Source organism: Enhydra lutris, unplaced genomic scaffold, assembly GCF_002288905.1.
Source record: "Enhydra lutris kenyoni isolate GAN:26980312 unplaced genomic scaffold, ASM228890v2 scaffoldscaffold53, whole genome shotgun sequence".
In the NCBI taxonomy this organism is placed as follows: domain Eukaryota; kingdom Metazoa; phylum Chordata; class Mammalia; order Carnivora; family Mustelidae; genus Enhydra; species Enhydra lutris.
In genome coordinates this window covers 6,781,136-6,853,224 of record NW_019154137.1, presented here as the reverse complement: position 1 = coordinate 6,853,224, position 72,089 = coordinate 6,781,136, and the positions used below count along the sequence as shown (strand labels likewise).

Sequence of the window (72,089 nt, the reverse complement as noted above, 5' to 3'; positions counted from 1 at the left end):
GAAGAGACTGGAAAGGAGCTGAGAAGTCTGACTTTGAGCAGAGAGCTAATGCAAAGGCATTTTTCACCAGCTCCCTCCAGGTTCTGTTGGTTCCGCCTTGGTCAAGGAGGTGGCTCTCCCTTCATGTCCTCATGCCAAGTCTCCTGCTTCTGGTCATTGGGGGTTTTTCGGAGCTGCAGGTTGTCCCCAGGTGATGAGGTGACTGGCTTGTGACACGCAGCTTTGTACCCTCAAGGCAGAGTACTTGGTGGGAAAAAACAGAAAGCAGGAACAAATGAGTGAATAACTGTGGACTTTGACTTCACGGTACTGACATATGATTCAAAATCAATAATTCTCAGAAGGCAGGGAGGATATGCAGTTCCAAGAAATAGATTTAATACTAGAATATAATTTCATATTTAGAAGAAGGAAGTGTACATTATATATGCTTCTGTAATTTATAGTCATAAATATTTATGTAATTTATGTTTAGAAAATGAAAAGATACCTATTGTTTTCACAATACAAACTTCAGAAAATAAAGCTCAAATGAATCCTTTTGCTTGATAAGGTAATTCTCAAGAAGGGAGGGGTAAAGCTTCCTTAGAGAGTTTTATCAGAGTCTTTATGGTGAACATTTTTAATTTTTATTAAAAGATGAGATCTAAATGCTTTTCAATTAGAAATAGGATTAAGTTCTCTGTAAAATAGTGCTCCTTTTATGTTTGTATTTAAAGTTAAATAAGGTAAACCAGTATCAGTGAAATACCTAATCACACACAAGGCATTTAACCTCAACAAATAACTATTTGTGAAATACAGATCAGTTGGGAGGAAAGGGATTGCATATCCAGAGAATTCTTCACTTTTTAATGGCATGGTCCCCTAATATAGTTCTAAACATGAATTGCTCGTCAACTATACTCAATTTTTTTTTAAATGTCAACTACAGGGCCTCCTGACTGGCTCAGTTGATAGAATGTGAGACTCTCGATCTTGGGGTTATAAATTCGAGCCCCACATTAGGTGTGGAGATTACTTAAAAATAAAATCTTTTTCAAAAATGTCAACTATACTTGGGGCGCCTGGATGGCTCATTTGGTTGGGCAACTGCCTTAGGCTCGGGTTGTGGTCTTGGAGTCCCCGGATCGAGTCCCACATGGGGCTCCCTGCTCGGCGGGGAGTCTGCTTCTTCCTCCGACCCTCCCCCTTCTCGTGCTCTCTCTCTCTCTCAAATCAATGGATAAAATCTTAAGAAAAAATGTCAACCATACTCAAAAAATAAAACGTGAATTGCAAAGGAATAATTGTAATATTTTATATACAAAATTGCTTGGTTGCTTGTCTTTCTCCTCCATTACACTGTAAGCTCTATGAGGATAGACCTCATGACTGCCCACTACTATATCTACTAGGGTCCACCTCAGTGCCTGGCACATAGCAAGTGGTCGATAAATCTGTGCTGAGTGGATGAATGTGTTTCTTTAATCTCCTTTAATCGCCTCAGCTTCAGTGGTACATGTTAAGCCACTTTGCCTTTGTCTCGTTTCAGTCTGTGATGCTTCTGTTACATAGCCAGCGGCGCTACATCTTTGAGTACGACCAGTCGGATTGTCTGCTCTCAGTCACCATGCCGAGTATGGTCCGCCACAGCCTGCAAACCATGCTTTCAGTGGGCTACTACCGAAACATCTACACCCCGCCAGACAGTAGCACTTCTTTTATCCAAGACTATAGTCGAGATGGCCGACTGCTACAGACCCTGCATCTGGGAACAGGGCGCAGAGTTTTATACAAATACACCAAGCAAGCAAGGCTGTCTGAGATTCTCTATGATACCACTCAGGTCACATTAACATATGAAGAGTCTTCTGGAGTCATTAAGACAATACACCTGATGCACGATGGCTTCATTTGCACAATCAGATATAGGCAAACAGGTGTGTTGTGAAAGGGTGGCAATGGGTACAACTGTATCGGTCAGTATTTTCTTATGACTTTTTTGCTGGCCATGGTGTGAAATAGAAGCACTGACCTATACACATCCAATCCCATAAATGTTCACTCTGGTTGTTAAATTATCTTCCGTTGAAAATTGAAAACCTATTACAGACTGAATGAAAGCCGATTCCTTAAAAACCCACCATGCATTTCTCTGTCTCTGTCTCAGTTCTCAGAAAAGTTGAGATCTAAGAACCTCATCCAACCGTGTGCTCCTTCCTAAATCACTACCAGATCTTCCCAGAGATGCAGCTGCAAGAGTTGATCCTCCCTGAAACGATCTCAAGCCCCATGTAACCTCTATAAGCCTCAGAGGATGGCAAAATATGTTCAAAGTCAGGACTTTTGAATATATTTCATCCTTTGGGCTTAGCTCATAAAGTGCCCAGAGTCACTTACCTTCATGCTGGATTTTGTCAACACCTGACCTGCTGACTTTGTAGCACAGGTTAAACGAATTGAAAGTACTTTCGTCGGTGATTATAACAAGAAAACATGTTGATAGTATCAGTTTCCTCACCCCAAGGCACTGGATGGGCTGTTACTTACATAGTTCCTATAATTAAATTATTCTATAACTATAGCATACAGTGCTTTTTTCATACTTACTGACCACAACTATGAGAGTATGTACCTATGAGATGATATGCCCAGGCATGAGGTATCAGAAGTCAATCTCTCATATCTTATTTTGAATGTAGAAGCATCACTACTAAAGGCACTGACACTAGATCTTTCTGATTGCTCAACATTATGCATCTAGCTCTGTTCTCACTGCTTTTATTTTGATTCCTCAGGACCTCTTATTGGACGCCAGATCTTCAGATTCAGCGAAGAAGGGCTGGTGAATGCTCGGTTTGACTACAGCTACAACAACTTCCGAGTCACCAGCATGCAAGCTGTGATCAATGAAACCCCTTTGCCCATAGATCTGTATCGATATGTTGATGTTTCCGGTAGAACAGAGCAGTTTGGAAAATTCAGTGTCATTAATTACGATTTAAATCAGGTCATAACTACTACAGTGATGAAGCACACTAAGATCTTCAGTGCCAACGGACAAGTCATTGAAGTCCAATATGAAATCCTAAAGGCCATTGCCTACTGGATGACTATTCAATATGATAATATGGGGCGTATGGTAATATGTGATATAAGAGTGGGAGTAGATGCCAACATAACAAGATACTTCTATGAATATGATTCTGATGGGCAACTTCAAACTGTTTCTGTAAATGACAAAACCCAGTGGCGTTATAGTTATGATCTGAATGGAAACATCAACCTCTTAAGCCATGGGAATAGTGCTCGTCTTACTCCTCTCCGATATGACCTCCGAGACCGTATCACCAGACTAGGAGAAATTCAGTATAAAATGGATGAAGATGGCTTTCTGAGGCAGAGGGGAAATGACATATTTGAATATAATTCTAACGGTCTGCTGCAGAAAGCCTACAATAAGGCTTCTGGCTGGACTGTGCAGTATTACTATGATGGGCTTGGGCGACGTGTCGCCAGTAAGTCCAGCCTAGGGCAGCACCTTCAGTTCTTTTATGCAGACCTTGCCAACCCCATAAGAGTTACTCATTTGTACAACCACACGAGCTCAGAGATTACATCCCTGTATTATGATCTCCAAGGTCACCTTATTGCCATGGAGCTAAGCAGTGGTGAAGAATATTATGTAGCTTGTGATAATACAGGCACCCCACTGGCTGTGTTCAGCAGTCGAGGTCAGGTGATAAAAGAGATATTGTACACACCTTATGGAGATATCTATCATGACACTTACCCTGACTTTCAGGTCATCATTGGTTTTCATGGAGGACTCTATGATTTGCTCACTAAATTAGTGCACCTGGGGCAAAGAGATTATGATGTTGTTGCTGGCAGGTGGACAATGCCTAATCATCACATATGGAAACAGTTGAACCTCCTTCCTAAACCATTCAACCTCTACTCCTTTGAAAATAACTACCCAGTTGGCAAAATTCAAGATGTTGCAAAGTATACCACAGGTATAGAACTTTACACTAAACTTGAAATAACTCCATGGTGTTTATTACATGATCTCAGTGCCTCCGTAAATATACTTCCTCTTCCCGCCAGTTAGCCCACAAGTTATTGTGCAGTCACTCTCTTCCTTAGTCTTCTAGAGTGAGCACAACTATGCAAGTGGCATAAAACATGATGCTTTTGCATCCCAGGACAACTATTCTTTCTTTTTAAGCTTTCTGTTTGTAGATTTCACTCTTAAAACTTATACGAGGGGCTCCTGGGTGGCTCAGTTGGTTAAGCGTCTACCTTCAGCTCAGGTCATGACCTCGGGGTCCTTGGAATGAGCCCGTGTGGGGCTCTTGGCTCAGCAGAGAGTCTGCTTCCCCCTTCTTCCTCTCCCTCTCCCCCTGCTTGTGTTCACTCTCTCTCAAATAAATAAGTAAATGAATAAATAAAATCCTTTTTTTAAAAAAGCATATCTGAATAATTTCATAAAGGAAAAATTCAGGATTATGTTCCATCAGATAAATCTAATACTGTGGTCTGTGTGGCCTCAGTACCGTTACCATATTAAGAGTTTCAGTATTGTAAACTGAACCTATCTCTGTGATTGCCCATGAATCAAAAGGCTTCCCATTTTAGAGCTGGTGAGAGAAGGGGGAATTTTATCCCTAACTTTCCATTGGCTGAACATTTAGAAGGCAGGAGAGGTATCGTTCAGGCTTTCCACAAAGGTTGTAAAATATGGGCTTCATCATTTTTTTCTTTTATATTTTGTGCCTCACAGACATTGGAAGTTGGTTGGAGCTGTTTGGTTTCCAGTTACACAATGTTCTACCTGGATTTCCCAAACCAGAATTAGAAAATCTGGAATTAACTTATGAGCTTCTACAGCTTCAGACAAAAACTCAAGAGTGGGATCCTGGAAAGGTCTGTAAAAATTTTACCATCTCTATTTATCGGAAAAAACAGAAGGGCATCCAATACCATGATATGGCATTAACATATACTTCCTTACTTATTTTTGAGTTGTCTTGAATATTCACTGAAATGTCTACAATTAATGAGGAGGTAGAAAATAAGCTTCCATGAGGAAAGGATCAGGGAGTTGGAGCTTTTAGAAAAGAGAAGACTAACATGGGATTTGATGACCTGCTGCGGTAGATAAACAGGAGAAAATAAACTTTTAAAAAATTCTGGATCAGGCTACCAAGGGCAATTTTGGATTCTGTATAGAGGAAACTGTTCACTGACAGACATAAAAGCTTCAGATTTCCAACAGTGAGATAATTTAGGGTGTAGCGCATTAAAAGCATGGGTAGAACAGAATTAAATTATTCTGACAAAGAAAAAGTATGTAAGAGCAATGAAGTAAAAATAATAAATACTATAGGGATAAAGTCTCTGGGAAAATAAGAATACAAAACTATTCACAGTTCAGCAGATAATTTCATCAAGAATATGAGGTACAAATGAAAACAAGAGGTAACTGTTTCTTTCAGTTGAAAGAAATGGAGGAGTGTCTCTTTGCAGGAAAGAAAAATTACTTCAGCAAAATAAAACTGGTGTTTGGATGGGAGAGCTTGAAATGTAAATTAGGGGCGCCTGGGTGGCTTAGCTGGTTAAACATCTGCCTTCAGCTCAGGTCATGATCCTGGGGTTCTGGGGTCCAGTCTGGTCCCCTTGCTCAGCAGGGAGTTCGCTTCTCCCTCACCCTCTGCCTCTGGCCCCCCTCCCCCAACTCATGCTCTCTCTCTCTCTCAAATAAATAAAATCTTTTTAAAAAATTATAAGGGAAAAACAAATCTAAATAGGTACTATAGGCTTATTCTGTTTTGTAAATACATATAATATGAAAAAGCAATTTTGCAATTAAAAATTAACAGTCCTTTTTATAATTAAAAGTCCTTTTAAAAAATTAATCAAAATTTTGAAACTGCTGAAGCTTTGTTGTGGATACGTGGTGGTTCATTATTCTCTTTATTTCCTAGTATGTGTGAAAATTCCCGTAATAAAAAGGGGTTTTTTTTTAAGTCCACTTAAGAAGATTAGTGAATTTCTTGCTGATTTGCTGTGGTTATTTAGAAGGTCATAATCTGTTTAAAAGCAAGAATAATGCCGTAAGCTGTCTCTACTCCTCACTGTGATTAATGTATCACACCACATACAGTAACAAACAGCTAGTCAGTATTAGTTAAATTGGTGAAGTTGAAATGTCTTTTTTGGGGGAGAGCTGGACCCACTTAACTTGAAGTGACTTCTAGTTCTGAGATTCTGTGATACCAGGTTTGAACATACTTCCTCATGTTTAACTCATCAAGACCTCAAGAAGTATATGCCAGGTGACCAAGTAACCTGTTAGTCTTGTCTTTGCCAAATCTCTGGTGAAGAGATTCCGATTTTGGCTTATTGTGAAATCACTCACCAGCACAGTAAAGCAAGAAGGTGCTGCTCACAATCACCAAGCATTTGCACTGTGCTTTCTTCTTTCCTAGACTATTCTAGGTATTCAGTGTGAGCTCCAGAAACAGCTCAGGAATTTCATTTCCTTGGACCAACTTCCTATGACTCCCCGATACAATGATGGACGGTGCCTTGAAGGAGGGAAGCAACCCAGGTTTGCTGCTGTTCCTTCTGTTTTTGGAAAAGGTATAAAATTCGCCATCAAGGATGGCATAGTAACAGCGGATATTATAGGAGTAGCAAATGAAGATAGCAGGCGGCTTGCTGCCATTCTCAATAATGCTCATTACCTGGAAAACCTACATTTTACCATAGAGGGGAGGGACACTCACTACTTCATTAAGCTTGGGTCTCTGGAGGAAGACCTGGTGCTCATTGGTAACACTGGGGGGAGGCGGATTCTAGAGAATGGTGTCAATGTCACTGTGTCTCAGATGACTTCTGTGTTGAATGGGAGGACTAGACGGTTTGCAGATATCCAGCTCCAGCACGGGGCTCTGTGCTTTAACATCCGGTATGGGACAACTGTCGAAGAGGAAAAGAATCACGTGTTGGAGATTGCCAGACAGCGCGCTGTGGCCCAGGCCTGGACTAAGGAACAGAGGAGGCTGCAAGAAGGGGAGGAGGGTATTCGAGCATGGACAGAGGGGGAAAAGCAGCAGCTTTTGAGCACCGGGAGGGTACAAGGTTATGATGGGTATTTTGTTTTGTCTGTTGAGCAGTATTTAGAACTTTCTGACAGTGCCAACAATATTCACTTTATGAGACAGAGCGAAATAGGCAGGAGGTAACAAAAAAAATCTCTGCCTTTGCGTCACCAAAGACTGCCTGTTTTTAAAACATAAAATGGTTTATTGTATTGGTTTTCTAGATCAGAACTCTGTATATGTAAATATGGAGGAAAAACATATCCAACTGCCTTTCAATGTGACGGAAGATGGTATTTTAATATTGTTTGTTTAAACTCTTTAAGAAATGACAGAGATTTTTAGTTCTTGTGTGGCAGTATTCAAAATAACACAAGTAAAACAGCTAAAAAAAGTTTTCAGAAAGCACCACTTTAAATTTGGGGAGCCATGCATATATGTTCAAATATAAAGGACCCAACGTTCTCTATCTCTATTGTTACACGAAATTTCACGTTTAACTGTTGGCAGAACTTGTGGGTTATTTGAAAATGTGGTGCAATAGTATTCTGAACCTTGCATTTCGAAAGACTGCCAGCCCTTTCACATTTTCCAGATCCGTTATGGGAAACTTACAAAGAAGTATAAAATGTCCTCAGCCACCATCTCCCAGAGTCAGGACCCATTTGCCCTTCCTCCCTGATTATTCCTCCTTGCTTGTTAAAGTAAATGCCACGTTGTTGTGCTGTGTTTTGGCGTGCGGTGGCTGGGGTCGGCCTACCACGCTTCCCTGTGGGTGTGGTAACCAGACTGAAAGGCCACTATTTGCTTGTGTGTACATGATACCAAGGCAGCTGGCCAGTGTAACTTCTCCCACAAAACCCGTTTTGACTACATTTTTTTTTTTTTTTTTACCAAACCGTAAGCATAGCTTTTATTAACCTGGGTAAGAAGTTCTCCTTTATATATAGGGTGTGTTTTGGTTAGAGTTTCACATTAGTCATTCTGTATTGATACACTAATCCAATGGTTTTGTGCACACAAAAGGTAATTTACTACAAATGATTCTGCTAGAAAACAATAAGAGGCTTTAGCAGGCATCTATGCCTGGGATACCAGTAAATATGTTCACTACTAGCGCAGAAATTCACAAGAGCCAAAACCTTTATAAAAACAGACCTAGTACTATGACAAAAGGAAAGTACCAAAGGGAAGACCAAACCAAACATCACAGTAGTCGTCGCCACATTGACTCATCCCACTTAGATTTATCTTTCAAATGTACAATTCTGTATTGAACATCTCCCAGCCACAGTCAAGAAATTTAATTAAGCGAACCCTTTCCGATCTAAAACATTTCAGCTCATTATAGAGAGGCAGACTGTTTCTTACTAAAATAATTTATATGGTCAGTTATTTTAGTTCTCTGTCTCTACCCATTTATTTTGATTTAATCAAATGTCCTGCCTGGGAAAATAACTATTTTCCAGGAAGGGTTATTTTGTTCCATGATCAGTTAAACTTTGGAAAAAGATCAGGATTAGTGGTAACATCAGCTGCAGTTTCTCAATCTTTATGAATCCTATAGTGAAAAGAAGCCCCTTGGTGAGCTGTGAGATTTGTGCCCAGTGACAAAGAGACAGTTGGTAAAAACGCTGTGTAATTGTAAGTTACCACAAATGAAAATACATGACAGCACAATGCGGCCTGTTGAAAATTGCCCTGAGCCAGCTTCACCATCTTTCATCATTGAGTCACGCACATTTGCTATGTCTGAAGGAGAATTTATGATGGAATGTTACAGTTTGGATTCTTTCCAGCTACTACCTAAACGCGGTGTGAGGTCATTGCCTTGCTTTGTGATATTTTCTGAAAATATGCAATGTCAGAATTCAGGCTCCCATTAAGGTTTTTAAAGAGTCTGACTCCTTACTCCACCAAGCAGAAGGAGGGAAAGGCAAGGGCCTGCACACAGCAGGGAAGGGTAGATTCAAACATTTATTTCATTTTCAAACACTTCACATTGGGATTACCACATTCTTACACATGTATTCCGAGAGAAAGACAGAGAGAGATAATTGATGATAAACTCCTCTCTCTTTTTAATTGGAAGCACACCAGCTCAGGCGATTACGGATACAGACTACAATCATATTACTGTGTTGTTTGTTTTTCCCCCCACTCCTGAATCAGGTCTGTGTTAGTGGTACAGTATTTATTCAGAACGGGATTCTAAAATTATGAACAAACTTGTTGAAAATTTGAATACCTCCACACCAGCCTAAAAATGGACCTTAAGTTCCTAGAACCTCTGATGTTCTTTTAAATCAATGGAAAAATAATTTGCGAACTGTATATAGAGAGTGCATTCATAAATGTGATGATGTATTTTATCACTAATCTAAGATGTCAATATTAGAGTCTATTTTGCTTATATTTTAAGCAATTATTATACTTTTTTGCAATTCACTGATGATGTATCATTTTCGAACTGCTTTAAATATCCATTAGAAACAAATATTTGAAGCTTTTACTTAATAGTAATTACCTTGAACTGTGCATTTCTAGTTTGTAATACATATTTATTTAGTTTGTGCCTTTAGTTTCTTAAAGTTATATTTGTATTATATTCAGGAAATGCACTTTTTATCACTTACAGTTGTGGTTTTAATACTGCCTTGAACTACTGTTATTCTCTTTACCACTTCCAAAGTTTTTGGGAGGAAAGAGAAAAAAACCCAAAAGGTTAGCACCAATGAACAGTAAATCTAAGAGAAACATTTTGGCATTTCTTAATAAGAACATGGAGATACTGGGTACATCGTTCAGCTGAGCAGCTGAGTACAAAGAATGCCTTCATCGTTTTGTAATTCTGAAGTCTAACTTAATGAAAGAACAATTCGTTTGCATTTCCTGGTGAAAGTAAATGCATCTTAAAGTGAAATAGTTGAATTTCTCATACCCAGAGCACAGGCAGCTGACACTGCACAGCCAGACACCACTCAAGTACGTTCGAAGGAGAGCACCCTAGTTGGGGCTCTCGTGAAGAACATTCTGGGTTGGAGGCAGGGAATACTCTGTGGTGGTTTCTTTTTCCTAGTTAGGCCCATTTTATTTGTGCTGTTTTGTTTTGTTTCGTTTTGTTTTTCTCTTGCACTACGGTCTAGGGATCCAAATGAACTGCAAAGTTCGCAGTTTAACATTTAAATCCATTTATTTTTAGTTGTCATTATAATCATTATTGATTAGAAGCATGACTCTTGAAGGAAAGGGAAATAAAGCCCAATTCATCCCAATTTCTAGCAAAACATTCACCATATAAATAAGCATATGTTTTATTTTTAACCCAGCAAAATATTGTATAAAATAAGCGTGTCCTTTACTGTCAATTTATCTAGGAGATCTATAATATATAGACTATATATATATAATATAATATATATACAACGTAGCCAAATGTATAAAAACTTGACAATGTATAATTTGGAATTCACATGCTAACTACGTAGAGAGGTATAAAATTGAATGATAATTTTTCTAAGATTTTTCTTTTTCATAACTGTTAGCACAGCTTCGAGCACTCTATCACGTTGTTCCTACTCTTTCTTTTCCTTCCTTTTTTTAAAATCTATTTTTAACCAGACCAAGCCCCACTGTAATATCACCTGAGAGAGTCAAGGTGAAGTTTTTGCATTTATAAAGATACATTCCTGTAAGGCAATTGTAATGGAAGCCAAAGTACAGTAATCAAGTATTGAAAGACACTTTGGCGGAGACTGGAGTGTATTCTAGCTTGTGGAAAGACAGAAGGCTACAGATTGGATGCAACATTCTTGTTTTCTTGGAGGAACTCACATACACATAGCTGACCTGACTAGTACTTCAGATCTCAGACTGCTCTTCCACAGCCTTCTGTAAGGTTCTTTATTCTTCAAAAGAAAAACAAAAAAACAAAAAACATAAAAACATAAAAAAAAAATTAAAAAACACAAAAAAATACAAAAAAGCAAAAACAAAACAAAAAAAAAACAGAAAACAACAAACAACAAAAAAGAATTCAACCACAAAATAGTGACTGTTATTTCAGTGTGTCCTTCACGTGAAAGCTATTAAGGACCAAACCTACTACTGTGTGTAAGAAGAAATTACTTCCTAAACAGTAACTGAAAATAGTTAGTTCAACTTGCTGTGGATTTTGTCTTGAGAGTTGTCATCTTACATTATTTGTCAAAGGAAATGTGTTTGGCAGTTTAAAATCTTTCCTTAGATTTAGTGGTGGACTTTAACCTCTTAAATAAATGTTAGTATATCAGATTGTGTCCTTGAAAAATATTTTACTTGTATGAATCATGACAATGTCTAAATCTTTACTCTTCTTCTGGCAAAAGCATCGATAAGAAAGAGGGTGAAAAGACAAGTATAGCCTTTACGTCAGAAAAATATTCTTTTTAGCTGCTTACTTTCTCATGAACAGTAAAGATGTTTACAGTGTATGCCAAGATTTTCAGTTTCTATATAACAACAGTTAGAGGTTCTAATCATACTGAAAATTGTGTTATAATGGCCTGAGCCATGTTGCTAGGAAACAATAGGTTCCAATTTTGTATTCCTGCTCTCACTCCTGTGCTGAAAAGTGACTGGATACTGTACAGGTTCATGTTCTCTGGCTGCGGTTAAATGGTCTTTTGCATTTTGCTCTGGCTTTCAGGCCAGAAGCATGCATTTTTCTACAAGAGCATCACAACAACATGCTGTAAATATTTAAAGTTCAACATTACGTGTCGATATTTGAAAGAAAAAAGTACTTTGAATATTTCATTTTTAAAAAATAAAATTGCAAATGAACACTGTGTCCCATTTTATTCATGCGCCGAACTGCATTCTGGAGTCTGTCTGGTCACCTGAGAATTGAAAAGTAGCTCCCTAACAGGGAACAATAAAACCGCATCATCTTGAAAATGAAGGTGCAGAAATCCAAAAGGCACTAATCCTAAACAGATGTCTCTTCATTTTTATTTTTCGTACAAATAGGATCTCTGACACAAATGACCATTTAATAAAAAAAGAAGAGTAGCTGTTACAAGTTTAAATGCCTCTAAGCTATTACTTAAAAAAAAAAAAAAGGTTTCTTTCTCTTGTGGATGCCTTTCTGAGCAATGGAAAGAAAATGAAGAATTGCAAAACGGGTGGGGAGAACAAAGCACGCAGGTGCATTGGCATAAAAGCCAATGGGGGAGAGAGGCAGTCAGGAAACACTAAAAAACAACAGCTCGCGGGTCCTGGGAGATCCCAATGGCCGTTTGGCACTTATTTTTCACATGAAGGTATTTATGAGTGACACTGGGAAAGCAGGCCAATAGATCTTGCAAAATTCAACTTGATAGTAATGAGGCACCCACAGTCCAAACAACCTGTTTGTTTCTGAAACTTGCTTGGAATCCTGGAATTTACATCACGCTTAAAAGCCCCTCTGCCTTTTTATTCAGTGATATATACAGTAGTCTCCCCTTATCTGCAGTTTCGCTTTTCAGGGTTTCAGCCACTCACAGTCCCGCAGTCAGCCACAGTCCAGAGGCAGGTGTCCTCCTCCTGACGTTGTCAAAAGGTTAAGAGTGGCCTAATGCTGTCACAGTGCGTGCACCAACCCCTCACTTCCTCCCATCACACAGGCATTTTATCACCTCACATCATTGCAAGAAGGGTGAGCGCAGTACAGTAAGCTATTTTAAAAAAGACTGAGACCACATTTGTGTACCTTTATTACAGTATATTATTTAAATTGTTGTATATTCTTATTAGTTATTGATGTTAATCTCTTGCTATGCCTAATTTATAAATTAAACTTTGTTCACAGATACATACCTATAAAAAAAATCGTATATATAAGATGTGGTACTATCCACATAGTGGGCCTACTGGGACAGATAGAGTGAAAAGATTCGTGAAGCAGAAGACAATCCCAATTGCTCCAACACAACCAATCAGCAAAAGGCAATGGGGTCCTCAGGGGAGGTGGGTGGAAGTGTTAGTATCACCTGGTAATTTAAAAAAAAAATACCCACCCCACCCCACCCTCAGTGTGCAGAAAGAAAGAGGCAAGAGCTCCTACACTGAGAGAATTATTAAACAAGAGAAGAGATTTCTCCATATTTCTTCTCTATTCACCCTCACTACTAGAGGTCTTTGAATTTAAATTTTTAGCAATACTACTTCCTTAAATTTATATAATTCTAGCACCTCAGTAATCCTGGGAGGTGAGCAAGACTTCATTAGTCCTACTTGGCAAATGCAATAATAGTAACAGATTGACTTACCTAAGGTCACACGGATAATCTGACAAAGCTGAAAAAATTCAAATATCAAATGTTATGTTGATGGGCTCTCTCCAGTCAATTGCTTTTGTTATATCTTTGTTCATAAAAATATTCATTTAAGAGGCCAATGACCTAATGATGACGATTCTCCCTCTTACCACAAGTTTGGCCAATGACCCCAGACTATGAAATTTCCCAAACTAGGTAGTTTAACTTCACCCCTAGCTGCAAACTCTAAAATAATGTATCCCATTTACTGTGAGGACAAACATAGGCGACAATGTTGAATTTATAGCTGTCTAACAGGAGGAACACTAGGCATCTTGTAACCTTGAAATGCTCAGGGGCAAATCTGGATTTTATTATTAATAGATTCTGGATTCTGAACTCAATAAAGTGACTCAAATAAAACATGAGCTGATGTCTAAACCCTCTTAACAGATTTTAAAACTGTTTCTCACATTTTTAATTCTCTATCCGTTCTACCACAAATAATATCTTCAATTCAGCCCTCCGTTTATACTAGGAAGCTTAATCAGAGGCATCCTCTGTAGACTTATTCTACCTGTGTACTACCACAAAGCTTACTTGCTTGTAATAGCCAAACTGACAATTACCTAAGCTTGTCTCCCTTCCTGACCTTATCTCTTAAGAACAAACTCAAAGGAAATGAATGAGTGTTTGATAAACTGTCATGTTCTTTGTGGGCTTGCTGACACACTTTTTTTTTTCTGAAGAAAGGTGTACACTTGGAAATATATGTGCATTTTTCTATCTTGACTCAGCATCTTACGGATATATGTTAGCATGGCAATATTTTAGATATGGCAAGGATATGACCTTTCTGTAAAGCCGCAAGCTATTATGTACTGGAAAATAACAAGAATGCTTATGCTGGGAGAGAAAAACTGAAAAAAACTTTATGAGTAAAAGGCCAGCAGAAGAAGACAGTGGATAGGCACATCAACTGGAAAGTTTGACAGTAGCAGACTCAGAAAAGAACTTACCTTTTTCAAGGAACCTGTCCAATAAGATCAAATGGCTTTCACCAATGCTTTGTTTAATATATTAATAGCACTTATCTCTGAATATTTTTTAAAAATATTTTAAGAGAAATTGGGAAAATAAAGCTTTCAAACATTTTATTGAAATATGAAAGATCATTAACGATTCAAAAAAGCTTTTCCAAAAAAGACTCTGGTAAAGAACCATGCAAACATAATTCATATATTTGGGATTATTACAGAATGAACAAGTTAGAGAGAGTGAAAATTATTTACACCTAATAAAATTTAAACCCAAGCTACAAAAAAGGAAAAATTATCTAAACATATGCATTTTGTTTTGAAAGTTGGCTTTCTGAATTCCTTTAAAAGTTAATGCCTTTTTTTCTAGAAATGGTAAAAGGCCCATAATACATTATTATAGCCCAACTCCACCTCTGCACTCCCACTGCAACCATCTTAAATACTCAGACACCAGATCTTGCCAGTGCACGGAGAGTAGCTCTGTCTCTCGGCAGTTCATCAAGCTCACCCCAACTCGTGCACAACCCAGAATGCCAATGTATTAATTTACAATAGAACTTAGCATTTTCCTCCAGACCACGGACCAGAGTATTTGTGTTGACTCCTTCTGCCTCTAACAACAGATCCACCTTCCCAGTGAGAACCTCATTTAGCATGTGCTTATCCCCTTTAATGGACATCTTTTGCTCTTTTTTGTGTTACTTTTTTTTTAATTGTTACTGTTTTATTGTCCAACTAGAGAGCAGAGCTGCCTGAGCCCAGGGGGCTGGGTGTTTTTACTTCTCTACCCCAGTGCCTATTGTGTTTGTTGAATTCTAGGAGCCCTGAAACAACTTGATGTATAATCAAATCACAAAAGTCGTAAGGATATACATGTGAGAAAAAATTTATAAATATCTGTCACTGTGTAAAATCTTGGCTCTCACTTAGGTTGCCATCACTTGGAACTAACTGTTAATAAACAACACAACCGTAAGGTTTTCAGGGCTCCCATAAGGCTACCTCATCGGGAGATCACTTGTAAATCAGCTACTCGTGAGCACAGCTGCTGAAGTTTCCTTTCAAAATAAGGTTTTACACGGAGTACCAACAACTGCAGTAGAGGTAGATGAAAAATCCTGTAATATCAAATGTAATCAACATTTAGAGCATATTTTAAATTACGGGATTTTTAAACTCCAGACTGGTCTGTGGATTCTGCTATCCAACATCAGAACACTAGGCAAAAAAGTTGCTTTTAAAATTAAACAGAAATTCTTCCTTCTTTATCCAGTACTTTTTTTTTTAACACACAGCGCACAACTTCATAACTCCTCAAACACCCTACAACTCCATAGCCAGTGGAGAGCGTGATACTTAATTAGAACCACACATGACAAAGACGAGGGACGAGAAACCAGCTTCCTGCCATCTAATCAAGAAAGACAATTTAAAATCAGTAGCTGTCGAATAATATTTCACTAAAAAATGATGCTTTTGAGAAAAAACAGGATTTTTTAAATTTCTATTTGGCAAGGATTGATATTAATCTTTTATAAGGTATCATTATGCTTTAAATCATTTCCTATTTGTAAATAATACTGAAAATAACCTTATTTCAAAGCTCCACATTATCGGCAAAGTCCATTTCAGCTTTTACATCACACTAGATACTTGCATTACAGGACTATGATGGTTTTAGAAATACATTTGTAGCTCACTGAACTGTATTATCTACAATATATAAGACTTAGCATATATTTAAATTATAGAAAATAAAGTAAAGGTATTTGATTTTTCTTCATGGTGCTTTCAGGAAGACATCAGGATCTTCTCTTCTCCCTAAAGAAAAATAATAATGAAAATCAAGAAAAAAATCAATTTACAAGCTATTAAAATTACAGGTTAACTGGAACTTATAATCATAAAATTTCCAATGGCATAAAGCTCACAAAGATATAACCCAGTGATATAGCTCAAGCAACCAGTACTTAAAACTGAATTGTAAAGAATGGAATATGGAGCAGAAAAGAACAGTTTGTAATTGTGATGTGTAATTTGTAAACTGGAGATCTATTTACATCTCTATTATAAAGGCTAACCACTCATCAATTTAATTCAGCACTTAAGTCCAATTGTCAGTTTATGCCTGAGCCTGGGTCCCTGTCAAAAAAGGACATAACATCTCATTTTTCTAATCATAAATATTTATTGTTTCAATCTAGGCATATCCTCTTACTCCAACCAAGTGATTAACCCCTTTCAGGAGAAGAATAGACTATCACGTATCTGCAGACGTTGACCAGTAATCTGTCGTCCCCTTGATACATACACTAACATAGCTTTGCTCAGGAGATGTTAACAACGCGTGCCTGTAGCATGACAACGTGTACTGATTTAGTTTCCTTCGCTACAATAAAATGTCATTAATTCAAGCACCAAAAATTCAGAAATGACGATCACATGGGCCACTCTAACACCAGCCTTTCCATCCCCGAAGGGAAAATACAGTTTACTAAGCAAAGGTGAAGGACAGCCCAGGTGTTTTCGGAACTGTATAAGTCCCATCTTTCAAGCGTTTTGTGTCTGAGTTAGTGAAGTGAAATTGTACTTCTGTTTTGGCAAAAGGGACAGTGGAGACCAAGATGGGAAAAGAAGGGTTTAAATGTGGGCTCATCGAATTCTTTATATTTTCCCGGAATTTTATTAAAAGTTTACAATAGAGCAGATTGAAATCATAGCGTGTGCATAGTTCCCTCTCGCTCCATTGGCTGGTAACACCTACTTCCCCACTGCATGTTTCTTACAGAACTTCCCATAAACATGTATTTATGAACAGGTTGACTCATAACCCTGAGCTGCCGAGCCCTGTAGAAAAGTAACAGTCACCGTACCTGTAGCACCTTGTGCACTTCTAAGTGAACACTTCTTCTCAACTGGATACTGCAGAGGTATTACAATACCTTGATCTGGCTTCTGAAATGCTGAAATGAGATTTTTTATTTTCCGGAAAAATCTTTTATGAACCCCAGGAGCTGTCTGGAAAATAAAAGGCCAAGCAAATTATTCACCTACCTCCTAATGATACAAAGAGGCCTACAAAATGTGTGTGTGGGGGGGGCGGAGGCTTAGAGAGGTAACATGTGTGTAACTTGTTCAAATATTTGAAAACATAAGGAAGAAGAAAAAACAACATTTCTAGAAGAGCTTACTTTGGTTGGCTGAATTTCCCTGCAAGAGGAGCTAATGAGCTGTCATTTCAGTTCTCCCAAGGGTGGTATTAGTTTGTACAAGCTCTTGCTCCTCACCCAGCCCTTCCTGCCTGCTACCCATCGCACATCCCGAACCTCTAAGGGTATACAGGCCATTACCCACAATGAATGCACCAACAGAGATGATGCAGTTAAACACAGAAGAAAACACAGATCATATAGGTCATTAATAAAAAGCCTGAAAAACCAAACCAACAACAACAACCCAGCCTCCCAGTCATCATTCCACAGTAAAAATGCTACACAGGAAATTAAAAATTGACCGTTACGATACACACAACACATAGCTAGGTAGTCCCCCAACTCTCACCTCACGATGCATCCTGCCTCATCCTTCATGTTAAATTTTTTCCTCCTCAGGGAAACTTCCCTATCCTCCCCAAAATTGCTCTCTGCCAACTCCTCACCATGACAAGGTTTTCTCTATGATGCGAAAATGAAAGACTATATAAGGTCACCTTTATTTATTTGTTTGCTTTTGAAGAGATCATTATTTGCAAGTGACTATTAAAATGTGTTCCTTTCCTGACATCAATTCTCTTGCGGAGGCACTGCTGAAAACAACAATTTCCTGCAAAAGCTTATGAGCCCAGCTTTAGGCATCAGCTCAAAACTGTCATTTTACATAAAATAAAATAGTATTGCTATAAGCAATTGAACAATGACTAGTTTTGTTGTTGTTGTTGTTGTTGTTGTTGTTGTTGTTGTTGAAAGCTGTTTTTCAGCTATTCCACCTGGAAGATTTTTGAGGAGGGAGCTGTTTGTTAGCATTTAATGAGAAAACATGAAAAAGCTCTTTTTAGCTTTAAATTAGTGTCCTCTCAGAGGCTCACACAGCTCGGAGCCTCTGTAGATGTAGAACACTCTCCCTCTCAGCTCCACCCCTATGGTCAACACACCTTCCCAGAACTGGGGTCACCTGGATGGCTCAGTCAGTTGAATGGCCAACTCTTGGTTTCGGCTCAGGTCACAGTCTCAGGGCCCTGGGATCGAGCCCTGCATAGTGCCCTGCATTGGGCTCCGTGCTCAGCAAGAACTCTGCTTGAGATTCTCTCTTTCCCTCTCCCTCTTCCCCTCCCCACGCCCTTCTAAAAGAAGTGAACAAAGCCAGAAAAAACACCTTCCCAGAACTCGACTTGAGACCTCATCCAAAATACCGTGGCCGTTCTAACAGAGCCCCAAACAGTTCTTTGGCTCCAAGACTGAATCTCTAAATTGCACAGTAGGTCAGAAGCACAAAATACCTCCTTATATCTTCCTCACAGCATTTTTTCAGTTCCAGGCACTTTCCCATCATTTGCCTCCACTATTTCCTCACAAATAGGCAGTGATTGGCTGATTTGCTTGTTCCCATTTGACAGATAAGAAAAGGAAAATACAAGGGTGCCTGGGTGGCTCAGTTAGTTGAGCGACTGACCCTTGATCTCAGCTCAGGTCTTGATCTCAGAGCTGTGAGTTCAAGCTCTGTGCTGGGGTCATACTGAGCATGGATCCTACTAGAAAGAAAGAAAGAAAGAAAGAAAGAAAGAAAGAAAGAAAGAAAGAAAGAAAGAAAGGAAGGGAAATACAAAGGGATAATTCAGCTTGCCCGAGGTCACACAGATAACCAGAAGCAGAACTGGCTCTAGATCCCAGCACCCAGTCTTCTGTCTTTCAGGCCAATACCCGCAATGAGTTCACCAACAGAGAGGGTAAGACCAAATAGTTTCTAGAGAAGTTAGAGTCACCAACCAGAAAAGAAACTGTACACTCCCCCAGTGTGGAAACATTTCAAACCACACATCTTTTTAGCTGTTCTTGTGGCTTGTAAAACCATTTATCAACAGAAGCATCTTTTTATGGGGACTTACATGCAGTTAACACTTGATTATCCACACTAACAGAAAAGAATAATAGCACTGGATGTACAGTTTGAACATGGGATGCAATGTGTCGCTGGCAAATGACTTTCCTAAATGATAGTGTTTTGCTTAGGTTAATAAGTAAAATTATTTAGCATCTACTGATCTACTGATGATCAAATATCCAGAAAAGCCCAAAGGCACTGAAGTCCACAGGGAGAGGTTAGATTTTTTTTTTACAAGATACTGATGACAACGCACGTATTAATAAATCATAGTTGACTATGTGTAGAATTCTCTAAATCAACAATTTAGCAAAATTTTAGCCTGAGTCTCATGAGATAAGTTAATACACTAGGCAGTGATAAAACCTAAAAGTCTATCTAAAAGTAGAAATTCACATAATATTTGTCTTTCATAATTTGGGGGATCCAGAGTTCAAATTTTATTCCACTCTTTGAAACAAATCTCGATTTCTAGCACAATCCCTGCATAGAAAATGGAGTGTTGCTGCCATGATTTTTCCTGCATTGTGGCAAACTAAAGCATTGTTCCAAAAAGCAGTATAAATATCTGTCATTTAACCAATTTTGAAAATACATTTACCACAAGAATTATACCACTGACAACTCCCATTCTGTCACTGAACTCAGCTATTGTTCGAATTTGCACATATCCCATACTGCCACCTCTTAGTTATCCATGGAAACGTGTTTTGGATCACAGCTGGTCTTCAATATGCTCTGGAGAAATTTCTTCCAGTCAGGTGATATGAGCTCTGAGCACACACACTAGTTTAATATTCCCTTTGCAAAAACATAACTAAGAAAGCAAATTTAGTAGATAGAAAAAAATGCAATATGCATTTCAAAAATAAATCTGAAGCATTTTTTTAAAAAACTGTTTTCCCTTTGGAGAAAACATACCAATCTTCTGCTCTCTTGGTGCAGATAATTACAATATTATTGTATAAACGGGCTTAGACCAGACAACAGGATGAAAGGACATTTACGTTCAATAAGCCCTTTCTTCCTTAACATGATCACAAGCATGTAAGAATCCACGTATAATGTTATACTTAGAAGAAAACAAATTTAAAGGCAAAATTAGCTAAACCCTAATAATTTAAGAACCTTTCCATAAAGAATATTCTTCAGCAGCCGAAGGCTACTTCTCTAGGGAGAAGGGCTATTTCTAATCAAAGTATATGCAAATATATATATGTATATATCACACACAACTATTCCTCATGATAAATGAAATTTAATTTCTTATCCAATCCGCTCTGCAGTGCTGCAGAGAATTTTAAAATATAAATGGGTATAAATCGTTTTGATTAGAAATGTTATGGCTTTGCCTCTAATTAGTATTACAGTATTAATTATCACAGGTAATTATAAATTAATTATTAATTATAATTAATTATTATTAATGAATTATTTATTTATGATATAAAGCAACAACATGTTTCAAAACTTGCCTTAATTCTTCTCTGTAGTTCAAAACATTTGTAGTCTGCAACTTGGGCTTTCTAGTTTACTGATGAATTTATAAAGGTTAGAGCTATTTTAATTTTTTTTAAGTCTAGGCTTTAGAATTTCTTAAGCGTATAAATTGAGTTATTGACAGAGGTTGATATTCACATTTATGTTTTCAAACAGCTCATAATAAAGTGCTTTCATCATAAAGAAAGTCTGTTTTTAAAGACTCAGAAATCCAAGAAAGCATTTGAGGTCAAAGGTTTCAGTTGTAGAGACCCCTACATTGGTAAGATGTGATATCCTAGCCTGGTACATGGACATACATTCACTCTGCAGGCATTACGTGCAATGGTATGGTGACTTTCAAATGTTTTCAAAGCCATCAGAGCCCATTTTTCTAATGAATTCTTATTCGAGCCCCAGTTGATAAGCAAAACAAAAGCAAACCGTTCAGATCAAAGATGAATTGGGCACCCAAAAGCATACTCACATTTGTCCTCCTCTCCCTCTGCTCCCCAACCCCCGCCACCCCATGGCACCCAGGTGGAAGAACCTTAGAATTTTGCGGAGCATACCTTTAAAACCACTGCGATGTTCCCTCTAATTTTATTCTGCCTGCCCGTGTCCTTTCCACATGGCCCAGCTGGGAGTCTTACCTCCAAACAAAGAGCAATCTTGATTACTAATCCTTGGAAAATCTTCCCTTCTTTGAACTCCTATGCTAGATAATATAGCAATTGACCATATACAATCATATTGTCCAGCAGTTTGGGTGAGCTCACATTTTTGAGGGCTTTCTATGTACCAGGTCCCATGGCTAAGAGCTTTCTTTTATATGCATTATCCCATTTAATCTTCAAAATGAGACCTATGAGTAAGGCACTATTTTTAGGCTCATTTTACAGATGAAGAAATTTGTTCAAAGAAGAGCTAAGTAACCTGCTCAAGGTCATAGGTGAGGAGGAGAGGGGACCAGACCTGGAACCCAGATCTACCTGACGACAAACTCTGAGCTCTCACATCACTCTTTAATTCATATCGTATCTCCCCAAGTGTTTTAGAGGCTCTTAGAAAACAAGAGTCATGTTTTTTAATCCACCATAGAACCAGTGTTCATATTGGTACCATTTGGTAAATAATTGCTTATTTAACCATTTTACACATTTTGTATATGCTTTTTAAAATTTTGCATAGGCACTAAAAGTTTGACACAATGCTTCAATTTTTTTTATATTTTCTCCAAAGTGAGATCATTCTATACAATGGTGGCTGAACAGAACTGGGACAAAAATTCTCTAAAGCCTTTTTAATGATCCATGAACAATTTTGGGTTGGAGCTTTAGTGATTTGAATCTGATGAATATTGGGGGAACGTAGGATTTGACAACTCTTTTTAAAAACCAGGCTAAATTTAAAACACCTCTCTGATACCCCCAGAAGCAAAAAATAAATAAAAGAGCTATACCTCAGCACTCCAAGAACCTGTTTCTGTCTGGGACACTCGGTATGTATAAATGTAACCTTGATACCTGTGAAAGAATAAACTTCAGTTACTGAAACATTCCAAAAGATCAACAGATGCTCTAAATTTGAGCTTGACTATTCCACATAAATGTTACATATACAGGGACACACATATATGGCGCCATTGCATTCATAGGAAGAAAAGCATGGAGGATCGAACTTGCTTGCATATTATATCTGGCTAATCACAGTTTTTAGAGAGCCTTCTTTATCTTTTCCCTTTTTTAAAATATGGGAGTTCACACTCTTAAGGATTTGTCTAGTTGAGAGACTGGACAGAAAGAAACTAGAGACCTGCTATAATTAGTAAAAACCATGGATTATTAAATAGATTGAAGGAAGTATAGTCTTATTTTTTAAAGATTTTATTTATTTGAGAGAGAGAGAGTGCACATGCAGGAGGAATGGCAGGCAGAGGGAGATCAGGCTTCCCGCCGAGCAGAGAGCCTGACTTGGGGCTCCATTCTGAGAACCTGGGATCATGACCTGACCAGAAGGCAGACGCTTAACCGATTGAGCCACCAAGGTGTCCCCAAAGTGTAGTCATACTACCTTTAAGTACATATAGAGCCTTAAGGTGAAAAATATTTCACTGGGATAATGTACTATCAGGTCCACTTAAGAGTAATAATAATATTAATTATAAATATAATAAATATAATACCATATTTCTATAGTATTACTACTGTGGTTACTTTACAATATAATATAGTAATAATAGAAATTTGAATTAGAAAAGACTCCTGGGGCACCTCGGTGTTTCAGTCAGTTAAACATTCGACTCTTGTTTTCAGTTCAGGTCATGATCTTGGTGTCATGGGATCAAGTCTCCGTACAGCTCCCCACTCAACACAGAATGTGCTTGTTCCTCTCCCTCTGTTCCTTCCTCCGCTTGCTCTCTTTCTCTCTTATTCTCTCAAAAATTAATAAATAAAACTTTTAAAAAGACTCCCGCTAAGCTTTGCACAGTGGCAGTATCATAACCAATGAGGTTTATCCGAGGCGCGATTATTGCTAATTGAAAAAGACTCCAGCTAAAGTACTTGAAAGCAGCTTGTCCTTTGGGGTAAGCATTCTCCACCATCATGCAGTGTATAAGCATACTGTACAACTATAATTTATGCCGCGAGTTATAGATGCTGTATTAGTTTGCTTTGGCTGCCACAGCAAAATACCATAGGCTGGGTGGCTTAAACAAAGAAGTTTATTTTCTCACAGTTCTGGAGGCTGGAAGTCCAAGATCAAGGTGCTAGCAACATAGCTTTCACTCTTGGCTCATAGGCAGCTACTTCCTTGCTGTGTGCTCACGTGACTTTTCCTTGTGTGTGCATGTAGAGAGACATGTCTTCTTATAAAGGCCCCCAATCCTAGGATTAGAGCCCCACACTTATGGCCTCATTTAACCTAAATATATTCCAAAGGCCTGTCTCCAAATGCAGCCACAGTGCGGGTTAGAGTTTCAACATAATGAATTTGATGGGTACACAATTCAGTCCACAGCACATGCATTATCACTTTTGGACCCCACAACAATCCTATGAGCTTTATATTGTGAAATTAATCTTATAGATGAGGACACTAAGACTTTGAGAATCTAAGTAACAGAAACCACACTACTGATCCAGCAACAAAGATGGGATTTGAATCAGGCCTATTTAACTCTAGAGCCCTAGCTCTTGGTCCCATATTGTAATGGATATAGATTATAATCTGTCTAACAAATTTTACTTCATAGAAAAGTAGGGTAAACTTTGTTCTGAATTATTTCAAATTATGAGTAGGAATATGGATCAGATTCTCTGGATCAAGAGTTTTATTTTAAACATTTTCTTTTTTTTTTTTAAAGATTTTATTTATTTATTTGAGAGAGAGGCAGTGAGAGAGAGCATGAGCAAGGAGAAGGTCAGAGGGAGAAGCAGACTCCCTGTGGAGCCGGGAGCCCGATGCGGGACTCGATCCCAGGACTCCGGGATCATGACCTGAGCCAAAGGCAGTCGTCCAACCAACTGAGCCACCCAGGCGTCCCTTTAAACATTTTCTGATTGTTGTTCTTAGGCACAGGTTTAAGTCAATATAAATCTTTGGTTAGAATACGTGCTAGCCATCAAAAGAAATGAAATCTTGCCATTTGCGACGATGTGGATGGAACTAGAGGGTATTATGCTTAGCGAAATAAGTCAATCAGAGAAAGACAACTATCATATGATCTCCCTGATATGAGGAAGTGGAGATGCAACGTGGGGGGTTAAGGGGGTAGGAGAAGAATAAATGAAACAAGATGGGATCGGAGGGAGACAAACCATAAAAAACTCTTAATCTCACAAAACAAACTGAGGGTTGCTGGGGGAGGGGGGTCAGGAGAGGGTAGTGGGGTTATGGACATTGGGGAGGGTATGTGCTATGGTGAGGGCTGTGAAGTGTGTAAACCTGGCGATTCACAGACCTGTACCCCTGGGGCTAATAATACATTATATGTTTATTTAAAAAATTAAAAATTTATTAAAAAAAAGAATACATGCTAAACTCTGGTAAAAATAAATGTATTCAGGGCTGCCTGGGTGGCTCAGTGGGTTAAGCCTCTGCCTTCAGCTCAGGTCATGATCTCAGGGTCCTGGGATCGAGTCCCACATCGGGCTCTCTGCTAGGCAGGGAGCCTGCTTCCTCCTCCCTCTCTCTCTCTCTCTCTGCTTGCCTCCCTGCCTACTTGTGATCTCTCTCTGTCAAATAAATAAAATCTTAAAAAAAATAAATGTATTCAAACTTTGAAGAACAGATGATTCTAAAGCATTCTAAACAGAGAGTCATCCTCAAGTAATCGACTTCACTTACCATCAGTTCCCTTTAGAACTAAAAGTCTTTAAGGGGCACCTAGGTGGTTCAGTCACTTGGGTGTCCACCTCTCAGTTTCAACTCATGTCATGATCTTGGGGTCCTGGGATTGAGCCCTGTGTTTGGCTCTGTGCTCAGTGGGGAGTCGGCTGGAGATTTTCTCTCTCTCTCCCTCTGCCCCTGCTTGCTCTCTCTCACAAATGAATAAATAAATCTTTTTTAAAATGTGGATTAAATTACTATATTTTTAATCAAAATACATCAGTAGTGATTACCTAAAGAGCAAAAAAAAAATACATCTAAAATACTGCAATCAGGTTCATTCAATTTGTGAAACCAAAAATATTCAATTTAATTGCTGGTGTGATTATAGAAAATATTTCATTTTTGTTATGAGAGTTTGCCAGCATATTTAGATCATACATAAAATAGCTTGATACATGCATATATATCATATGTTAAATAAATATATAATGTTACGTTGTTAAAGTTTTTTTTTTTTAAGCAATAAAATCTACCTCAAAGCCCACTGGTTACAGTAAGTACTCTACAGGGAACAAAGCGAGGGCTTTGATTTCCATTTTTCACCATGGGAACCTGAAACATAAGGCTTTAAGTGATTTTCTTAGTCACATAGCAAGATGGAGATAGAAGCAGAGAAATAGCATAGGTCCTTGGTTCCAATTTCCCGATGGGAAGCAATTAATGGCAGTAATTCAGTATCACTAGAGGTGATGTGGAAATGCATTATTTAAAATCTCAGCGACGAGGCAAGCAAAATCGTAAGCAACCAGTTTTCACTTTCTGAAACAGCGAATCTCTAAAAAATACAAAGAATCTCTCTCCCTACTATCATTCAGCCTCATTTAGTCAAAATAAATGAGTCTGTTTTGAAAATTGTTTCCTAACGAATCTGATCTTATCTCACTTTCAGTTAAGCAGCAGGAACCTGAGTACCACTTCAAAAGCCCTTACCTCCTTCAGTCTCTGAACAACCTGGTGTCAGTGGCAACTAAAACTTCTCGTGATTAACCCATCTAATATTAACAATTTCCTACTCCCCCGCCCCTCAGATTTCTGAATGAGCAGAATTGCTTCACCCCACAAATAAGCCAGTAGTTCATCTCTTCCACTTTCAAGTCACAAAGTAACTGACCGAGAATCCCCTGAACTCAACTCTCATTACCCTATGGTCATGGATGGAGGAGATCTAAAACACGGCCATCCAAATTACATTGCCAGGGTAATAACATCAGCATCACCTGGGAACTTGTTAGAAATGCAGGGTCTCAGGCCTTGCCCCAGAATTGCTGAATCAGAATCTGTATTTTAACAAGATCTCCAGGTGATTTGTAAGAACGTTAAAGTTACAGGTAAATTGATTAAAATGCAGAGAGAATGCGCACACCTTTTTGGGATTCTTGATGGCAATTTCTGCAAAGTCAAGCTGGCTTCTTGCACTCACCTAGGGCACTTCTGCACCACCTCCTCCTTAGTCACTCAGTCTCTGCTTTCGGAATTAAGAGTACACTTATCATAAGGAGCACTGAGTCATGTATAGAACTGTTGAATCAGGGGCGCCTGGGTGGCTCAGTGGGTTAAGCCGCTGCCTTCGGCTCGGGTCATGATCTCAGGGTCCTGGGATGGAGTCCCACATCGGGCTCTCTGCTCGGCAGGGAGTCTGCTTCCTCCCTCTCTCTCTGCCTGCCTCTCTGTCTACTTGTGATCTCTGTCTGTCAAATAAATAAATAAAATCTTAAAACAAAACAAAACAAAACAAAAACTGTTGAATCATTATACTGTACACCTGAAACTGATATAACCCTGTATCTTAACTATACTTTAGTAAAAATGTTTTAAATTTCAAAATACAAGTTTTTTAAAAAATAAATAAAAACAAGCTGAAGCTTTTCAGTTGTTTCTGTCTTCCTTGAGTAGTGTTTCTGTACCATGCACTTCCTCTTCTCCAACAAAATTTCATGGTTTTGTTTTCTGTAGCTTGAGTTATGAAATAATAATTTTAAAATATAAAATTAAACTAAAATATTGGTAATGTTTTTTCGAACTACATATACTCTCTCCTCATGCACTGAAAAACCAGTTCTAGGAAATAAATTGGAAATAAAGTTATAAAAAGAGCTATAACACCGTGCATATTTTTGACTTAATGAATGACCTTGCTTATCTTCTTACACTCCAAGGAATCAAAGGACAAATTAATCTCATAAAGATTTTCATAGTAGTTCTATTTTAAGGGTGGGAAAAAAAAGAGAATCAACCTACGTACCCCTAAATAAGGAATGTTATGCAAAATAAGAAAATAGTAACAGAAAGAACCATTCAAAATTATACTGAAGTGCAAAGGTATTAGAGTTCTCTTATATTTTTCAAAAAATGTTAACCTCATGGGTTATGTTAATATAAAATTATGGCACATGAAAGAAGTGGACACACGGAGACACCCCCTGATTACGACTATTCAGAACCGTACCTATATGTATATTAACTAGAAGCAAATTTAAACTAATATAAATTCATCCTTGCATATTAATTTTTCTTATAAAGTTATAAAAGTATATGTTATAAAGTTATATAAGTATATATGTAATTTTTATATATATAGATATATACCTTTTTTAAAGAAAAAGAAACAAAATTATAATTTGGTGCTTTACACATCTAGTCTAAGGCACAAACCAGAAAAATATAATTTTTGTTTAAAATCTGTTACATCCCTTTTAGGATTATCTTTTCTCTGACTGCTTCCATTAATACAGACAAACCAAGAATGCTCTGTATTTTAAATTCCTTCCTCCACCAAATCCTTTGCCAGACTTGTTGAATAGCCTGGAATTTAAAATTTATCATGAAAAAAATCTAGAAAATGAATAATTAGTAGAAAACAGTAGGGGCGTTTTGTTGCTGTTGTTGTTATTGTTGTTGACACTATTTTTAACTAATATTAAAATTTGCCTTCAGTTTTTCAAAAACTGTCCCAACCCTTTAAAAAGTGCTCTGGTTAGAAATGAATGAGAAGAAATCAACCTGACTTATTTCTTATTTTCTCAAGGGGTCAGTGTTAGGGACAGACCTTGGTTTAGAACTAACAAAACCACATCAATTCCTTCTTCATACCACTTCAAGGACTACACAAAAGAAAAAGTTTAGTTACATCTGATTCTTCATGACATTGCAAATAAAGCATGCTAGTGCCCGTTCGGTCTATGTCTATACAAACTATATACGTGCAAAAGTCAAGGCACAATCAAAATGTGACTGATTTTTTTAACAAATATTTCAGAACTTTTATACCCAGAAGAATGGTATCTTATACAAAGCCATCATTATTGAGACTATACTCTGAATCAAGAGATTTCTGAATTTCCTCTTGACAATCTTTCTTTTTTTCAGACTGAACTTGAATTTACAGAGCCATCAAGTCATGCAGCTTCAAGTCTGATGGGAAAACTATGTAAAACCAGTTTCAATGAGTCATGACAATAAATATAATCTTTTCTTTTCTTTCCCTGAACTGCCATAGCACATTTTATTTATGTACTCCTAGGATGCTCTGACTTTGTATTGCAATTATTTGTAGATCTCTTATTTATATTAATACCTACTACATGTTAACTTTATAAATACTAACTCATGTAATAATCATCTGAGGATTATTAACCTTATGAAAGAAGTACTATTCTTATCATTTCCCTTTTCACAGATAAGGAACCTGAGATACAGAAATTTTAACTTGCCCGAGATAAAATAGCTAGTATAGGGTCAAGTTGGGATGCAACTAGAGAGTCTGGATGAAAGATCTGAGCTCTTAACCATCTTTCTACGCTGCCTCTCTCTTATATCAGAGGAAATGAATTAATAAATTGGCCTTAAGGTAATTCGGAAAGCACAGTTCTCAAAAAAGGAGGGTGTCTGTTTGGCTTCAGGGCTGGAAGTGTCCACCAAGGAGGAGAGGGAAAGAAGGGGCTGAAGGAAAGAGGCCAGTTGAGGGGAGCCCAAAAAAGATTAACCCAGACTTTCCCTTCACTTAAGCAAATGATATCCTCAGACTAATCTTGCACCTTTAATTTCACATTGTCAACTAGAATCAGTACTTGTTTCACTGGCCTGTGAGCTGTCCGTTTGGTGGTTTATGTAATGCAACTTTAATCGTAGGTTGGGTTTCCAGCTTGCTCTGCCATTAATGGATTGTACTCAGAAAATCCAAAATAATTCTGATGACCTAAATTATCATGAAGATAAATGCGGTACCAACACACATATCCAACTGTAATAAAAAACTAACTGTAAATTAAGTAATAATTTCTCATTCTTTTGAGTTCTTTGCCACAACGTTCCCCTCTATTACAACTGATAAACTGGGATTTTATTTCATCACTGTTCCTTCCCCCATTTCTCCAGTTCAATGGTTTGACAGACACTTTATTCCCAGTTATCACTTAAATCTCAAAGGACAAAAAGATAACTATCCTTTCATATAAAGACGTATATGCCAAATGACTTCATTATGTGTCCTTGCAGCTAAAGAATATAACAGCATTTCAGCTTCCAAATCTTCCATTAGATAGGTAACAAACAAAGTCAGAGATGTACAGAAGGATGCTAATTATGGAAATAAACTAATTCTGCAAACTAATTATTTTAAATATTTTAAGTTGGTTTTCTACCTATCACAATCAAACTATCCCAGTGGGCATCTTGGGCTTTCCTGATGGCTGTCTACATTGAGAGTGAGAAAGGAAGAAATGTCAGAGTTCAAATGTACCTTAGTGAGAAGAAAATATACATAGAAAATCAAAAAGGATAAACTAAACTACACTAAAATAAAATAAAATAAAATAAAATAAAAAATATTTGCATTAATAAGAGCATTTAGTACACAGGATGAATACAAGAAAAAATATGCGAGAAAGGAAGAAATGTCAGAGTTCAAGTGTACCTTAGTGAGAAGAAAATATACATAGAAAACCGAAAAGGATAAACTAAACTACACTAAAATAAAATAAAATAAAATAAAATAAAATAAAATAAAATAAAATATATTCGCATTAATAAGAGCATTTAGTACACAGGATGAATACAAGAAAAAATATGCTAAGTCAGTAGTTTTCTTAAGCAACAGAAAAATATGGTAGAAGAAGAAAATTACATTTACAATAGAAACAAAAAAAATTGACATGGACATCCATACATACAATGACTAGAAATAAACTTAATAAAAGTGTGCAAGACCTATAGGAAGAAAACTACCAAACTTTACAGATGGATATAAATTTCAAAAATTAACAAATGGAGAAATGTATCAGGTTTTTTGATGGGAAGACTACATTCTTTAAAGATGACAATTATTCCTTAACTTATTAATGAGCTTAATGTAGTCCCAATGGCACTTTTTTTTAACTTAACAAGATTATTCCACATTTCATCTCAAAGAACAGTAAGAATAGCAAATAATTCGGGCGGGTTCCTGGCTTGTTCAGTTGGTGGAGCATGCGACTCTTGATCTCGAGGTTGTGCGTTCAAGCCTTACATTGGATGTGGAGATTACTTAAAAATAAAATTTGGGTGGGAAAAATAAAAGCAAATAATTATTTAAGTGTATTAAACATTATCATACTATAGTGCTAGTAATACAAGAATAAATAGATCACTTGAGCCAAATAGATGGGAAATACTAACTGCTATATGTTAGAGTTTAATATGTAGTAAAATAGGCTAGGAATTGATGGGGAATGGAAGTTCTATTTATGAATTCTATTAGGACAATTGTTAGCTACTTTGAAACAAAATCAAATTAGATCTTTTCTCATGAAAATGGAATTAAAAATGGAATTAAAGAAAATGTAAACTAGCCAAACCATAAATTGAAAATGAAAACTGAAGTGAAGTGGTATAGCAACTCTGAAAGAGAAAGAACTTTCTAAGCAAAGGAAGCAAAGGAAGAAATTAAGCACAAAGAAAATGAGCTACAGATTTGACTATTAACAATGTTAATTTGTTGTGTATCAGAAAAGAGTAGTGGAAAACATCAAACTGAGAAAAGATACTTGCAACAGATGAAGGACTAGTATATAAAAATTCATAATGTGTTAGGAAAAATAGTAAGATCCAAATGATTAAATGGCAAAGCACACAAAGAACCAACTTATGAAAAAGGAAGTACAACAGCTTACCAACCATATAAAAGACACTCACTCACTAATCAAAGAAATATGAAAGAGTGAGGCACCAAACTTCAAGAATTTTTGTTAACAATATACCCATTTCTAGGGAAGGCATAGTGAAATGGACACTCTCATGCATTACTGCTGAACATATATGTAAACTGGCTTAACAATTTAGGGAAAATGTTTGGCGATCATGTATATGTCAGGAATCCTAAGCTGTTAATGTTCTCTGACCTGGAAATAGCACAACCTCAAATTCATTATAAGGAAGTAATCACAAATACAAGGAAATATTTATGGACTAAAATATGAATCATGATGACATTTGTAAGAGCAAAGAAAAATGGAATGATTCAAATGTCTAAAAATGATGACTGGTTAAGGAAAGTATAGTACGATCACCGGCCAAACTATCATGCAGCCATTAAAAATGATGTCTTAAAACATATATGAGTAGGTTTTTTTTTTCACGTTAAGTGGAAAATGCAATAGAATACAATATTGTAAGAGCACTTATGTGTTTAGAAAATAAATTATTTTATTAAAATATGGAAGAAAATTCCCTTAATTTTCAACAGTAATTATGTTTAGGTTATAAAACTATAGATGATTTCCCTCATTTTCATTACTTACATTTTTCTGGTTTTCTATAAGAAGAATAGGTGTTGGGAACTATTTTTAATAGACTCATTATATAAAAATCTGCATTTATGTGTTGAAAATGCCTGAAAGGAAAACTCACTTTAAAGGAAGGTGAGCAATTCTGTAAATGGAAAACTTCTTTAGTAGTTTATGAGATTGAATTTTCCAGAACAGAAGAGAGGAAAAGGCCATATCTAAAGGTCATGACTGGGGGCTCAGAACCAGGAAAAGGAGCAAGCACAGTTTGAAAATAGCGTTCAAAATAACCTTTGAAAGGCACACATAATGTATTATTTCTGCAATGAAAATACAGAAACTAAAGCTCAACCAAGCCTTCTTGGATAATGGGAGAAAACGGGAGGTGGAATGAGAAAATATTCTGAGCTATATCTTGTTCGTGTGTATATGACACCATTTACATTGTTATTTCTACTGCATATCATAAGCACACCAGTTTTAGTTTCAAATGAATATGTGGCTTATTTCAAAATAAAATTTGATTTTTGTTACTACAGTGTAGTACTAAAATAGGGGCATGAAATTTTTATGTTTATCAAAAGCGACCCTTGGCTCAAGAAGAGTGAGAAACTCTCATAAAAGACAACGTATCCTTGTGTTTTTCCTCTGTAGCACAGCCTGGTGATCATGATCTAAGACTTTGAGGCCCCAGTGTGCCCATCAAAAGACTGGCTAGGAGACTCCCAGTTGGCCTACCAAATTCTGCTACTTCATAAGGAGGTTTGCGTGGAGAGCTTAGAGTCATAAAAATTGCATTTATGCAAGATTCACTTGGGGGTAAAAACTTACATGTTTGAGAATTTCCATTCTGCCTAAGTTAATTCCTTATGTGGTCCTGGCCTACATAGGCAAAAGGATAAAAGTAGCCTCTTTTGCATATTTTTCCAACAGCGATCTTATACAAAAGGTAGGCACACATTACGATTCCTATTTAACAGGTATGGCAATCAAGACCCAGAGAAGCTGAGTGACCTCCCCAGAGCCCACAACCTGGCCTGATTATCGGTCCAAAGCTCTTTGCAGTAAAGAAGGGTATTTGCCTTGGCAATCCATTTGTTAACTCAAAAATATTTATTGAGTGTCTATTATGTACTTCATAACATGCCTCATAATGGCTATTATGTGCTAGGTTGTGTTCCTGGTGCAGAAGAGTTTCCATTTTTGCTGAAGGACACAGCAATACATAAGTAAACAAGCAAATGTCAGCTAGTTTAAAGCTCCTTGAAAAAAAATAAAGTCACAGAGTATAGCAGGCACAGGGAGAAGCTACTTAATTTAGATAGGGTGGTCAAGGAAGTGGTCTCTGAGGCAAGACGCAGAAGTAACAAAGTGTAAAGATCCTAGGAGGAGAACACAGTTGGCAGGTTTGAGAAACAACAAAGAGACCAATGTGGCTGAGTCTTTAGGTGCATTCTTGCCACACACCGTCTCAACTTACTCTCCTGCCCAGGCTTCTTTTTTATCTCTAGGGTAAGGGGCTCATTATCTCTTTTCTTAGCTTCTTTAAAGAAGCCTTTTCACTTGTCCACTCATTCCTCCACACTCTTTTGATAAGAAAAGAGCTGAAGTGTACTAGATGGCTTTCACTGCCCTTCCCCAGTTTCCACTTGGGAAAAACAATTATGTAAACAAATCATAAGGATCTGAGCCCAAGACTAGTATCAAAAAGACAATAAATAACAAGTGTCCGTGAGGATGTGGAGAAAAGTGAACCCTTCCACACTTCTGGTAGGAATGTAAATTGGTGTAACTACTATGGAGAACAGTACAGAGGTTCCTCAAAACAAACAAACAAACAAAAAACCATGGGAACAGAAATACCATGATCCAATAATTCCATTATGGGGTATTTACCCAAAGAAAACAAAAACACTAATTCAAAAAACCATATGCACCCCTATTTTATTGCAACATTATTTACAATAGCCAAGATAGAGAAGCAACAAGTGTCTATCACCAGATGAATGGATAAAGAAGATGTGGTATAATATATATAATGGAATATTACTCAGCCATAAAGAGAATGAAATCTTGTCACTTGCAGTGACACGGATGGAGCTAAAGAGTATAATGCTAAGTGAAATAAGTCAGGGAAAGACAAATACCGTATGATTTCACTTACATGTGGAATCTAAAAAACAAAACAAAACAAAATACTCTTAAATACAGAGAACAAACTGATGGTCACTAGAAGGGAGAGGGACAGGAGGGGATGGATAAAATAAGTGAAGGGGATTAAGAGGTACAAATTTCTAGTTATAAAATAAATAAGTCATGAGATGAAAACTATAGCATAGAGGATATAGCCAACAATACTGTAATAACTTTGTATGGTGACAGATAACGACCACACTTATCACGGTGAGCATTTTGTAATGCACAGAATTGTCACATCACTATGTACACCTGAAACTAATATAACATTGTATGTCCACTGTACTTCAAGAAGAAAAAAAGATCTAAACCCAAGAGATTCGCCTGCTTCCACGTATTTCTCTTAAAATCTTTATAATAAATGTATTTAGCATGGCCTGAGAGTTGCCACCAACATGGCTTGACCATGTAAAAAAATAATAATAAATAGACAACAAAAATCATCTAATAATGGCCTCAGTGTGATCTTTCTTCACTGACCCGGAAAGTATTTCACTGTCTTGCAATTAGGTATCAAAATTACTATCGAGCATTTTCCTTCATTTTGTTTCTGACTAGAACTACTACACAGTGCAGGTATTTCTCGTGTGACAAAAAGTGATCGATCTAGTTCCTTCCTTAGAAATGTCCCATAAGTACTGAAAGAGCTCGACTAAAGACAGATAGAACAATAATAACAACAGCTTATGTTTACTGAGCATTTATTATGCATCCAGTCCAGTGTTAAATTCTTTACCTGCATTATCACACTCTCCTATGAGATACTTCGTATTATTATACCCATTTTATGGACAAGAAAACTGGAAGGCCAAGATGTTAACTTGCCAAGGTCACAAGCCTACCATCAGACTGGCAGTGGATTAGGTCTCAGATCTCCCTGATTCTGGAGCCCTGGAGCAAAGATGAAGGATCATCTGATTCAAAATGGGCGTTAGACTCAGGCATGCCTAGGTAAAGGGCAGAGCTGAATCATGACAACGGTGTTTTTCCTCCATGCCCTTTACCACTACTGTCAGTCCTAGGTTTTTATCAAGAAGGGTCCCACTTCTGAAACTCCCGGCCCCCACACACAGCTCCCCTAAAAGAAGCGAAGTAAGTAGATCCAGAGAGGCAATTTGACTTCCAAATATCCCCCTCTCGGCACCCCGACCTAACCGGCATTGCATTCTTAAAGTAATGGATTCCATTTCTCGGTCATCCTCCCCTCCCAGAATGTGATGGTTTCCTTTGGGAGTACACCTCCAATTCCATGTAAAGAGATCTGCAGAGAGGCCTTTCCTTTTCTCAGGAGCCGGTGGCCCCGGTTCCGGCCCGTCCACCATCCCAGGGCTCCACCTCCCTGGCCTCCACTAGAGGTCAAAACGGGAAGTTGGGAGCCTAGATCTTTCTCAGAGCAAAGGTAGATTCTAGGCTGCGTCTCCCCACCCCAATGGGCATTCTCTGCCGCTGTCACAAAAGGCCCGGGGAGGCTTTTCTGGAGAGTGAAGTCCCTGGGAGTGAAACCCCCATGAAGGGCCTAACCCGAAGCCCGGTCCGCGACCACCCTGGGCTGGACCTGAGGAAGACTGTCTCATGAGCAGAGAAGGAGGCCTAGACATCGCCTGCTGCCGCCCGCACCCCCAGCCAGAGCCCTCAGTGGGTCTGGTGCCCGTGGCCACCAAGACGTACTCACAGCACACACAGGCAGTACACGCCGGGGACGGTCTCACTGTCTCTCAGCAAATAGCTGCCATCCAGACCCGTGGCAAGTAGGAGCTTCTCCCCCGTCTCCCGGCTGATTTTGCCGTGGTACACGGCCACTGCGTCCATGACCTGGTGGACTCGTGGGCCGCTGAGGCGTGGGACAGTGGAAGGCAGATGCCGCTGCTGCTGCAACTGGGCCCCAAGTCAGCCACCTGACTCCTAGTTCAGCCAGATGTGCAGAAAAAGAGAGAGGAGTGCGGGAACAACAGGATGTTGTCTATCTGCCTTAAAACCTCCTTTCACACTTCAATTAAAACCAGCTCAGCAATTCAGAGGCTTGCTTATTGCCACAAGGTTCAATCCCCCTCCCCGCCCCCACCCTCCCTACCCCTATAACACAACACAGGGTTCAGATGAGAGGGGAGGCCAGTTGGAAGAAGGTCCTTGCGAGATCTGGGTTGTACTACGGTGGCAGCCCCTGGCCCACAGACAGGAATGCTTGCTAATGCTTCCGTTCTTGCAGTTGTCCCAGGGGCCACCAGGGATGACTTAGCTTAACTAGTCCTCAGAGATGTTGATGATAGAGGCAAGGTGTACATGGCCCTCATGTGGGCCAGAAACATGCTGACAGAGAATGAAAGAACCAAAAGCTCTGAGACCAAAACACAGAAACTACCAGTACTATCATCAGGTAGTCACTCCTGAGCACAGCCGGGAAGGCCCTTCACAATCAAAAGTAGTTGGTGAAAAACCTGCATGGGCCAAGTCTCCTTTTCTACTCTTCCTAGTCCTCTTGAGTAGTCCCGATCCTGAGAAAATGCTGATTTTTCCTACTTTCTTGGCCAAGATCCCAGGGTCCTGATCGAGGGACAAAAATCAATCTATGTCCAGGCCGCCTGGATGGCTCAGTCAGTTAGCATCTGCCTTCCACTAGGGTCATGATCCCGAAGTCCCAGGATTTCCGGCTCCCTGCTCAGTGGGGAGTCGCCTGCCTCCCTCCCTCTGCTCCTCCCCTGCTCATGCTCACTCTCACTCGCTCTCTCTCTCTCTCTCTCTCTCAAATATATAAATAAAACCTTAAAAAATTAGTCTGTGTCCAAACATGTTCCAAATATTTTTTTATGTGATGAGCCTTAGATGAGAGAATGAATCATTTCATTGGTGCTTTGTCTTTATGTGGACTTGTATATGCCCTTTGATGTACGGCGTTTGCCTTTCCACATTTGGGGCCTAAAACTTGTTTTAAATCATATTGCAAGTGTTGCTAATTATATCCTCTGTTGTTAACAGAGTATGTTTCTTCTTCAGTTGATGCTAAACTATCATTAATTTTTTAAAGCCTTTCAACTTTCATTTCCTTCTCTGAAATGAAGCATTGCTTCTGTTTTAAAATATGCAGTTAAGTAATATTCTCCTCAAACTTCCCCTTTTTTACTGGAATAAGACTTTGTTTAATGCCTGAAGCTGGATGGCCTTCTACATTGTTCCTTTTGATTATGTAAAATACTTGTAAAACAGGAATTTAAATAACTGAAGTCCTGTGTTTGTTGTATCTCTTCCACGACTTCAGCACCTAATTCCAGCACCTAATTCCGTGAAAACATGGCAAGGCTGGGACCTCAAGGCTGGGAGAACAAGTTCTAAATCCTCACATGCCCTACTAATGGATCAGGTGCACAGAGTTGCCTTGCATTAGAGCCGGATATGTTTTTGCCACCTGCTAGAGTTAAGAACAATCCTCTCAGATTTCAATGGCAGCTAGTAGTGACTCACTTTTTTCTTTCTTTAAGTAAACTCTACCCCTGACATGGGGCTCAAACTCATGACCCGAGATCAAGGGTCGCATGCTCTACCGACTGAACTGGCCAGGTGACCCATGACTCTACTTGATTGAAGCATGCTCAGCCTTAGACTCTATCAACCTTAGTAGATGAAGTGTAAGCATAAGCCTCTTACAACACCAAGAATAAATAAAGAAAGTAAAATAGTATTCAAGAGGATATTTGGGATAACTCTGGGGAATTGAGCCAAGATTATCTCATCATCTTTCTACCTCACTTGTTTACGGTCGAGTCCACCTTTCACCCTCCCTCGTGCTTTGGGTCAAGGAAGAAATCAATCTAATAAGTGAATGCATACATCAATGTTAAGGATTCAAGATATTCAAGAAGTATCTATATTTTGAGTGGGCAAATGATTAGCCCAAAGAAGTTCATCACAATGGTGAAATTTCAGACGTGAAAGGGGAAGATAGGGTAGGGGGTCCAGGCCCTCATTCAGTCCATTTGGACAACAGTGCACCTGTGAGGTGAGCTGTGAGAACATTGTGTCACGTAGGTAAAACTGAAACCTAAATTTTGTTTGGTTTAATGTTTTGGTTTTGGGGGGCTGTTCGTTTTTTTGTTTTTGGTTTTTGGTTTTTGTGTTTTCTTTGGTCTCTGAACAACCCTGTACAAATCATCCACAAATTTAGGAACAGCACAACCTGGATCTGACAGCAAAAGTGTACCATGCATTCTTCTTTTCGTACTGTTTTTGGTTCTGTGTTGCTAAAATAGCACACCTGTCAAAGCAGCCAGGTACGATGGGGTTCAGCACAACTAAACTCGTACAAAAAAAGAACAGATAAATTATAAGGTAATAGTCCAACTCTCACATCCAGCATGTCGTTGTCATTTCACAAGCAAGCTGACAGCTGGGCCAGCCCTCTATTGCAGTGTTGATGAAAAATACTGACATCATCACTCTAGTGCTACACCAGTACTGAACCTGACTTTTTAGCAAATTCAGAACTTTGTGCCAAGCTTGAAATATAGAGCAAGAGCGTTCAAAATGACTCTCTTCCTTCTCTCTCTTGCCATGCCCACAAGAGAGGAAAAGAGAAAAATGAGAGAGGGGAGAAATAGACCTAGTGGAGGTACCAGTAGAGGAAGAGAAAGAATGGGCCCCCAATACAAGTATAATCCACTCAGAAGCGAATTATCTGATGAATCCCTTATTGCCTATTTCCTGCACTAGATTGTAGGGTCCTTGATGGCAGGAATTTGTGTACTTTACTCACCACCCCAGTATTCTCCATGTGGCACATTTTATTTCTTTATTTTTTTCATCTGTTTTTATTTATTTTTAATTAAATTCTACACCCAACGTGGGTCTCAAACTCCCAACCCCAAGATCAAGAGTCTCATGCTCTGTGGACTGAGCCAGCCATGCATGCCCATCTACCACATATTAGATGCTTAAATATATTTGTTGAGTGAGTGAATGAATGAAATTAGTGCTCAAAAGAAAATAAGAGAAAAAATGCATACACACACACACCTGGTTGTACATGCCTCTGGCCCACCTATGAACAACAAAATAAATTGGAAGGAGGATTAATCCAGCAATTATGAGGGCCAAATTATACTCCATGTTTTACCATGAAATCACTTTCTCTTTCTGAGCCTTACTTTCTCCATCTGCCAAATGGACTTGAACCAGATGACCCTTAAAGCCACTTTCAGCTTTAACACTCATTTTGTGCTTTAAACAAAAGCCAAGAGTACTTTCCAGAGAAACAGAGGGGAAATGGACTGAGCTCATTTGTGTTCAAGAAGCAAGAGCTGTTTCCTCAAATCTCACCCAATAGAGGAAAGATTTTTGTTCTTGTTGTTTTTTAAATGACCTAAGAAATAAAAATCATGAGGTGGAGGAAGAGAGCTTCACAGTTTAAAGCAAACTACAACCTTTTAAAATATAAATGCCATTTAAGTCAAATATAAAAGCATTGACAAACTGTCAGCCAAGGTTGAAAGTGTCCTCTTATCTAGACTTGTCACCTCCTGAGGTCTCTGAGAGGTGACAGAATTTTGCATGTGGATGCCCTGTCTGAGGTGCTAATTGTCTTCATTTCAAATGCCCTAGGCTTTTCTCCAACCCAGGTAGATTAAAAGGATGATGCCATGGGTGGTCAGTTTTATAGAGTGGATCTGACATTTCAAAATCTTTTTCTCTAACCTTTCAAAACTAACTTTGTTCTTCAACTAGCTCATCTATAGGTGTGAATTCTCCTGTGACAGTGTTATGATTTGGCACCTATGGTGACTTTACACATTCTCTCGGCACTTACTAAAATTCACTTCCTTTACAAAAATGAGAAAAAGAAAAAAAAATGTCTTGAAAAGAGCACCTCCTTTTGAAAATATCTGGGTTTATCTATGAGGCTAATTTTTCTAATGCCCCTTTGTTTTGTAAGCGAGAAGCCAGAGACAGGGTTGTGTGTGCTTAAGGCTATTTTAAATATGTTTATTCTTTCAGCCAACATCATGGGCACCTACTGTATGATGGACACTGTAGCAGGTATTTAGGTTAGAGAGAAGAGCTGTGACTGAGTAAAGGATGGGCTTCTGGGGGAACAGTAGCAGGACATCTAACTCAGCTTCTATTCTAAACCTGCACAACCTCACTGAGACAGCAAGTTCTTGATCTTTCTGTCTGCCCCGTATGGCTCCTTGTACTTGTCCTAGTTTTACCTCCTTCATGACTTAGAGGACACTTCCTAATTCAAGCTAAAAAACTCTTGCCTGCTTCTGAAGTTTTGTTCTTGGAATCATAGCTCAGCTTTGCTAACCACATCTTACATTCTACGCATTTCTCCTAAACATTTTACATGTATTATCTCATTTATTTTTATCAACAGCCTTATGAAGCAAATTATTATTATTATTATTATTATTACTATTTACCTACATTTTACGAATGGGGAAGCCAAAAGTCAGAGAGTCTAGGTAGCCTGCTCAATGCAACACAATTGGTCAGTGTCTCACCTGGGAATTGAATACAGGCTGCTGATTTCAGAGTCTGTGTGGCTCAGTGGGTTAAAGCCTCTGCCTTCGGCTCAGGTCCTGGGATCGAGCCCCGCGTCAGGCTCTCTGCTCCTCGGGGAGCCTGCTTCCTCCCCTCTCTCTCTCTGCCTGCCTCTCTGCCTGTTTGTGATCTCTCTCTCTCTGTCAAATAAAAAAAAAAAAACTTAAAAAAAATAAGAGTGAAGTAACAGAACACCACGTGGTCTGGGTGTCCTCTGTCCTGGGTTGGCCTGGATGCACATATGAGATCTTATTAAGGAGTTTTTCTCCTCCTTTTACTCAACCAAATGAAGGCCCCTCTTGCCCAGTTTTTCCTTATCTTTCCCCATGAAGATAAAATGAAATAACATACATGATGTAACTGGAACCTACGATGAATTCCTCTTGGCACATTGATCTTAGTACCTGACCTAGTTAGCACCTTTGTTCCCCCTCTCTCTACCTCTGCAGAGAGTGTGGCTTCTTATTTACTTCAAGGAGTCTATCATTTCTGACACTGCCTTCTTTCACATTCATTGTTTACCAACGTCTGTCCTGTGGTCTCCCTCATTTTGGTTTATAGAAACAAGTCTTCTCATCCCACATCTTGGCACCTGACAACATGTCACCCTTCTGATTTCATCAACCCAATTGCCTTTGGATCATTACTGAACCTTCCCTCTATTTCCTTTCATCCTGGGTGGGGGCACTCTGGGTCTGATAGCAGTGCAAGAAAATACCATTTCATTGTAAAGGAGGCTCCAGCTTTCTTTCTAAAAATCTGTTCTCTTTCTTGGAAGTTCAAAAATAGAGAGCTTAAACTAAAAGATTAAAGTCCAGGAGACTGTTATTTTGTCTATACATTTTTTTTGCCTGAACATTGTTTTAAGAAACCTCTGATGTTTTGAAACAGGGAAGGCCACTTTGATCTATACCCTATGAACACCAAAATTTGGCAAAAGAACAGGATGAAATGGACTATATAAATGTGTCCCTGAGCAGTTTTGTAGATACAAAGGAAATATTATAACCCAGGAAACAAAACAGTTAATAGTAGATTTCTGAATGCATTTTGTACTTACAAATGTGACGTTGGCATCATTTTTCTTTTTCTTCTCAGTAATAAATATTTTACGAAAAATGCTAGAAACATTGATCAGTGTGGAGTTTAGTGGTATGAGTCTTTTACAAAGCAGGTCATATATGTCCTGAAGTTTCAAAACTCTCTAGACAATATCAGGAATTGTAGTGGTAAAGGTATGAACTTTTCAGTTCTTGCTCAATCCTTTTCTTTCCTGAAACCAATACGGTCACTGAAATTATCAAAGTAAATATATATCAAACAAAAAGTAAATGAGATTAAATATCCTAAAACTTTTACTTAGAGATAAAACCCTCAGAGAGCTCTTTGTCATCACTTTATAAACACTGGGGTAAGGTTAAATGCTGCCTACCACAAAAATAATCACAGGTTTCTGCCTTGTGTGCAATTATTTTTGTAAGGTAGTATATAGAATGAAGAATCAAACCTAAAATAGTAGATATAAACATAAAAAGCAAAGAACTGGAGAATGTCACAAGTAAAGCTGTAATACTGCATATTATTTCAAAGTAAAACAAAGTTAACTTTCTCAGCAACTTTTTCTGTTGACTGGGGGCACAATCTGAAACCATCTGACTACCATGGAAGCTTTGCAACCCCAAATACATACTGAACGTGTATTTTTTTAATCCTTTAACACTTACTCGTATTTATCATGTTTTAAAACTACTAGCTTTCTACAGAATTGTTCCTAATTTGCATCCTCAAAGTTCATAGAAGTTTAAGAAGGTACTAATGATGGGTTCTAAGGTATTGTCACTATCACAAAGAGCCTAGGAAAACGGTCCATTTGCCTGTGATTAGGCTGCATGTAATAATAATAGTGATAATAATATTCACTGAATCCCCACAAAAATCCTAAACTTATATGACAAATGACTGCTTTTAGGTGGAAGTATATCAAGTTTGTGTGAGGGAACCTTAGAGATATACATGCTTTCTTAATTTTAAATGAGAGAATAATCACATATTAAATAATGCTGTTTGAGACACAGAATCTTTTGAAAACTGACATCTCCAGGCCAGAAAATATGATTGAATAATTGATGAAAAGGCTGATAACTAATATTTGGTATTGTATATTTGTCGTATTTCTTCTAACCAAATAGATTATAGAGGGCGATAGTAATGATTTCCATGTTGTCTAACACAGTGCCCAGCACATCCAAAGACTTCTCTACATGCATTCTCTTTGTTTGATCTATAAAGTAATAAAAATCTAGGGATTTCTACAGGCATTTCTTCCCTCTAAAACTGACAGCAGGAAGAGTATACGATCCTTTTTTACAATTGCTTTATGGCCCAAGAAGTTGGGCTAGATGGGCCAGGATCTGACCTACTGGAGGGATTCTTAGGCTCATTGAATAGAGTGCTTCCAGCATGAACCCAATAGGAAGTTGTACTCAAGGAACTGTACTAGGTCCCTTGGGGGTACAGATACTCAGTGTGGCAGCGTTTCCAATGCCTATCTCATCATGGTCTTGAACACTTCTCTTAAGTGCCCAAGAACAAGCACTGTCAATGAGAAAAATCTGTTCAACTGCAACCTCCTAAGGTCCCAGGCCAGGATTGTTTCGGGATCCTTAATTTCATGTGAGGCTTAGTTCCAGTGGACGCCCTCACTCTATCATGTGCTAGAAGTGAGAAAAACACTCACGGGCGCTACGCACAATGCCTGCACCACATAATAAGAATTTGCCACTATTCGGTGTTGAGACTTTACAAAGCATGCGATAAAGAAATTATGTATTTCTTTGCCATTCTGTCATAGATTTAGTACCATGATTTTTAAAAAAAGTCAATTCTAGTCCCCATTTTGCAACACCAATCGGGAAGCTTTTGCAGTCTCCTTTCCCCCACTGCTTCCTCGCTGAACAGTATACGTGCATATATATTAGGCTGTTACAGCTGGCCCCTTATCCACTTAAAACAAAAACTGAGTGATTCAGACAGACTTCAGATAAGCAGTCAAGATGGGCTCTATCTTAACAGTACTGAACTCGGCTATTTATAAACATTTCGTAAGGCCAGTCTGCTGAATGGAATACAAATCGCCTCCACTGCCTAAATTACCGCCAGAACCTCTTGGTTCCAGAGTCTGGAGATAGTAAGTGGTCCTACTCACTGGCAGCCAAGCTGGGCACATGTCACAAAGCTTGAGAAATTCTAGAAGAGCAGCATGACCATGACCACCAGACTGTTAATATGCCTCCAAGTCTCTCCATTACAATCCTGTCACTGGATTTAGGCATTGATGACCCATGTGACATGCAAATGTATTACTTAGTAAGGGTAAAAGGTTAAGGTATGGGAATATAATGGAAAGAGCAGAGGAATTAGAGCTGGTACAATTTCATTTTGAAGTCAGGCTTCACCAGTTCCCAAGTTTGGGTATTGAGTTACTCTATCTGTAAAATGGGGGTAATCATACTCACTTTGAAGAACTGCTGATATGGGAACCTATTCCTACCTTAGAGTCACCAAAAAAGATAATGTGCTTAGAGCACCTGGCATATAATAAGCACTCAATGGTAGCTCTTGCCATCATTAACAATGCCTTGTATTCGTTACCACAGTACCCAGAGCACAACCCTGAGGTTAGGGAAAGAAGCAACCTACTTTTGTGGGGCTCAGGGAAGTTCAGTAACTTGTTGAGGATCACACAGCTAGTGAATAACATCACAAGTATCTGAACTCAGGTCTCTCTAATCCCAAAGCCCAGGTTCTTGCCTCAGAAACTGCTACTGTTTCTTGAGTATATGTGGCTCAGAAAAAAGTAGTGATTTGACAACCTTAATGATTCAGGTTGTTTTGGAGAATGTCAACCCAGAAAGACTGTAATAATATTAAACTATATAAAAGCTACGCACAGGGTGAGTCTGCTTTCATTCGGCCCTAAAGGCATGCCAACAAACAGCAGAGTCTTTTCAAAACCATAAATAAAGCAACCATAGTGAGATCCAGTGACCTGCTAGTACAAAGTGGATTATACTGGAAAATTCCCAAGTCCCATCTATGTATCATCTTCCCAGAATTCCGGGGAGCTATCAGCATACACAAGAGTATCACAAAACCAACCCTTAGCTCAGAAAACCTAGCTTTAGGTTGATGTCCCTGATGGTCCTCTTCCCCCACAATGCTCCCCTCTAGTAAGCAAGTCCTCCCAGTTAACCAGGACTGAGGAGAGAGAAAAAGCTGGTGGGGTAGGGCCAGTTCTCTGCCCCATCCCTGTCCCTACACCAAGCAAGCAGCCAGGTTCCACACACCCCCACCCCGCCCTTTACCTCAGGGAACATTTGTCTTATTAACAGGCCATCTAAACCTGAATGTTTTCCAGAATCCTAATCACCTTGATGGGATTGTGCATAGGAGGGGACAGCACCTTGCAATGTAGAAATGTAGGAGGGAGATTTGTGCTCACTGGACCTCTAGGAGACTTGGCCTGAGGGAAATAGTTTCATGGTACACATAGGGAGCCAGGATACTAGGCATCCGGGCTCCCAGCTTAGACAGAAGCCCCCTCCCCACCTCACCTCTCATGACCCTTGGGCCCAGGAGCAGCAGGAACCATGTGGACTCAGACAGTGAGGGGAACAGGGACAGTCACAATGGACTGAAGGTCCCATAGAAGCTCCCCCACTCCCAGCCTTGGGTAACTCACTGGAAGAGGAGAGGCCCTCTAACAGTGAATAAGATCGAAATTTCCTTCGCTTTGGTGGGACGGTAGGAAGATGTGGGTTTAAACTGCAGTCCCGGAGCAAACCTGCCCCGAGATGCACACCACACAGAAGACCCAGAGGGCAAGTGCACACTCTTTATTACCAGAAACAGGAAGCTTCTGACAGAGGCTGAGCTTGGCGAGCTGGGACTTCATGGGGGAATCTCAAGAACACCTTCCGTTCAGACAGGAGACCATTTAACTTCCCACCCACTGGGCTCTACGTGCCTCGGGGGAGCAGAGAGCCTACAGGGAACACACCAAATGGAAAAGAAGGGGCCCGGGGCATTCCCAAAAGTGCTTGTCCCAGTCCAGTTCTTTCTTAATCCAATCAGTCTTCCCAAGAGGAGCACCATTCACAGCACAATGTCTGCCCTTGGAATCCATTTTGTTCTTCATCCATCTTGACTGGAAAGGAGCTTGAGATGATGGTGGTCCAAAGCTGAGGGCTTGAGTGCGTAGCCAACACTCCCTCAAGTACTGTCTTTCTTTAAGTCACCCAGAAGTCTTTCAGGCAACCAGGAAGAGAGCTGTCCCTCTAAAAGGAAGAAATCAAAAGAGTATCGGAAAGTCCCACCTGCACTTTCATGAAGCCACTTTCCTGATCTCTGCCACTGCTCATTTGTCTCACTTGTGAACAGTGAGATGAGCAATTCAGTGACACAAGTCCTTTCATGAAAGTCCCTGATGTTACTCCCAGAACTGCAAAAATATCTGGATGTAGGCGCCTGGGTGGCTTAGTGGGTCAAGTACCTGCCTTCAGCTCAGGTCATGATCCCAGGTTCCTGGGATATAGCCCTACATCTGGCTCCCTCCTCAGCGGGGAGTTTGATTCTCCCCTGGCCCCACCTTGTGATCTCGCTCTCTCAAAAATAAATAAATAAAATCTTTAAATACACACACACACACACACACACACACACACACACACACATCTGGATGTCATTTTAATTGGGTTTACCAGAAAATCGTGCTGTATGCAAGGCAAAGACATCTTCCTGATACACTCTGTATCCCAAATTAGGCTCTCTCCTGTTATCTAACCAAACTCACCAAATCAAGTTATAATGTGTGCACCAGGTATTAACATATAAGTCTAGTTCCTAACACATACTAGACAGTAACTATTTGTTTAATGAATTAAATGTAATCAAATTTGCTATCATCTATAGAATTTAATACAGCAATACCCCCTTCAACTCTTTCAAATTAATCCTAACAGAGAAATTATACTCTAACAAAATTGTTTTGCCCTCCTTTCCCCCCTAATGAGTGCCAGAGCATCTCTTCTTCCTGACTTCCTCTCATTCTTCTCAGTTCCAGTCAATGGGGGTCTCAGTGAGGTGTGGGTCAGCTGGAATCAAGGTGTGATTTCTTTAGACTCTTGGGAGATCTTCTAATGGGATGGGTTCAGCTTCTTCAACAACAAACAAGTTCCGCAGGCTCAGAGACACAAAAACAGGCCCTCACCTATAACTTAAAAACAAGAAGCAAACATGAACACTGTGGGTTACAAAGGAATAATAGCATTTTAAAGGAAGAACAGTGCTCCTAAAAATTCAATATAGTTATAAGTCAAAAAACACATGGCTGTTCCCAGCCAAAGACATGGCATTTTCAGGAAAAGGATGCTAATAAGAAACCAGAAAGGAGTGTGTATTTACATATGTAGTACCCACAATGATAAAAAAGTTGTTCGTTTCAGTATTGGAATAATGGATTGTTTTATTTTCTCTACAATAATTTTGGTTGTCACATTCTCTGTGAAGTAAATAAGTTACTTTTTGATCAGAAGAAGGTCTTGGAAAATTGGTTTTTCTTTGGAGTGTTTTCATTCTTACCTTCTTGAAATCAGTGAATTTGTCCTGGGTCCAGGCCTCTACTCTCACCTGCCACATAGACTTTCTTGCATTTATAGCAGGCCTTACGCCATGAAAAATTCATGGCCTTACACCATGGGCAGTCCCAATTCACTGGACTGCATCCTGAGACAGACTTCTCCTGGTGCTGGAAATCCAAAGCTTTTTTCCTTTTGGGTTGCTTGGCCTTCTGCCCCTGAGGTTGCTGTTTCTTTGGGCTTTCCCTCATACTTTCGCTCCAGCCATCCCCTAGGGAGATCTCCTGGGGCCTCTGTGGACCTTCCTGGCTAGTCCCCTGGGGCCTCTCCAGATCTTCTTCCTGGCTTTGGCTACTGTTGTCCCCCAGAGAGGCCATCCCTTGGGGTCTTTCTGGATCTTCTTCCTTGCTGTGGTTCCCACTAGCCCCCAGGGGTACCACCTCCTGAGGCCCCTCTAGATCTTCTTCCTGGCTCTTGCTCCTACTGGCACCAAGGGGGGCCATCACTTGGGGTTTTTTTAGACCTTCTTCCTGGCTGTGGCTCCCGCTGGCCTCCAGCGGTACCCCCTCCTGAGGCCTCTCTAGATCTTCTTCCTGGCTATGGCTCCTACTGGCCCCCAGGGGTACCATCTCCTGGGGCCCCCTTGGATCTTCTTCCTTACCATTGTCCCTGGTGGCACCAAAGGGGGCCATCCCTTGGGGGGTTTTTGGATCTTCTTCCTTGCTGTGGTTCCCACTAGCCCCCAGGGGTACCACTTCCTGAGGCCCCTCTGGATCTTCTTCCTGGCTGTTGCTCCTACTGGCACCAAGGGGGGCCATCACTTGGGGTTTTTTTAGACCTTCTTCCTGGCTGTGGCTCCCGCTGGCCCCCAGCGGTACCACCTCCTGAGGCCTCTCTAGATCTTCTTCCTGGCTATGGCTCCTACTGGCCCCCAGGGGTACCATCTCCTGGGGCCCCCTTGGCTCTTCTTCCTTACCATTGTCCCTGGTGGCACCAAAGGGGGCCATCCCTTGGGGTCTTTCTGGACTTTCTTCCTGGCTGTGGCTCTCACTGGCCCCCAGGTATACCATCTCCGGGGAAGTCTCTGGATCTTCTTCCTGGCTGGCACCAAGGGTAACCACCTCCTGGGATTTCTCCGGATCTTCCTGGCTGAGTTTCCAACTATCCCCAAGGGGAACCATACCCTGGGGCCTCTCTAGACCTTCTTCCTGACTCTGGCCCCAGCTATCCCTGGAGGGAACCACCTCCTGGGCCTTCTCTGGACCTTCTTTCTGACTCTGGCTCCAGCTGTCTCCAAGGGGGACCATCCCCTGGGCCTTCTGTGGACCTTCTTTCTGGCTCTGGTTCCAGCTATCCCTAGAGGAGAACACCTCCTGGGTCTTCTCTGGACCTTCTTTCTGGCTCTGGCTCCAGCTGTCCCCAGAGGGGAATATCCCCTGGGCCTTCTCTGGACCTTCTTTCTGGCTCTGGCTCCAACTATCTCCAAGGGGGGTCATCCCATGGGCCTTCTTTGGACCTTCCTTTTGGCTCTGGCTCCAGCTATCCCCAGAGGGGAACACCTCTTTGGGCCTTTTCTGGACCTTCTTTCTGGCCCTGGCTCCAGCTATCCTCAGAGGGGACCACCTCCTGGGCCTTTTCTGGACCTTCTTTCTGGCCCTGGCTCCAGCTATCCTCAGAGGGGAACACCTCCTGGGCCTTTTCTGAACCTTCTTTCTGGCCCTGGCTCCAGCTATCCGCAGAGGGGAACACCTCCTGGGCCTTTTCTGGACCTTCTTCCTGGCTGTGGCTCCAGCTATCTCCAGGGGGAACCATCCCCTGAGTTCTCTCTAGACCTTCCTGGCTAAGGTTTCTGATGTTCCCCACAGGAGCTGTATTCTGGAGGGTCTCAGGACCTCCCTCTTGGCTAGAACTCTTTTGGTCCCATGGTGGGGCCACCTCCTCCTGGGAGCCCACTGCAGCATTTGGACCAGGTGAATAAATCCCCACAGGAGGCATCTGAAGTGGGACTACTGCAGCTTCTGCATCCATGACTACTGTTGGTGGCAGAGGTGGCAAGAAAGGGATTCCCACTGGGAGTGGTGCATGGAATGGAAGTGGGTATGGCACCGGCATTGGCACAGGGGGTTGTATGGCCTGAGCGCAGGGACCTGGAGGTCCTGGCATGTAAAGAACAGTTGCCCGGGCAGGCACCTGGGCCTCAAAATACAACCTACTAGAAAACCCCATAGCAACCACATCTCTCTGCTGCTCGGCATTCAGGGGCCAAGCTACAGTCCCAAACTGCTCAGCTTGAGGCCCAGGCAGTGTTTCATGGGCCAGCGGGCTGACCTGGGCTGACCTCTCCACTTGGTGCAGCCGCCCACGAAGCACATCGCACTCCATCAGCGCCTGTTGCAGGGCGGTCCGTGTGAAGCGCAACTGTGTGGCCGCTTCCTCTCGGTCCGCACGCAGCCGCTGCAGCTCGGAGGCCAGGGCCCAGGCAGCGGTCTCTCGCTCCTCTACCTGTTCCTGCAGCCTCCGGACCCGGCGCGCCTGCTGCTCCCCCTGCCTTGCGCCCACACGCACGCTCAAGGCCAGCGCACTCCAGGCGCAGGCTCTTTTGATGGCGTGCGGCACCTGAGGGTCCGCCACCACGGCCCGAAGCCGGTCCTCTACTTCATTCCAGGGCCGTGAGCGGAAGGCCACGTAGAAACCTGGGCCGCCGCCGTTCAGGAGGACTTCATTGTTGATGAACCTGTGGGCCTTTTCTGGACCTTCTTTCTGGCCCTGGCTCCAGCTATCCTCAGAGGGGACCACCTCCTGGGCCTTTTCTGGACCTTCTTTCTGGCCCTGGCTCCAGCTATCCTCAGAGGGGAACACCTCCTGGGCCTTTTCTGAACCTTCTTTCTGGCCCTGGCTCCAGCTATCCGCAGAGGGGAACACCTCCTGGGCCTTTTCTGGACCTTCTTCCTGGCTGTGGCTCCAGCTATCTCCAGGGGGAACCATCCCCTGAGTTCTCTCTAGACCTTCCTGGCTAAGGTTTCTGATGTTCCCCACAGGAGCTGTATTCTGGAGGGTCTCAGGACCTCCCTCTTGGCTAGAACTCTTTTGGTCCCATGGTGGGGCCACCTCCTCCTGGGAGCCCACTGCAGCATTTGGACCAGGTGAATAAATCCCCACAGGAGGCATCTGAAGTGGGACTACTGCAGCTTCTGCATCCATGACTACTGTTGGTGGCAGAGGTGGCAAGAAAGGGATTCCCACTGGGAGTGGTGCATGGAATGGAAGTGGGTATGGCACCGGCATTGGCACAGGGGGTTGTATGGCCTGAGCGCAGGGACCTGGAGGTCCTGGCATGTAAAGAACAGTTGCCCGGGCAGGCACCTGGGCCTCAAAATACAACCTACTAGAAAACCCCATAGCAACCACATCTCTCTGCTGCTCGGCATTCAGGGGCCAAGCTACAGTCCCAAACTGCTCAGCTTGAGGCCCAGGCAGTGTTTCATGGGCCAGCGGGCTGACCTGGGCTGACCTCTCCACTTGGTGCAGCCGCCCACGAAGCACATCGCACTCCATCAGCGCCTGTTGCAGGGCGGTCCGTGTGAAGCGCAACTGTGTGGCCGCTTCCTCTCGGTCCGCACGCAGCCGCTGCAGCTCGGAGGCCAGGGCCCAGGCAGCGGTCTCTCGCTCCTCTACCTGTTCCTGCAGCCTCCGGACCCGGCGCGCCTGCTGCTCCCCCTGCCTTGCGCCCACACGCACGCTCAAGGCCAGCGCACTCCAGGCGCAGGCTCTTTTGATGGCGTGCGGCACCTGAGGGTCCGCCACCACGGCCCGAAGCCGGTCCTCTACTTCATTCCAGGGCCGTGAGCGGAAGGCCACGTAGAAACCTGGGCCGCCGCCGTTCAGGAGGACTTCATTGTTGATGAACCTGATCACCTCGGTATGGCGGAACCCGCTGGCGTGGTCCCCAAAGTCAACCGCCATGGCTGCTGCGGCCTAGTTAACCACCCGCCTCACAGGCGATGCCGCCGTTGCGGCCGCCAGTAAAGGTCCACCCTTCAGCTCCCTGCTGAGTCCTACTAAAGTCCCTTTCCAGTCCTTCTCAGCCTCTTTCCTCTTTACCTCGTTTTCCTCACAAAGTGTAAAGCAGATTCCCTCACCACACCAACCTCTACCAGGCGAGGGTGTTACACGTCACAGAGACGATCCCGAGTCACCCCGCAAGGCCTGCTGGGATCCACCTCCCTCTGCAGAGATCCCCTTACAGGGCGAATAGGCTAGATGACTGCACTGGGTACTGCAGCGAGCCTATGGAAGAATTTGTTTCTAAGAACTTCAGGACAATCAATACCCAGCATGGTGGAATGAAGTCCTAATTGGGTGGTAGAGTTGCATAGGTGGGTACAGTTCTGCTCTTATCTCAGTTCTGTCTCCCATAATTCTTCAGTTCTGTCTCCCATAATTCTTAGGAACTACTTCAGTCCTTCAATATAGTCAGTCATACTGTCTATACACTTCCCTTGCCAACCTGAACAAATGAACAAATGAACTTGGAGTCCCCGTCATCAAGAAAATCCAGTGACTGAGCTATGAATGCCCGGAACTCTCCTTATAAATTCACTCTCATGTTTACTTGATCAGCTATTCTCAGAGGGTGTCTCTCTTCTTCTTTTAGAGTAAATGTTCTTCTCATAATCAGGTTTTCCCTATAAGAAATGCTGAAAAAGTGCTTTAAGCTTCATTAAATAGTAACTGGAATCTACATGAAGAAATAAAGCATATGCTAAAGGTAACCACATAAATGAATACAAAAAATAGTATTCGTGCATTTTGTAATTCCTCTTTTTTCAAATATCATTTAAAGAATGACTACATAAAATAATTGAAGTCTGTCTTCAGGGGCATACAATGTATAAAGATGAGATTTGTGGCAATAACAGTGTAAACTGTACAGAATGAAAGATTTTTTATACCAATTGAAATTAAGTTTATATTAATCTAAAATAGACTGTTACACATTAGCATGTTAATTAAAGCCCCCCCCCAAAAAACACTAAGAAAATAACTAAAAGGAGTCAATGAAATATAAAAGAAGGCAGTAGTGGAGGAATTGGGGTGGAGGCAAATATAAGACCTTTTTTAAAGATTTATTTGCTTATTTGAGAAAGAGAGTGAGTTGGGGGGGCAGCAGGGGAGGGAGAGAGAGAATCTCAAGCAGACTCCCCACTGAGCACAGAGTTGGCCACAGAGCTCTATCTCTTGAACCTGAGATCATGACCTCAGCCCAAATCAAGAGTCAGATACTTAACTGAGTGAGCCACCCAGGCATCCCTGATATAAGACATTTTAGAAAGCAAATGGCAAGATGCAAGTCCTTCCTTATCAGTAATTATATTAAATGTAAAAAGTTTACAATTAACAGGCAGAAATGGACAGAATAGCTAATTTTTTAAAAAATATGACCCAAATATATGTTGTCCCTAAGAAATTCATTTTTGATTCAAAGATGCACACTGGTTGAAAGTGAAAAGATGGAAAAGGCTATTCCATACCAACAGTAATCAACTGAGAGCTAAAGTTGCTCTCCAAATATCAAAGATTTAAGACCAAAGTTGTTAAAATATAAAAAAGGATAAATCATAAATGTTTTAAAAAGTTTAATCTCCTAGATGGGATTTTTTTTCTCAGGAAACAAAAGTGGCTCAATAAATCAAAATCAATTAATATAATACACCACATTACTAGAATGAAGGAAAAAACCCGTGTGGTCATCTAGCAGATACAAAAAAAAAAAAAAAAAATCCAAAATAATGCAACACAATCTCATGAGAAAAATATCTCAAAAAGCAAAATAGAAAGGAACGTCCTCAACCTGAAAACAGGCATTTATGAAAACCCAGCAGCTGACATACTCAAGGGTGAAAGACTCAAAGATCTCCACTAAGATCAGGAACAGACAAGAATGCTATTTTCATCACTGCTGTTCAACATGTCCTGGAACTTCTAGCCAGAACAATTAGTCAAGAAAAGGAATTTTAAAAAAAAGGAAGCCTGGGTGGTTCAGTCGATTAAGCCGCTGCCTTCAGCTCAGGTCATGATCCCAGGGTCCTGGGATCACATCCCGCATCGGGCTCCTTGCTCAGTGGGGAGCCTGCTTCTCTCTCTGCCTCTGCCTGCCACTTTGCCTGCTTGTGCTCTCTCTCTCTGACAAATAAATAAATAAAATCTTTTAAAAAAATAAAAAATTTTTTTAAAAATTTTAAAAAGGAATAAAAGACAACAAAATTGGACAGGAATGAGTATAACTCTCTCTCTTTCTTTATAGAGAACATGATCCTATATATAAAAATTCCCAAAGAATACATAAGAAAGTTACTAAATCTAATAAATTCAGCAAAGTAGGAGCATACAGGATTCAACATGTAAAAATTAGTGGTATTTCTATTTACTAGCAATTCCGTTTCCAGAAAAATTAAGAAAATAAGTTTATTTTCAATAGCATCAAAAGACGAAAACACTTAAAAATACATCTAACCAAGGAGGTACAAGATTTACACGGAAAACTACAAAACATTGTTGAAAATAAAGGAAACCTAATAAGTAGAAAGACATCTTGTGCTTATAAATTGGAAGATATTATTAAGATGACAACACTCTAAAAAGTGATCCACAGATTCTATGAAATCCCCATTAAAACCCCAGTAGCAGGGCACATGGGTGGCTCAGTCTGTTAAGCATCTGCCTACAGCACAGGTCATGATCCCAGGGTCATGAGACTGAGTTCCACATCAGGCTCCCTGCTCAGCGGAGAGTCTGCTTCTCCCTCTCCCTCTGCCTGCTGCTCCCCCTGCTTGGTGTGTGTGTGTGTGTGTGTGTGTGTGTGTGTGTGTGTGCGCGCGTGTGTGCATGTGTGAAATAAGTAAATAAAATCTTTAATTAAAAAGAAAACAGTATCCTTTTTCTTTTTTCAGAAATGTTAAGGATGATCCCAAAATAACATGGGCAAGGGACCCTAATAGCCAAGATAATCTTTAAAATGAAAAATAAAGTTGGAGAATTCACACTTCCTGATTTCAAAGCTTACTATACAAGGTTAGAGGATCAAAATAGAGTGGTACTATCATAGAGACAGGCAGATCAATGCAATAGAATTGAGAGTCCAGAAATAAACCCATGCATCTATACAATCGATTTTCCACAAGGTGCCAAAACCATTCAGTGGGGAGGCGATAGTCTCCAGCAAACTGTTCTGATATAACTGGATATTCCACATTGAAAAGAATGAAAGTAGACTATTACCTCAGTCCATATACATAAATCAACTCAATTTTTGTGTGTTGTGTTTGTTGTTGCTGCTTGTTTGAGGTTGTTGCTTTAGTTACTTTTCTAAATGATTTTTGTGAAGTATCTAATTTTTTCTTTTCATGTATGGCCACTGAAGTCCGTGTTCCATTAGCTCAGTGGTCAGCTAGTATATTGACAGAGTATCTGTAAATACCTGAAGCCCCCAGATATTTTTTTCAGAAATTTAAACGCTCCCCACTCTTGGAAATTTGCCTCTGAGTTGGGACACTCCTTCAGTGCTTAGTCAGGCTGATTACAACACTGCTTTCACCTTTACTCTTGCTTGTGCAGAGCCTAAAGTTCAGCTGGAGGTGAAAGTTTGGGATCTTCATTGAGGATTAGGCCTTTTCTGAGCACATATCCAATCGTGGGCCCATGCTCTTAAAAGCCCTCACTTCCAGGATGCCTGGGTAGCTCAGTTGGTTAAGTACTGGACTCTTGATTTTGGCTCAGGTTATGATCTCAGGGTCGTGAAATGGAGTTCTGCATTGGGCTCTTTGCTCAGTGTGGAGTCTGATTGTCCCTCTCTCTCAGCTCCTCTTCCCCACTCCCGCATCAAATAAATAAATTAATTAAATCTTTAAAAAAAAAAAAAGAAAACCCCCTCATTTCCCCACATATCTTCTTTCCCACTCTCTTCTCAGACTTTTTGACCCATCTGTTTGTCCTGTTAGCCCTTTCCCTGCCCTTTCCCCAGGCTCATATGGCCAATTCTTTTAAGTGCTTTTTGGCAAATGCCATCTGGAAAGCTACCCCAGACCTGGAAACACTCTATGTTGGGCAAAACAAAGGCAAACCCTTGTACACCAGTCCTTCAGAGATCCACCAGACAGATGGAAATACATAACTACAGTTCTTTGAGAATAAGGTCTGTATTGGTCCCTCGGGTACTTGGCAACCTTCACTAGTTGCTCAGGCTGCTTGCTTGCTTGCTGGCTGGCTTTCTTTCTTTCTTTCTTTCAAATACTTTTTATTTATTTATTTGACAGAGATCACAAGTAGGCAGAAAAGCAGGCAGAGAGAGAGGGGGAAGCAGGCTCCCTGCTAAGCAGAGAGCCTGATGTGGAGCTCGATCCCAGGACCCTGGGGTCATGACCCGAGCCGAAGGCAGAGGCTTTAACCCACTGAGCCACTCAGGCACCCCTCAGGCTGCTTTCTTCATGGCCCCCTCCAATCTGGTATGTGGAGAAGGACAAGTAGGTCATTTAAAACATCAGAAAATAAAATTTAAAAAAAAAAAACAGAAAACTCTTTTGCTGCAATGCACCTGCTTCTGCTATTAAGCTTTGCTCTGGTTGTTGCAAATTTTCAACTAGACTCCAGAGCTCTATAAAAGTTGATTTTGACAGTTTTTGCTAGCTCATTGATGGAGGGATGGAAATCTGGGATTTCCTATTCTGCCATTTTTTTGTATAAAGAAAGGTATCATCACCCCCAAAAATTCGTATTCTGAATGAGATTAATTTCATCTCATTTTCGTCTCTCATCCTTGCAGCTCAGCTATCACCTCCTCCAAGAAGACTTTCCTGACCACTCCACGACCAATACTGTAATTAGTGTTTTTTATTCCTCTTTCTCATCAACTAGACTTAGTACCTTGAGAACAAAGACTGTATACTTTCATTTCTGGATCCCTAGGACTTAACACAGTTCCAGATACATGCTAGTGCTTATAAGGGCCAAAGAGAGGGGACAATGGCATAATGAAAGGGGAAAAGGAAAGCAAGGGAGAAAAACACAAACTATTCCATGATTCTTATAATCCTGGTTAAAATTAACACTGAAGGGGCGCCTGGGTGGCTCAGTGGGTTAAAGCCTCTGCCTTCGGCTCAGGTCATGATCCCAGGGTCCTGGGATCGAGCCCCGCGTCGGGCTCTCTGCTCCGCGGGGAGCCTGCTTCCTCCCCTCTCTCTCTGCCTGCCTCTCTGCCTGCCTCTCTGCCTGCTTGTGATCTCTCTCTCTCTGTTAAATTAAAAAAAAAAATTAACACTGAAACCTCTAAGGCAATATCCTCATCATGGTTTCAATCCAAAGAAAAGTAATTTTTTTAAAGAGACACACACATCCCAAAAGGAAAGAAATTCACCATATCCACACTGATGCATCTATCTTTTGGAGAAGGGCTTTCATACAATGTTAAACTTCATAACAACTTCAAACTATTCCTAAATTAATTCAACAACATTTCATAAATACCGAGATGTTTTAAAATTATTATTATGAAATTTGAGATACTTTTGTCCTTCAAAACCCTTGTGGAATCAATTTCCATTGTATTAAAATAGGAAGGTGGCCTATAAAGTGAGATTTTACAAGTAACCTGAATGAGTTATCATTCTTGATGAAACAATGATAATATCACAAATACCACCACCCTTTACTTTGCAGGTGTGCAAGTTTGCAAAGTGTGAATATATGTTTACAAGAGAGCAGAACAATTCAATTGCATAAATTAATCAATCTGAGAAACCACATTAAAAACATAGCTAATTTTTACATGATTTTCAGTAAGTTCATATACTTTCAATTTTAGTATAACCTCTGTCACAAAGGCTTCATAACAACTTTAAATGATAATCATTGATGATAAAGGAAGGAAAATAACATTTTAAAATTCATCATTTTAGTATGTATCTACGCTTGTGCAGATTTAATCTCCCAAGAATCAAAGGTGGTAAATAGACTAGAGAAAAAGCATATACAGTAAATATAAGCTATATATGCTGAGTACTGAGGAATAATTTTATACTGTTTTAGGAAAATTTACACCTTTTATTACATTTGCTTTCTTCTCTAATACTTTGCACCCACAGTGATCTCTACAGTATAGCTGCCCAACAGAGGCCAAAAGAAAAAAGAGGAGGCACCTGGGCAGTTAATCTCAGAAATACTGGTCACATTCCCTGAATTTTTTTTTCCCCACGTGAGCAGAATACACCAGTAGGAACCATAGTAGATAATCAACACAGTGTGAGCATATAGCTGAACGCAATGTCACATTGTAAGTAAATATAACTTACAATCAATTTCATCTAACCCATATTGACAACACACATAGTTATTATTGTGCGTATGGTAAAATTAGCCATGAAGAGTAAGTGGATCTCATAAATTCATTTTATGCAGACAAACTGGATTTTTGTATTTCCTTTCTCCTTGTTAGTTCTCAAGTATCTGTAAGTAACATCACAACTGAATATTCTCGCTGGAGTCATTCACAACTTTAAGTCTTTCCACCCCCACTTCCACCTCAGACACACTCATACACACAATCTCTTACATCTGCTTACATTCCAGGGTTCCCTGGAGAACTCAAGGAAGTGGAGACTCTGGGACATTGAGCTCCAGCAGACTAACTAGCTGGCAAGTCATGCTTGGATCACCATCCTTGGAGGGGAGGGCAAGGACAGATGAGTCATCAGCCAAGTGTCTTGGTGTGAAACAAAGAGGAATGGACTCTTAATCCACTAGGACCTGAGAGTCTGAAAGTTGGGCCAGAAGGTAAGGGCTAAAGTAGAAGGGGAGGAACCAACTGGGTGGCACATTTGTGAACAGCTGTTTCTTTCAGGCCAAGCATAGACTGACTAGTACAGAAAAACTGGGGACACAGCCTTTGAGAAAAATCACGGGACTAGACTTGAGGGAAATGGATAGATCCTTTTGCCCCAGCTGTTCTTAGAAATAGCTTACCAATAGGATCATCTCCAAAATATATTTATATCATTAGTATAAATGCATGTATACTACAGTGCAAAATGACTACTGTTCTGGTTTTGATCTGATGACAAGGAGGAGACTGTTGGGGTTACTGAGTACCTAAAGGTCAATAGGTGATAGATGATGATTGAATAAACAGGAAGAGGTAAGGTCATCTTCTGTTTTTCACCAGTGACAGAGGTATGGATGAGCCCAACCCCACACCATCCCTCAGCCTCTTTTGAAATGCCACTTAAGGTATTTCTTTTCCACAACCTTTGCTAGCCTTGCTCAGTGGACTACATTTTGCTACTAGAAAGGAATGGGCAATAGGGAGACCTAGTAGGACTTTATCCAAATCTTCCTAACTTGAAAAGGACAGGCCTATAAAGCCATTGATAGAAGAAATCAGTTATCTTTCCAGACTTGCCTCAAGGCTGAGAGGAGAGGATGGTGACTTCTTCACAAACTCTTCCAATGCCTGGGTTCCACACTCACCTGCTGTCCTGTTTTCCACAAGGCAATGACAAGGAAGAGAACTGACCACTCTCTGGAGGTGCCACCCCAGTTTCTGGAAATTTGGGACAAGAGTTTAGAAGAACCCAAATCATACAATGCCTTGTGCCAGGTAAGGGCACTCATTACCCATAACCCTAATAAGTACAAACTCATATAAACCCTGCAGGAAAGACAGACCCTGAACCCATCAGAGCAGCAACTGAGAAGAAGACAACATTTCTGCCTATTCTCTCTGTCCAAGGGTGCACTCAGCACTGTGCCCTCGTCAGAGATGTGAGAAGAGAAGGAAGAAAACTTCCTCTGACCCCTCTGTCCAAAGTTCTTCTGGCTGGACTAAGAATTAAATTGACATGAGACAGATTAACAGGAGAAAAAAAACCAGAGTTTCATTACCTGCTCATGGAGGTCCAATAATGAAATTGAGACCCAGAGAAATGACCAAGGCAGGCAGGTTTTATATATTTTATACAAAGAGGCAATAAATTTGTGAGGAATTGACAGCACAAAGAAAACTTTTATTTGGGAGCTTCAATTAGTAATGAATTTTAAATAGAATTTGGGCCAAGATAGTAAATTAGTAAAAAGTAATAAGGTTTCTGGGGTGCCTGGGGGGCTCAGTCATTAAGCATCTCCCTTCAGCTCAGGTGGTGACCAGGGTCCTGAGATCAAGGCCCACCTCAGGCTCCCTGCTCAGCAGGGGGCCTGCTTCTCCCTCTCCCTCTCCCCCTTATTTGTGTTCTTTCTCTCACTGTGTATCTGTTAAATAAATAAATAAAATTTAAAAAAAAAATGTCTCTCTACCTCCTGGTGTAGGGAGGGCTCTTTCCCATGAGAGATTTATTTCCCACTTTCAGGGTGACAGAAGAGGTTCTGAATGTGCTTCTTGAATAGGCTATTTTTTAAATAAACTTAATTCAAAATAATCAGTATGTCATTGTGGTACATTTTGGGGCAGCCTGCCCTGGGTCTCTACAGGTGCTTCTGCTCTGAAGTGCCACATGTCATCTCTCTGAAATGCACCTATTTTCATCTGCCCTTATTCACCCACAGCTGAATGAATGCTTTTGATACTTTCTTGCTGGTCAGTCATAACAACTATGATTTAAGGAGTGCTTACATGCAAAAAAAAAATTGTATGTGTTACCTCAATTTATCCTCAAAACCATCCCATGTATTATAGATACAATTATTATCTCCTTTTACAAATGAAGAAACTGGGGCTCATAAAGATTAAGTAATTTACCCGAGCTCACACGGCTAGGAAGTGGTAGATTTAAAATTTTTGTGAACACTTTGCAAACTTGCTTTAGATCCTTTTAAGAAATTTAATGTTAGTGATACAACTAAAGCTCTTTTCTATCACATTTTCTCCCTCTTTTGCTTCCTCCTTCTCTTTCCAAGTTTGATATACATGTTCTTGTGTATGCTTTTATAGATATGTATTTATTCATAAACGATATAGTATTATCTCTGCAGTAAATAATATCTTTTTTCAAACTTGCATTTCCCACTTTCCATGATGTTTTCTAGATCTTCCCATGTTAATAACTGTAAACTAGTTCATTCATTTTAATGGTTTAAGAGTCTCCTGTTACACATCTGTGAGTATGTTCTTTGAAGTAGAATTTTCCCCATGCATGCATCTCCAGTCTTATTATATATTGCTAAATTGTTCTCCAGAATGGTCTTACTTACCAGTTTACATTTCAGTCTCATTACAAGTACAGAATTTCTGCATTCCAGAACTTACTGACCAGAGTCATCTTAAATATAATAGCACAGTTGAAACAATCAATGTTTAAGAGACAGGACAAGGTAGCAGTTCCCAAGCCTAAGTATCTGTCAGAATCACCCAATAGAGTTATAGAATGCATATTTCCGGGACTGGCCCCAGATCAAATGCTCTTTGGGTGATCCTGATAAAGTTGATCTGTGAACAAGAATTTGTAGATGACTCATCTCAGCTACATTCCGACCATATACTCTTCCAAATTTTCATTTTTAACCTACATGTTAGACTACTAGAAAACAACATACATGGCTGCACTGACTGCTTCCCTTTATACATTACCATAAAATATGTGCTTGGCTTTTATCACAGAAGAACCCTATAAGATTGGGAGTGAGGACTTAATCTCACAAAACAAACTGAGGGTTGCCGGGGGGAGAGAGTTAAGGAGAGGGTGGTTGGGTTATGGACATTGGGGAAGGTATGTGCTATGATGAGTGCTGTGAAGTGTGTAAACCTGGTGATTCACACACCTATACCTCAGGGGCAAATAATACATTACATGTTAATAAAAAAATAAAAAGAATTTTTTAAAAAAAGATTGGGAGTAAGGAGGTGGCTGGCTGCCTCAGTTGGAGGAGCATGCAACTCTTGATCTCAGGTCATGAGTTTGCGTGCGACATTGGGTGTAGAGATTGCTTAAATAAATAAACCTTAAAAAAAAAGAATTGGGAGGAACGAGGGTTGAAATTATGTAATTCTGTTTCATACTGCTGTATTCTGTGTTGAAGTCCCTAATTAAGAAATAATAGTCTTGAGATGCCTGAGTTGGCTCAGTCGGTTAAGCATCTGCCTTCGGCTCAGGTCATGATCCCGGGGTCCTGGGATGGAGTCCTACATCCAGGCTCCTTGCTCACCAGGGAGACTACTTCTTCCTCTTCCCCTTCCTCTTGCCTGCCTCCCCCCTGCTCAAGCGCTCACATGTTCTTTCTCTCTCTGAAAAATAAATAAAATCTGTTAAAAAAAAATACTCTTGTTTTAGCTGCCCCAAATTTACCAACAGCAGCCAGACAAGAAAAGGGGAACAACCTTACACTGTAAACTTTTAAAAGAGAGAACCAAGGGAAAAAATTCTGGTGCTCCCAAACTCACCTCCCTTATTATAGTTAGGACTGAAGAAAGGAGGAGTATTTACAAAGACCGTACAACTTCTACCAATTTTCTTCAATTTATGAAGACATGACCTACAAGTGTAAATAGGAATAAAATTGCTTAATTTTTCTTGAGTCAGTTTTAATAAGTCATATTTTTCTAGGAATTTTCCAACTTGATCTGAAGTTGCCCATTTGGTTATTTATAATACACTCTATCTCTTTAATGTCTGCAGCATATGTAGTGATGCATCATTTTTCATTTCTGACATTGATTATTTAGATCTTTTCTTATTTCCTTGATCAGTCTTGCTAGAGATTTTCAATTTTATCCATCTTTTTGAGGGAGCAACTTGGTGTTGTTGGCCCACTTTTGTATTACTGTTTTTTATTCTATTTCATTAATTTCTGTTCTCATTGATAATGTTAAACATCTGAACCCTGTAGTCCCACCCATTTGTGGACCACTCTGCCTTCACATATACCAAAAGTAGACCAATGTCTACTCTTCCTCAGTGCCTCAGATAAGATCTGTTTCCATCCTTTCTCATGACTTCCATAAGATTTACCCACAATTCCCTTGTTTACCTGCCTCTATAAAACCTCAGACCCACTTCCTTTTCTTAGAGATATTCCTCATTAAGGGGCTTACCTGATTGCAATAGCATGCATAAAATCATCTCCTTAATTGTCCAGTATATTTTGTTCTTCACATCACCTTTACTGCTTTCTTCCTTTTACAATCTTTGGACTAATTTTTTTAATGTAATGAACTCTTTAAATTTCAATCTTTCTTCTTTTTAATATAGATATTTATGACTAATTTTCCTTCAAAAAAAAAAAGACTAACTTTCCTTCCAGGTACCAATTTAGCCAAATCTCTTAAGTTTTGATAAGATATATCTACCTATCTAGATATAGAGAGAGATTTGTATTATATATATAGTTGTGAGATATATGTAGACATATATACATATATATATGTATATATGTTGTGAAGTCCAAAGTATCTCCTAATTTCCATTATGATATCATTTTTAATCCAAGGATTATTTCAAAATCTATTTCTTAATTTCCCAAATATGGGGATTTTCTAGATATATTTTTATTTTTGATATCTAATTTAGTTGCATCAAGGTTAGAAACTACATTCTTTGTGATTTCAGTTATTTGAAATGTGGTAGGAACATCATTATGGCCCAGCTCACAAATATATTTGGTAAATGTTTCCGTGTATACTTGAAAACAGTTTTTTCTGCAGTTTTTGATATAGTACTCCCAATATTTCATTAAGTTTGTTCATTGTACTGTGAATAAAATAATATAACATTAGATTATAACTCAGAATAAAATAAATATGTATGAGTCTATACTGATAGAAACAAATGATTGAGGGGTGCCTGGGTGGTTCAGTCAGTTAAGCATTTGCCTTCAGCTCAGGTCATGATCTCAGAGTCCTGGGATCGAGTCCTACATCAGCTCCCTGCTCAGCAGGGCATCTGCTTCTCACTCCTTCTGCCCCTCCCCCCACTCATACATTCTCTCTCTCTGACACATAAACAAAAATCTGAAAAAATGATTGAATAAATATATAAATATATATTTATATATTGGGAGATATATATTTATATATCTATATCTATATAGATCTACATCTATATAGATATAGATAGATATAGATTTATATATTGGGAGATATATAATGGGAGAGAAGGGACAATCTCCCTTGTAAAAGGTTTTGAAATAAATTATATAGATATTTCACCCTAAAGGAGAGGGAGCATAATTTCCTACCCATTGAGTGTGGGTTTTAACTAAATGGCTCAATCCAAAGAATAGAGTGTGGAAAGTGGCAGACACTAACTTAAACAAGCAATCAGAATCAATATCATCAGAGATAAGACATATTGAAATCACATACCCTTTGATAAGATACAATGAGATGGGTACTCAACTTCTATGGTATTCTTTCCAAAAACCCATAACTGCGGGAAAATCAAGATTTCAATCACGAAAAAACATCACATCAAACAAACCTGAATTGAGGGACATCTACAAAATACCTGACCATTTAAAATTAATAAGGTTATGAAATACAAAGACTGACAAATTGTTACATATTGGAGGAGACTAAGGGGTTATGACAAATAAATCCCATGTATTATTCAGGATTGTATACTACAAACAAAAGAGGACGTTCATGGATTTGGTGAAATCTGAATAAGTTCTGCACATTAATTAATAGTAAATGTACCAGTGTTAATTTCTTACTTTTTAAAAACATGCTATGGTTACTTAAGATGTTCATATTAGAGGTACCTTGGTGAAGAGGATATGAGAACTCTCTATCCTATCTTTGCAACTTTTTATATATTTAAAGTTATTCCAGTATTAAAATTTTACTAAAAACACATTTATTCATTGTGTTGTCTAAATTATATTTATACATATACATACACATGCACAGAAAGACAGAGTTTTTGTTCTGCCTGTATTGTCAATTATTATGAGAAGTATATTGAAATTTAGCACTATGATTGTGTGTTTGATTCTCCTCGTAGTATTCCCAATATTTGCTTTTAAATTTTGAGGTTATGTTATTGGAAACATAAACATTTTTAATTGTTATATCTCTTGGTGAACTGAAACACTTATTTGTACGACAATTCCCTTTTCCTCTCTAATAATGATTTTTACCTTAAATTCTATATTGTCTGTAAATAATAGTAAGCTTTCATGCTCTTTACTATTTTCCCCTCATTTTTGACATGCTAATTCCTTACTAGGTTTCCAGTCCTCAGTGCTTGTGGGTATGTAAATTAGTGCAATTCTTTCAGAATAATATTTGGAAATACCTTCTAAAGCTTAATACTAGCATACCCTCTGACCCAGGAATTCTATTCCTAGATACATACCCAAAATAATTGAATACATATGTTCTTCAAAAGACATGCACAAGAAGAGAAGCTTTATTTATAATAACCAAAAACTAGAAAAAAGTAAAATATTGATCAATAGTAGAATGAATAAACAAATGGTGGTATGTTCCACCAACAGTGTAGGAGGGTTCTGCTTTCTCTGCAACCTCACTAACATCTGTTGTTTCCTGACTTGTTGATTTTAGCCATTCTGACTGATGTGATGTGGTATCTCATTGTGGTTTTGATTTGTACCTCCCTGATGCTGAGTGATGTGGAATATTTTTTCATGTATCTGCTATCCATTTGTATGTCTTCTTTGGAGAAATGCCTGTTCATGTCTTCTGCCCATTTCTTAACCAGATTATTTGGGCTTTGGGTGTTGAGTTTGATAAGTTCTTTACAGATTTTGGATACTAGCCCTTTATTTGATATGTCATTGCAAATATCTTCTCCCATTCCATAGGTTGCCTTTTAGTTTTGTCTATGTTTCTTTTGCTGTGCAAAAGCTTTTTATCCTGATGAAGTCCCAATAGTCCCTTTTTGCTTTTGTTTCCGTTGCCTTTGAAGACATGTCTAGCAAGAACTAGTTGCAACCAAGATCAAAGAGGGTGCTGCCTGTGTTCTCCTCCAGGATTTTGATGGTTTCCTGCCTTACATTTAGGTCTTTCATCCATTTTGAGTTTATTTTTGTGTATGGTGTAAGAAAGTGGTCCAGTTTCATTCTTCTGCATGTGGCTGTCCAATTTTTCCAGCACCATTTGTTGAAGACACTGTCCTTTTTTCCATTGGATGTTTGTTCCTGCTTTGTCAAAGATTAGTTGACCATAGAGTTGAGGGTCCATTTCTGGGTCCTCTAATCTGTTCCATTGATCTATGTGTCTGTTTTGTGCCAGTACCATACTGTCTTCATGATTTCAGATTTGTAATACAGCTTGAAGTCTAGAATTGTGATGCCTCCAGCTTTTCTTTTCTTTTTTGACTTTGCTTTGGCTATTCAGGGTCTTTTCTGGTTCCATACAAATTTTAGGGTTGTTTGTTCCACCAGTGAAAAATGTTGGTGGTATTTTGATAGGGATTTCACTGAGTGTGTAGATTGCTTTGGGTAGCAGAGACATTTTAACAATATTTGTTCTTCCAATCCATGAGCATGGAATGTTCTTCCATTTCTCTGTGTCTTCCTCAATTTTTGTCATAAGTGTTTTACAGTTTTATAGTTTTCTGGTGCAGCCACTCTAGAATCAGTGTGGAGGTTCTTCAAAAAGTGAAAAATAGAACTACCCTACAACCCAACAATTGCACTACTAGGTATTTATCTAAAAGATGCAAAAACAGCGATTCAAAGGGCACATGCATCCCAATGTTTATAACAGCAATATCCACAATAGCTATACTATGGAAAGAGCCCAGATGTCCTTCGACAGAGGAATGGATAAAGAAGATGTGGTATATATAGAGAGAGATATATATATGATGAAATATTACTCAGCCATCAAAAAGAATGAAATCTTGTCATTTGCAATGACGTGGATGGAACTAGAGGGTATTATGCTAAGTGAAATAAGTCAGAGAAAGAAAGACAGATATGATATGATTTCACTCATGTGGAATTTAAGAAACAAAAGAGATGAACATAGGGGAAGGGAAGAAAAAATAAAATAAGATAAAAACAGAGAGGGAGGCAAACTATAAGAGACTATTAACTATGGAGAAGAAACTGAGGGTTGGTGGAAGGGAGGTGGGTGGGGAGATGGGGTAATTGGATGATGAGTATTAAGGAGGGCACTTGTAATGAGCACTGGGTGTTGTATGTACTAAATTCTACCCTGGAAACTAAAAATACACTATATCCTAAATAAATTGAATTTAAATAGGGGCTCCTGCACTGGGTGTGGCGCATAAACAATGAATTCTGTTACGCTGAAAAGAAATAAAAATAAATAGATAGATAGATAGATAGATAGATAGGGGCTCCTGGGTGGCTCAGTTCGTTAAGTGTCTGCTTTGGGCTCAGGTCATGATGCCGAAGTCCTAGGATCAAACCTCACTTTGGGCTACCTGCTCAGCAGGGGAGCTTCTCCTTCTCCCTCTGCCCCTCCCCCTGCTGTGCTCTCTCTTACTCTTGCTCACTCTCTCTCTTAAATAAATAAATAAAATCTTTTTAAAAATTGCATTTAAATAATTTTTTAATTGCAGTATGTTCATACAATGGAATATGAGCAGCAGCAATAACAAAGAACAATCTGTTGCCACGAAAACATGGTTGGAGACACCTCAGTGTTTCAGTCAGTTAAGCGTCCAGCTCTTGGTTTCAGCTCAGGTCATGATTTCAGAGTCCTGGGATCAAGCCTGACGTCAGGCTCCATGCTCGGTGGGGAGTCTGCTTGAGGATTCTCTCCCTCTTCCTCGGCTTCTTCCCCACTCTCTCTCTGTCTCTCTAAAATAAATAAATAAATCTTGTTAAGAAAATAGTTGACTTTCACATACACAATGTTGAACAAAAGAAGCCAGAAATAAAAGTACTTTCATATAAATGATTCCATTCATATGAAGTTCAAGAACAGGCAAAATTCACTTACAGTAATGCAGTGAAAAGATGTCCACAAGCTTTTTTGCAGCTCCTGTAGTCAGGAGGTAGAGTTTATTTCTCCACCCCTGGAATCTGGAATGGCCTTGTGACCTGCTTTGACACAAAGAATCCAGTGGAGGTGACACTATACAATTTCTGGACAATTTGCTGTTGCCTTCTTGGTGCCCTGAGATGTCCATGTAAAGCAGTCCAGTCTAACCTCTTAGAGGATTAAATATCCATAGCGGGGGAAGAGGAGCCCAGCTGACAGCCAGCACCAACCACCAGAAATGTGTATGAAACCATTTTGGACCATCTAGTCCAGTCAAGCTGCCAAATGACTGCAATCACATGAGGGACCACAGGTGAACTAGCAGTATTGCCCAGCTGAGCTCAACCTAAATTCCTGACCCACAAAATTATGAGCAAACAAAATGGTTGTTATTTTAAGCCCCTAAGTTTTAGAGTGGTTTGTGATAAATAAAACTGATACAGTGTTGGAAATCAGATTACTGGTTATCTCTGGTGGGTGGATATTGACTGAGAAAGAGCCTTCATCATGTCCACCAAAGAAGTCTTAATTCTTGGGACCTAATATGGAATATGATAGGTTACCTGGAAAGGGGCAATTAATGTTACAGATGAAATTAAGGTTCCTAATCAGCAGATGGGGAAATTATCCTGGATAATCCAGGTGGGTCCCACATCCTTAAAAGTGGAGGCAAGAGGCAGAGCACTGGAGTCAGAGGGAGAGGTGACTACAGAAGAGATCAGAAAAAATGCAACATCTCTGGCACTGAAGATGGACAGAGGGAACCACAAGGTAAGGAAGTCAGGCAACCTCTAGAAACTGGGAAAGGCAAGGAAATGGATTCTCCCCTACAGACTTTGGATGGAACTAGCTCAGCCCATACCTTGATTTTAGCTCTGTGAGACCCATTTCAAACTCCCGATAATAAATTTGTGTTGTTTCAAGCCACAAAATTTGTAGTAATTTGTTATAGCCGCCGTGGAAAATGAAGAAACTGATCTGGATGGATCTCCTTATACCTCTTAGGGACCAACAATTTCATTCCACACCCAATTACTTCCTCAGGTGGTAAAACAGCCTTAGAAGAGCTAGGGTAAGAACAATTCTCCTGTGCACAGCCTCCAAAGGCCAAGACCACCATTGAGGGCTGACTTCATGAGTGTAAAACCTGAGCAGTTGCACAGGGGCACATGCTTAGGAGGACCCCACCCTTGGTTTAATGTGCTGTTGCTCTTTAAATCCTTAATAATTTTTGAACAAGGGCTCCTGCATGCTCATTTTACACTGGGTGCTGCAAACTACATTGTCAGTCCTGCCAGCATCCAGTTCATTCTTCTTTACTCACCACCAGGACCAGACCAACAGACCAGCCTCTCTTTAAGTTGTTGGTGACTTTATTTCATGAGTCCAGTGATCCTTTCCTGGCATTAGGCCTTAAAGAGGGCTACTCTCCTCTACCTTGATAAATCCTCCTAACTCCAAGTCTCAGGACAGAGGAGTTGGGCATATAAGTCTGTTCCCTCCCTGGACTTCTGCTCTAGACTTCTATACATCTATCACGAAGATCTTCATAACTGACGTGGCCTCTTGAAGACCTCCTGCAGCGCGCCCTTCTGATTGCCTGCGTAGAGTGCTGACAGGTCATTTCTCTGAAAAGGAAAAAATGTAATTATCTCAGACACCCTACTACATATAGAACACTAGTGCCTGGAGATATTAATAAGTATTACATGAAAGAGGAGTGATACAGCCAAGGATCTTTGTCAAACTGAGTTTAAAAAATTAAATTCCTTTTTCTTTTTTTCTGAGGGATTTCTTAGCTTACCTGATGTGCTAAAGCACATTATGACTCTCCAAGGTGAGGGCTGAAAAAGAGCTGAAGTATACAGTACTTCACGAACCTATTTGACCTCTTTTCTCCCAGGGCTCTTGCAGGACTAATTTTCCACAGAGAGTCTTGAGAACTGTTCTCCTAAACCAATGAAACCCATACCAAGCTGAACCTTTAGTTTATCTCCTTTTCCATTGAAATGTAACCATATAAGCAAGCACACAGCTAGGTGAGAAGACTTCCTCTGTCTAATTCTTCCCTTCCTCTGCCCCTCTGCTCATATACATACTCTATACAGAAGGATGGGAGCCTAGGGAGTACCATTCAAATCCACGCTTACTGGGTGGGACAACGATGGTGATGACAACGATGATAGCTAACATTTATCAAGCACTTGCTCTGTGCCAATAAGCACTGTTCTAAGCACTTGTCACATATCATCTTATTTAATTCCATGGCTTCTTTAAAGAATACCTGGCATTTGACACAAAGATTCTCAATATACAGTTGATAAATGTCAGTGGACACAGCTGATGGTAAAGTGGGCATTTTTTGTCACAAGCACATCTCCACCCAAGAGATTATAGGATTACTTTTATATGCATAAAACAAACAAACCAAAAAAATAAAAAACCCTTCCTAAACCAACAGTGTGAACTATTGACAGTCGATTGTAAACCTGTTGGGGATGAAGTTGAAACACCTGGCACTTTTTCTGTTCCAATATACATCAGCAAGTGACTGACGATATTGCTGTTCAAGAAAACTTAAGATTTGTTCTAATGATTACTCAAGTGAGCTCTAAAGCAAATGCTGGGGGAAATATGCTCTCAGCCTTTGAAGTTATTCTCAGGTCATAAAATATTTCTGTAAACACATGTAGAGGATGTTCAGTTAATGAAATACTGAACACAAAAAGTGAGTTCACTTGGTTTTTGATCTTTTATATAAAAAAGTGATAATAAAAGCCAATATGATGGCTCTCACTCTCACAACAAATTGCTTTGGAAACCAAATTTCTTCAGGCCTCTTTAGCCTATGGATACTAGAGGTCCTATTAAACATAATCACCAGATTTTGCAGGTTCTTCCGTTCAGAGCACCTAACACCTCAGTTTCTTTGATTTAAGGGCCCTCCAGAGTGTTTCTAGATGTTCCTAGGGAGTGAATATCACCTGGGAGCCCAAATGACTCTGTCTAATCAGCTACCAAGTGCTTTCTGCCACTGTTTCCACCTTCCCTGCCTGCTATCTCTGCTGGGCACCATGGCATCATGATGCCTCTGTCCCCCACCAGGCATCTTCTGCCATTACCTACTGAAAGAGGACTTCAACTATCTCCATTTTGACTTCAAACTTTCTAATTGATTAAGTTCTTTGCAGCTTATTTCTTAACTCAGGCCAAAGTCCCTGTGGGCAAATCATCCTGGGATGGGAACTGAAACTACCCCCTCAAGTATTATGAACTGCCCTGAGCCAGCAAGACCCGGCATGACTGACCTCAGGACAGTGATCAGCCTGACCTTTCCTGCCCACCTGCATGTACCCACTGACTTTTGTCCTACATTTTCCTTATATGAACCTGGAAGGATTTTCAGCACTGTGGAGACAGTCTCTGAAATGTTAGTCCACTGTCTTCCCGGTGGTGGCCTCTCTGAAATAAATCCTCACCTTGTTTCACCACCACTCATTTCTCTGCCTTTGGATTTTGCAATGGCCAAGCGTGGTTTGTTTGGGACCCCTGGAGCCAAGGGCTCTTGCACCCCTGAGCCCCAGTTACACCACCAGGGTCCTCCGATGTCTCACTGAAGCCAAAGCCCTGGAATCTAGAGATGTCAGCTCTGTAGGGTTAGGATAGGGTGCTCTGAGGACAAATGGGGAAGGAGGCTGCTTGCGCTTTAGAATTTTTTTCAGTGAAAGGAGGAAGAGTGGGTAGTATAAGTAAACTAAAGCCTCATCATTCTTATTGGGAGCACGCAGATATCACTTTCATCATAACTATTGAAGGGGAGCAGAATTTGCCACTCCAAAATATGCCTCTTTGGCATAAGGATTATTTTTGCCTGGTTATTTTTAAGAAACAGCAGACACGTTAGAAGCTCAGCAAACGCAGTAGAAGTTATCCTTTTGTGAGGGAAATTTACATTTATAAAGGAAATCTTTCTTTGTAAGAATGTCTCCCTGTCTGTACCAGGAAGAGAGGGGTTATTCAATCTTTAGAAACTCTTATCAGTGGAGAAGGCAAGGACTTAAATCTGTATAACAATCCTACCCTCGTTTACTGTGATTTTTCCTGGTAACTTCACAAAACTGGTCTCTCCAACAACCCTCAACATCTACTTTTGTTTTTGGTTGGTGATGGTTTTTAAAATGTCGGCTTGGGCCATCTCAAGGAATTACTCAATATTCCTGGGTGTGTACCATGTGTACAAGAGGTATACATATTATTGAAATTATGTTTGTTTTTCCTCCTGTTTATTACAGTGGGGTGTTTGCCAGGAATCTAGAACGGTTATTTTTCCATGCCTACACTACTCAATCTCACACGTAAATGGACAGGGACACAAATTTGAGTGATTCTTTTGTCCTTAAACAGGAGTTCCTAAACTTTCTGTGTGCCATGCACACCTTTGGCGGTCTGTTGAACTCCATGAACCCTTTCTCAGAATAAGATTCTTGAATGTATCAAATAAAATGCACCAGATTACAAAGGAAACTAATTGCATTGAAATAGTTATCAAACTATTTTTAGCACAAATTTATATGGTAATGCAGCTGCTTTTATTAACACATTAAATAAATGATCTAGTGGCAAGTCCAA

At 39.9% G+C, this 72,089-nt stretch overlaps 2 protein-coding genes across 6 annotated transcripts in view; one reads left to right on the top strand and one right to left on the bottom strand.

Moving 5' to 3' along the window:
- LOC111157267 (teneurin transmembrane protein 1) overlaps positions 1–11,015 on the top strand; it is a 550,623-nt gene extending 539,608 nt beyond the window's left edge. For all 3 annotated transcript variants that reach the window (XM_022518549.1, XM_022518550.1, XM_022518548.1), the window contains 4 exons: positions 1,535–1,922; positions 2,781–4,001; positions 4,769–4,911; positions 6,477–11,015. In XM_022518549.1, coding sequence (XP_022374257.1) covers positions 1,535–1,922; positions 2,781–4,001; positions 4,769–4,911; positions 6,477–7,235 — 2,511 coding nt within the window. In that variant the 3' untranslated portion in view covers positions 7,236–11,015. The remainder of the gene's footprint in view (positions 1–1,534; positions 1,923–2,780; positions 4,002–4,768; positions 4,912–6,476) is intronic.
- A 3,502-nt stretch (positions 11,016–14,517) lies between these two features.
- Positions 14,518–36,379, bottom strand: LOC111157292 (SH2 domain containing 1A). Of its 3 annotated transcripts, XM_022518600.1 has the most exons (5): positions 36,010–36,329; positions 22,451–22,514; positions 21,561–21,641; positions 17,286–17,430; positions 14,518–16,233 (listed from the first exon to the last, which is right to left on the bottom strand). In XM_022518600.1, exons 1-5 carry the CDS (start codon positions 36,144–36,146, stop codon positions 16,193–16,195), a joined length of 468 nt encoding a protein of 155 aa, XP_022374308.1. In that variant the 5' UTR covers positions 36,147–36,329; the 3' UTR covers positions 14,518–16,192. The 3 variants fall into 3 exon arrangements, with proteins under 3 accessions (XP_022374308.1, XP_022374309.1, XP_022374310.1); XM_022518601.1 differs by lacking the exon at positions 21,561–21,641 and having other exon boundaries at positions 36,010–36,379; XM_022518602.1 differs by lacking the exon at positions 21,561–21,641 and having other exon boundaries at positions 17,295–17,430.
- Between the last annotated feature and the right edge of the window lie 35,710 nt (positions 36,380–72,089).

What these genes read in the sequence shown, in the direction of transcription:
- LOC111157292 (XM_022518600.1), bottom strand. Translation starts at nt 36,146, where the DNA reads ATGGACGCAGTGGCCGTGTACCACGGCAAAATCAGCCGGGAGACGGGG. An exon ending in CAGGTTCTTGGAGTGCTGAG is followed by an intron (nt 21,642 to 22,450) that starts GTATAGCTCTTT and finishes CTTTGTTTGGAG; the next exon opens with GTAAGACTCCCAGCTGGGCC. An exon ending in ACATCGCAGTGGTTTTAAAG is followed by an intron (nt 17,431 to 21,560) that starts GTATGCTCCGCA and finishes TTTATTTTCCAG; the next exon opens with ACAGCTCCTGGGGTTCATAA.